This window comes from Diadema setosum, chromosome 18 (assembly GCF_964275005.1).
Source record: "Diadema setosum chromosome 18, eeDiaSeto1, whole genome shotgun sequence".
Lineage (NCBI taxonomy): Eukaryota > Metazoa > Echinodermata > Echinoidea > Diadematoida > Diadematidae > Diadema > Diadema setosum.
The window spans coordinates 10,097,263-10,169,351 of NC_092702.1; the positions used below are offsets into that span (position 1 = coordinate 10,097,263).

A 72,089-nucleotide genomic window follows, 5' to 3' on the forward strand; every position below is an offset into this window, starting at 1 on the left:
ACAGCGCCATATTCCTTATATTTTTTTTTCTTTTTATCCAATAAGGTCTTTAAACATCTTAATGCAAATATGGAGAAAACAAACTTATTAATGGTTATGTAACAGGATGCGTGTTAGGGCAAAAACTATTGCAAACTCAGCATAACCGTAGAAACCTACAAGGCTTTGTTGAAATTCAAACATTGAGCAACTAGAAATGTTGCCAAGGTGACTGGTATGCCTTCCCTGCTGCATCTTTCTCACATCCCAAAGACCCCAGTGGTTATGGGATTGAGTGATGCCTCCACTATATCACATTACTCTCCCAATAGATCTACAGTAAATCTTGGCAACATGAAGACTGTTTCACATGATTAACAGTAGATTGAAATGACGTTTGAAAGTTCGATGACACAACCCCAAAATGTACTCAGTGGTGATACATGTACATACATTCCTTGATCCAAGTTTCATTTGGAAGGCCAAATTGTTTCCGAGAGCAATTATTTGGGAAAATAAAGAAGTTTCACAATTGAACTTGCTGTGCACTGTTCAAAACATTTTTTTTTTTTTTACTTTTCGAAGTTGCATACTGCAAATCTTGTGTACAAACATTGCTGGACTACAATTTATGAAGAAAATCATGGCAACTATGGAACAGAACCTATTGGAATCAATTTGTAGCTTCTAAATATTTGATTTACTTATCATTTATGTCCGCTTCACTTGATCGTGATTGGTTTATTAAAATACTGAGATTTTGTGTAAATTTTGATATAATGAAATATAGGCCCAATATCACTACCTTCGTTCACTGGCACTAATAAGGCACTGGAACAGAAAACAGATGCAGTTCATGCGACAATCTTGTAGTTTTATCTTGACACCATAAGATTTCTTTCTCTCTCTCTTTTTTTTTTTTTTTTGTGTGTGTGTGTGGTTTTTTTTTTTTAGAGTACAGATGAAATTTCATATTTCATATAAACTTGACAAACCCTATCTCATATTTAATCTCACTTGTCAGAAGCATGTTTATAAATTGCCCCTGTTTTGTTTTATTTTGTTTTGTTTTATTTTTGGTCACTTATCTTTTTCCCTCCCCTTTTCTATTTTCCCCCCCTTGTTATATTGTGACAGAATGACAGGTGTATATTTACATAACTCAACTTGGGTTAGCCTGCGAACTGAATTAATTTTTTGGAGGCCAGGTGTAGATGTGCAGCTGAACTCTCGAGAAATTTCATTTTCATTACTGTTATACCCAGCAAAGGGAGTTGTAGGTAGATTGGAGGTGCCTGAGCTAAGTTAATGTGGTCAAGAAGGCATTTCTTTCCATACCCTGCTGGATGCCTTTGCAAGGTTGCAGGTTTAGCATGTATAGCTATTGTCTGTCAATCTGCCCTTGGGAACGGCTGAGCATTTATTCTCATCATGGATGTTTCTATGATACACGTAGCTGGGCAAGATGTTGTTCTGTTGATAACTGGGACAGAGGACATGCCAGTCGGACCATAGCACCATGCTACCACTAACAATGTGGAGTAAATGGTGAGCTTGTGTGGGGTACATGGTAACTGTTCAATTTTATATTGCTCATCTTACTATATTAAATGTAATCAAATAATACACTGCAAAGGTACACTGGGAGCTTATATATTGAAGTCAACACACTATGAGTTTACTGGTACCGAAGTATCAATTAATTAATTTAGGTCAATGGCATTCCTTTTAGATGTGTACACCCATGGGCTTTGAAAGGTGACGGTGTTCAAAATTTTTCCCCTCACTTGATACAAGTACTAATGATATGTAAGGTGAGTACAGAGCGATAAAACGGGTTTTGGTAATAATAAATTTGCACCCAAGAGATCCAATATCAGCTTCACTTCTTCCATGGGGATGACAACCTCCGACAAAGAAACAGAGTGTGAGGGCGGAGCCAAGAGAAAGGACTATAATGTATTACTCATGATACATATGGAGTGCCAGTGGGTTGACAGAAATTGCACACAGACATTTACTTGTCATGGGACCCTAGGCATAGGTACATTTGTATTATTGTTTTGAAATACCTGTAAACTAATTTTGCCATATTATGTTTAGGATTGTAGTGCATCGTGTGAGTTGACACAATGTAGGTTGCATTTGTACAGTGAAACCCCATTATAACGAGGAACCGCTTATAACGAGGTGATCGCGTCGGTCCCGTTTTCCTTTGCGTGTAAACCTATGGCAGAACGAATCGGTTATAACGAGCTCAGTTATAACAAGATTCCGGTTATAACGAGGACAATTTCGGTAAATCATGATAAAGGAAAACATAAGCATTTTGATCGGATATAACGAGGTTCCATTTCTTGACCAAATTGCCGCTTTCAAACACGCAACAAATGAAACATTGAAAACCGAATTCACGCTATCCACGTCTTTTCCCGTTTTGCAGAGAAGCGTTCCTTCCATGTTTTCTTCTTAATCACGCGATAAGACACAGGAATATGTACCTTCCGATGTTCCTACTAAATTATTAAACATAATCATTCGATTTTCTTTTTTGCGAGAAACGAGTGCGTGATATGAGGTCAGACCACAGCGCAATGAGAAAAAAAAAATAGATAACGCATTCAAAAACTTTTCATGTAGCGACAATTGTGACCAAAAATGGACAACTGGAATGCGTGTGCAACTCATCATTATATCCTTTCCAATTTTAGTTCCGACTTCCAGTTCTTTTGCTGGTTTTGAGCAAATATGAGTTTGGATGATTAATGCCGAAATAATAACATCATCGCCCCGATCCCGCCGGGTAACAGTAGCGTTAAAATAGTTGAGTAACGCATGTTAACATACTTAATCGGTGTTCAGAAAAAGAAACAAACGCACTTATTAGTTTGAATAGACCTGGGTTTGTTCATTATCACAATTTTAACACTGCATTTCACAAAGGTGATTTTTTTTCTTTCTTTCGGAATGGTCTACCAGGTACAGAATTGCGTAAAAAGGATGACAACCTCCCACATTCAATCCTGTCGCATATTTTTCAAGAACGGTCGTACAAAACGCGAAGAGATTTTCGGAAGAAAATAAAGAACGCATTTTTTATCCATCTGGGCGCAACGATCATTCATTGTACAAGATTACAACCGAAATGATTCATGAAAACATCGCATTCCCGCTGGGCAACAACAGCGTAAAAATACCTAGCAAGTTACGGTAAACAAGGCCTGTATGTTACTCTATATATTTGCGCTGGTGTTTATTAGAAAAAGCTTAACAAACAAGAATTACAATGAAGAATGAACTTATCATTTCAGCCCCTATTTCTTCGTCTTATTCACAAATAATTTCCCTTTATTCTCTCAATAATAACGCTCAATAATTGTGTAATAACAACGCAAAGGATATGTTCTTAAGTTTCATTGATGGGTATATGACGTCATGCTTATGTTTTTCTTTGTTTTTGATGCGTACGGTTATAACGAGGTACCGGTTATAACGAGGTAATATCGCCGGTCCCACGGACCTCGTTATAACGGGGTTTCACTGTATTCCCATTCTATCATATCATATCATATCATATTATATCATCTATACTGTTTGATGTAATTTGATTTGGGAACCTCCAGTTTCAAGATAATCATGGGTGACTGATACCTGATACCAGATTTCCCCTCCCCTTTACATGGTAAATTTCGGATTTGGTAGTGCAATAGTTTTTCAAAGGAACATTGTCTGATGTGACAAATTGTCTAATTTATTTCATATAAAGAATGAACGTGAGTGAACCAGGTGACCAGAATGGTCCATCAGTCAACACTTGGAGAAGCATCTATTTTCATTGCTTTACATTGAGTGTCTCAACAAACTTTTTCCATTGATATTGCCAAATACCAGACTTGCTGTCAGGTTGATGTAATGGCAAGCACCATTTATAAAGATGACATATTACAGATACTTATCTCAGTGAATTTCAAACCAAACATGCCTGTTAGTATAAATGACAGTCTTCTGCTCATGGGCAAACTGGGAATCTGAGCTGACTTGGTGCTTTAAAAGTGAGAGAGTAGTTTGATCCACATCAGAAATGATATCAGAAACCATTTTCTTTGTCCTTGTGGAAAATATATTACACACATGTATTTGTTCTTTCACTTTTATGACTCCTGCAATAAATAAACTTTAAAAAAAAAATCTACTTAGATGTGTAAATAAACAAAATTTGTTTTGACAGACTTCTATAATATACCAAGAATCCATTTTTAAAGTCACAACTCTTTGAGTAATAATGACTGCTCATGTTTCTCATGACACAAAATGATTATAAGTAAATTTCCTTTGTGATACCGACAGTTGTAGAATGAATGAAAGGTTCTTGTTTCCATTCAAAATGCAGTACATCTTCTACAGGTTGATATCACATGATTTAGTACTCAGCTTGGCTAAAAATCAGCTCGATTTTCAATTGCATGGTAATGTTAATTACTTGAACACCAAACAATTTATAATGAACTGCATCAAAATATCAAAATGCTAACTTACATCTTGGGAGTGAATGGCTTTGAATCACCTGAGTTGACAGAGGATATCATCATGGGTGGGAGTCGCCAAAGGCAAAAACGATGGGGTGAGGTTGGAAAAGGAAAATTCTTCTGTTGCAGCCAGACTGATGGCTCATTATGTGACTGATTTTGCTGTTTCATCATACAACTTGTATGTTATCGATGTTGAAGTATTTTGTAATTTCGTTGGTGATGTTTACAGCAGAGAAAATGATTTTACCTTCAAGTGGTTGAAGACTCAATAAATTTTAAGAGATAGAATGCAAAACACACTTCACATTTCAGTTTGGGATTGGGCAGCAATTTGAAATGACATTTTGTTGAAGTATTTTGTAATTTCGTTGGTGATGTTTACAGCAGAGAAAATGATTTTACCTTCAAGTGGTTGAAGACTCAATAAATCTTAAGAGATAGAATGCAAAACACACTTCACATTTCAGTTTGGGATTGGGCAGCAATTTGAAATGACATTTTGACGCACCATATTCTGACACAATATGAGAAACAGTTTGCCTCAGAGGTAACCAACTTAATGGGAATGATGAGATGTCAATGACACATCAAAAAAAGATATTGTGAAGTTGGCTAGCCTGAGCAACTGCATGATCAGTCCCTTCACAGACGGTAAGCCAGCCACTGGGGACAGACTCGATACCGTAGAATGCACCTGCAATGGCCCCTGCCATTGATCCAATGGTGTCTGTGTCCCCGTCAAGAGCAATGGCATACATCACGGTGCGCTCGAGGGCGCCAGACAGGTCGATACCCTTCACAGGTTTCTGGCAGCGGAGGAAGGAGTAGACAGCAGCTGGGACACTCTTGTGGGCTGATATATCGTTTCCTAAGGTCAACATTCAAAGAAGGTGTGAAAATTAAGTGCAGGGTCAGAACTCATTTGACTTTTTAATGTATCATCACATCTCTCTCATTCTTTTCAGCCAGTGTCATAATTAAACTTCTCAACCTTTCATAAGGCATGATGGTGACCAGTTAGGGGAGGCATTGATATGTGAAGCTGAATGAGTTTCTCATGCAGCCACTGGTCATCTTGACCTTATGCAGCACCACTACTATCAAAGTCTACTGGTCACAAAGCCTTACATATTTGTGACAAAATGTCATTAAATCAATATAACTTGTTGAGATGGTACTGTGATAGTGTTGGTACCCTTTGCTGATGACTGTTAGTTGCCTCCAACGAACAATACAGGTTCAGTATCATTTGCATGCACGTAAACTGTATATAGTGTATGTGTGAGAGAGTGTGTGTTAGTGAGTGTGGGTGTGTGTGTGTGTGTGTCTAGTGTGTGTGTTGTGTGTAGTGTGTGTAGGATAAGGGTGAACCCCAGTATACGGCCTGTAACCCTAGTATCTGCAAGAAGTGAAGTGGGTTCTTTTATGCTGCATATATTGGCACTCTCTAATAACTCTTAAACGCTATAGTACATATGTCTTATCAGAAGAGACAGCATGACTAAAAGATCAGATAGCTCATCTGGACCCATCACACATCACAGCCCTGAATCTTTCATTTGCATGGCTGACATGCCATGAACTCAGCCAGCTCATTGCTCATAGCATGTATGCGTGCACAAACATACACTCATGCACACACACTCCTACAAACAAGATATTAGTATTTGAAATGCTTTTGCTCCTACCTAATTCAGCAACTATCCTCTTGATGTCTGCATCCTCCTTTAGAAGAGTTTTCATCAGCCTCAACTTCTGGCAGTATACTTTTGCTTCATCCTGCTCAGGTGTACCATCTCCCTTCCTGTTAAAAACAAAAAAAAAAAACAAAAACAAAATATATATATATATATATATATATATATATATATATATATATATATATATATATATATATATATATATTATATATATATATATATATGTACATATGTGCATATACATATGTACATATGTACAGTTTATAGATAAAATATAGTACAAAGAGAGAGATGAAATTTATCTACAACTAATATACAAAATAGATAGACATGTATTGATATATATATATATATATATATATATATATATATATATATATATATATATGCACAGGTTTCATGGAACATCAAGAGCTGGTAGCCATTTGGTACACACTCATCCAGCTTGACACTGCAAAATATAATTCTCTCTTTGCAAAAGTCAGTAGACTTGCTGTGGTTCTGATCAATCATTATACTATGCTATAACAACTTACATCTGCAGTCAGTCTCAAAGATTAAGACATGAACTAGAGGGTTTAAGACAATCATGAAATGTCACTTAAACCGCAGTACAATCTTTACAGTACAGTGGTCCCTGATACTTGGGAGGAGTCAGGAGACAACTTTTTCTCCCGTTTAAGCATGGCCTCCCATCTAAGTGATGGCTGTTATTAGCCTATGCAAAGCACCCAAAATGTAATCTAGGATGTAGGCATTACACAAAACCATGCACACTTATTAATCCCGTCAATATCCACTGCAACAAGTACACATGCAGTGTTATATGACATGCAGAAATGCTGATATAAAAAGGACACAGCATTCTCAGAGTTTGGGCAAATGCATCACTGGAACAAACTTTTATTCGTCTTTCAGCAATTCAACATCAGATTTTATGATGCTGCAATTCTTTTATGTAAACAAAACCCAAAATTGCATCATTTTTCTCTCTGCATAGTAACAACTGCTTTCCCTTCAAAATTTCGTTTGCAAAATAACCCTTTTCAGAGTTCACAGTGCATTTCAAGTCACAATGCCTATGACCCTGCCAATGTACAGAAAGAGGCAGCAATGCTAACTTGAATGTGTTTCCTTCACACCATTCAAGTGAACAACATGGACACTACGACACAAATGCATTTTTCTCATATTCATCCCTCATCCTTTTCGCCTTCTGTCACACAAACACACATACAACACATGGGGAAGGTGGTTCTTTATACTTGCACTGAGTAGGTGATGATGCTTGAAATGACTGCAAGCACTATGTACTACTGCACACAGCAAATTTCTTTATCAGAGATTGAGCAATCAACACAATCTATCCACAACTGATTCCAAAATAACCTTTCTGGTAAGGAAATAAAATCCCTGTGATAATTTCTAAAGGCCCCGTCACACTATAGCGTATAAATTAGCGAATGCCTAGCGGATGGGCAAAATTTGGCAAAGTCCAGATACACTCGAATCCGCTCAAATTCGCAAGCAAAATGTGGTTTTCAAACGTTTGCCTAACGAATGATGAGCATATGCTAACCATGTTACGAGCGGATAAATTAACAAATGAAAGCGAATGCGTACAGTCCATCCAACGGATGCTGAGCAGACAAAGCGAATGAGCAGCGCATGCCCAACATATGCAAAGCGATACTGCGGCAATCACGTGACAGATCTTGGCTGACGCACACTTCACCAAATCATTTTGAGCAGTGACAGTGTCAAGTAATGTTGTGACTGTGAAAATGGCCCAAAAAAGAAGGAAGCAGAAGTCACCATCAAGTATTCCTGATGTCACAACCCTCGACAGTCCTCAAGATTCCCCTAAAAGTGCACTTCCTTCTGTTGATCACGTTGGTGATGATGTTTGTAGTCCAACATCCTCCATTGCGTCTGGTGCCTCCAACTGGAGTCGAACTTTCACAATTCCCAATTTCCATGCAGAGATTCCCATTTACTACAGGATGACTTTTATAGCAGCGGTTTAGAATAATGTTCTCGATACAAGCATCGCAAGTGTGGTTATTATCTACCATTTATTACTTAATGCCAGAATACGTATAATGAAATGTCATGTGGGGGTCGTGGCATAGTGGATACGACTCCCGACTCCCAAACCGAGGTCCCGGGTTCGAATCCCGCCCAGTGCTTACATCCTTGGACAAGATTTTTTTTTACCCACAATGTCTTTATCGACCCAGGTGTATAAACGGGTACCTGGCAACGCTAGGGTAATAATAATGGCAGGGTCCTCTGGTAGAGCAGTAGCAACACTGAAGAGGCTACCCTGGGTAAATAACACTTTTTTTTCTTATTATTATATTATTATCATTATCATTTGCTATTATTATTATTATTATCATTATTATTATTATGTGTGCTACGTTTAACTACGTTTAATTAACGTGTGTTGCTGTGCAGATTTGCTGGGCGAATTTGGACGAACGCAGAGCGACCAAAACTTTCAATCAGCGGATGTTAAGCGAACACAAAGCGGATTGTCATTCCATTCGTCATCCGCTCAAGATTTTAGCCATGTCCAAAATCAAAATTTGGCTCTGGCGGATCTCTGCGAATCTCTGCGAACAGCTAGCGGATACAGCGAATGTCAAGCTGGTCACTAACGAAGATCAATGGACGTGAGCGTATCTCCAAATTTTCGGATCCGCTGGGCATTCGTTGGCTCGATCCGCTCTACTGTGACGGGGGCTTAAGTATTTACATATAAATTTCACGCATTAATGAGGGACAACAGAAGTGTTTCAGCCAATATATGTCCTCATAAAAGGGGTTCATAGTTCTGCTAAGTGGTAAAAAATTACACATAAAAGTTTGCCGCATTAAATTTTGTTGCACTTACTAACTATTCCTCCTCAAAGCTCTCTGAAGTATGTGGACACAAGATAAGGGAATTTTCTTTGACACAATGACTAAGACTGCATAATGTGCAGATACCTGGAGACTTTAGCTTCAGGGGGAACAGCCACCACCTCCTCTTTCTCCATCACCTCTAGGAGCCTGTCGATGAAAGTGTTGGCATCAAATGACGACGGGTCTGAGTGGAGCGCCAGATGAACTGCCAAACACTGAAGGATGGCCCCATTGTAGCCCTTGGCATTGGCATGGGTCAGCTGGGCACTCTGACGAGCTGCCTGACATGTCAAAAGGATCGTGAATAGGGGTAACTTATATATAAAAGTAGTTGGCCAATACTTACAAATATTGAAATGATAACAAAGAAATGGTAATAGATTTGCTACTACTATACTACTACTACTACTACTGGTATCACTGCTAAAACCACTACTACTTTTAAAGCCCAGCGCAACAAAGGCTGACAAGTTTGCCCTTCAGCAAAGCACCTTGCCCATATTGCTGCTCTCAACCATGGAGTACAAATGGGTGCCCCGTAGGATGAGCATGTTTATGTTGGTTGATCAGCATGTGCACGCCTGCAAAATAACGACTGGTTGGAATGCTCCCCGGAGAGTGGAGAATGAGCACTGTCAGTGCTGTTTGGAAATAATGTATCCAGTGACCAGGGTAATAAATAGTCATTCAAGTGCATTGAAATTCTTAACAGTGAGCTTTCGAAAGCAAGACGCGGCCGGCACTTAAGTGTGCCGTGTGCAAACTTTGCTTCTGCACATGATCAAATCCAAGAAACGTCCCGTCCTGAGGAAAATGAGAACGGTACTCGGCCAAAATAGCATTCGGTGGATTCATTCAGCCAGCCAGCCAGCCAGCCAGCCAGCCAGCCAATCAGCGATTTTGTCGCTATGCTTCCGTCCATACAGGAAAGTGAAACTGCTTAGATATGGGGACGGGAGTCCGAGTACGGGGACAGTCACAGCTGATTGCTTCCGCATACTCTCGGTCTTCCCGTCGTGTAGCGAAAGCCCCCAATAAAGTCTGAAATGCGCTTGGTAAAAACAAGGCAAGTGCCATAATGTGTCTCGCCCATTCGCGTACAAGAAATTGTACGTGAATGGGATATAACAGATAAAAAAAGAGATATAACAGATAAAAACAAGAGACCCGCGGGTCAAGCGCTCACCTGAGCATCGCAAGTTCACCTTTCACGCAGTCACTAATCTAAATTATTCACAGCTCTACTAAAATTTGACCAGGCATTCTCAAGTAGAAGATGAAAATGTACAATAAGGGCCCAAATTTTTTAAGATTCCTTAATTTGGGGGGATTGGGGCCCCCTGGGGCCCTCTGGGTGGGGCATGGTGCCCATTTTGATCAATTGAGATCCTGACCCCCTAGGGATGCTACCTGCCAAGTTTGACGAAAATCCATTATGAGGTTTTCAGAAGAAGATGAAAATGTACAATTCAGGCTCCCATTTGGACCTTCCCAACCCCCCCCCCCCCAAGATCTGCTATGAACAAACTTGAAATTACAGTCATTAATGTACTCATTCATAGTATTATCTTAGCTCTATAACTTCTGATTCTAGAGAAGATTTTTAAAGATTCCATCATTTTTTTTTGGGGGGGGGGGGTTTGGGGCCCTCCTGGGGGCCCCCTGGGTGGGGCATGGTGCCCATTTTAACAATTGAGATCCTAACCCCCTAGGGATGCTACCTGCCAAGTTTGGTGAAAATGGGTCATGGGGTTCTCGAGAAGAAGATGAAAATGTACAATTTAGGCCCCATTAGGACCCCTCCCCACCCCCCTCCCCTGGGTCCCAAGGGGGGCACCCCTGATTCTGTCATGAACAAACTTGAAACTACAGTCATCAATGTACTAACTCATAGTATTAACTTAGCTCTATCACTTCTGGTTCTAGAGAAGAAGATTTTTACAGATTCCTTAATTTTGGGGGGTTTGGGCCCCCCTGGGGGCCCCCTGGGTGGGGCATGGTGCCCATTTTAATAATTTGAGTTCCTAACCCCCTAGGGATGCTACCTGCCAAGTTTGATGAAAATCGGTCTTGGGGTTTTCAAAAAGAAGATGAAAATGTAAAAAGTTTACGCACGACGGACGACAGACGACGCACGAGGGACGACGCACAAGGGACGCCGGACGAAGGGCAATCGCAATAGCTCACTTGAGCCTTTGGCTCAGGTGAGCTGAAAAGAGATATAAAAGGGTAAAAATTTATGGCAAAAAAGAAACGTGCCATAAAAATTTAACATTGGGCCCTTAAAGTTCGTTGACCCTTGCCTGTGACAAGGGACATCTACCATCCAAGTTCGGTCACAAATGGAGCTATGGATCAAAAGTTGTGACCCATAATAGAAACGCGCCATAAAAACTTAACATTGGGCTCTAGAAGTTCGTTGATCCCTGCTTGTGACCATTGCATGGGCGTAAATCCCGGGGGGATGGGGGGATATATCCCCCCCTGAAATGGAGGAGGGGGGGATGGCCTGTACAATCATCCCCCCTGAATTTTTAGGAAAAAAATGGAGGAAGCAGAAATGTGATATGTATCAATTTTGGCATATTGCATGACGTTTGTACGCCGGCCTTCAGACAGGTAACAGAGCTGAACAATATATGCTATCTTGTACGAAAATGTATACACAATTTTCTCAGGCGCTCGCTCGCTTCGCTCGCTCGCTCGCGAAGAAAGTAACATCGACATACACTGCGAGGTATGGCTCAGACGTTGACAACGTCAAATAGTATAGGTCTACATGTAAACATCCTATGACGCGAGTAACTGGGGACCATCTGCAAAATATGTACAAAAACAAACAAACAAACAATAACAAACAATATATCGCCATATTTGAACCCCCTCCATTTCCTGAATCATTTTTGAGAAACGACAGTGACTGATGACTCAGTCAGGATACATCTATGGGCATACCCAGGGAAGATCAGGGGCGTCGAATCTATTGGGGGGGGGGGGGGGGGGGGCAAAGATGCATTTGCCCCGCCCCTATACGGATGTGTTTAGGCAGACAAATCATTTATCCCCCAAGCAATTCCCGAGATGAGGACAAATCTCGAACTTTCTTAATGGAAAATATTGTCCAAATATCGCCAGAATTATGCACCAGATCGTTGTATTGCAATCATAAACATGCAAATGCTCTGCTATACAGGATCCCTTTCGATAAAATTTGTACACTTTTGATATTGACGTATATTTCCCTAATTTATCAAAGAGTGTGGAGCAGATCTTTCACTTAAAGGACAAGTTCACCTTCATTAACATAAGGATTGAGAGAATGTAGCAATATTAGCAGAACACATCATTGAAAGTTTGAGGAAAATCGGACAATCCGTTCAAAAGTTATGAATTTTTGAAGTTTTAATGCAGTAACCACTGGATGAGAAGACTACTACATTGTATGAATAACTTAGATGTCACATGCGTACAACAATATAAGGAAAATACAAAGAGAATTTCACAAAATTTCATCTTTTGAAAAAAGTACACATTCCCTTGACTCGTTACTGACATATTATGTTAGGGGTAATATCATTCCCCCTGCCTTTAGAAAGAGGCAAGTCAAGTGCTCTTTTATTATGCGAAAAAAGTGAAAATATGTTGAATTTTCTTTACATTTTCTTTATACTGTTGTACGCATATGACTCACAAGCTGTAGCAGTCTGCTCATCCAGCGGTTCCAACACAAAAATTATAAAAATTCATAACTTTTGCATCGATTGTCCAATTTTCCTCAAACTTTCACTGATGTGTTCTACTAATATTGCTGCATTCTCTCAATCCTTATGTTTATGAAGGTGAACTTGTCCTTTACAAAAGCACTCTCATAATGAAGAGGCGTCGATGGGGGGGGGGGGGGTGGTTCCTCCATAAAAGTGGGACAAACAAAAGCGAAAAATATAGCTACAAACGGCAGTTTTTGGAGTGTAAAATGTCAAAATTTTAAAGCTCGCTCGCTCCGCTCGCTCGCATTTAACCGCTATGCCATTCTCCTGATGTTGCTGCCAGTGACTGACAGCAGTTGCGCCCGGTGCGCCCCCCCCCCCCTTATTGCCAAAGCGAAAAATATAGCTACAAACGGCAGTTTTGGGACTGTAAAATGTTAAAATTTTGAAGCTCTCTCGCTTCGCTCGCTCGCATTACTAATCATTATTCCATTCTCCTTGTGTTGCTGCCAGTAATTGCCAGCAGTTTTCGCCTGGTGCGCCCCCCTTAATTTCCAAAGCGAAAAATATAACTACAAGCGGCTGTTTTGGGACTGCAAAATGTCAAAATTTTGAAGCTCGATCGCTTCGCTCGCTCGCATTTAACCCTATTAAGCCCAAGGGGGGGCACATTGTGCCCCCCTACCATATTTTCGTTTGCCACTCCTACACCCTTCACTCGATTTCAACCAAATTTGGTGACTTTTCCTAAAATCTTATTGCGAACATTTTGATGTATAATTTAGCTATGTCCAATATTGTTGGTTGCCATGGCAACCATAAACTGACAACCATGTTCGTCAGATTTTGCATGATTTTCCGTTCCAAGTTCAGTTAACAATATAATAATGGATGAAATGGGAGTTTTCTTGGCTGTAATTTGCTGAAGGACCAAATTGTGAAGTAATTATGGTTGTGAATTACCCTGAAATGGTCTTCTTATTATTTCCTTTAATTTTTATATGACATAGGCATCAAACAATAGATATAATAGAAATAATCGAAAATACAGCATTTTCCAAAGACTACACTTTGATTTTGTGTTATTTTCACACAAGCTTTGCCGGTAATATCATTTGTATATCATATTATCAATCTGCAAACTCAAAATTTCAATATTTTGGAAATATGAAATGTGATGCCAATATTATGTACCCATTCCAAGCAATACATGATAGGTTTCATATATTTCTTCATATTGTAATGAATAGCGCCCCCACATGTTGACCTTGAGAAATTTCAACCATAACAAATAGTGAAAGTTGACTTGCTTTTCCTTTGTGGTAAATATGAAAATGATTGTTATAAATTAAAAACATATATACTGGGGATAAAAAAATACAAAGAAAAAACATGATTTTAGCGTATTTCTTATGTATTTCTTTATATTTTGGCAAATAGCGCCCTCAGTGGATGACCTTGGGAAATTTCAAATGTTGGGTCATGTAGAGTATGAGTTGCTCTACCCACGTGCCAAATATGACGGTCATACATCATATAATAAAGAAGTTATATAGGGGGGGCACAATGTGCCCCCCCTTGGGCCTGGAAGGGGTCAAAATAGCTTGGGCTTTATAGGGTTAACCATTATGCCATCCTGATGCTGCTGCCAGTAATTGCCAGTAGTTTTCGCCCGGTGCGCCCCCTTAATTTCCAAAGTGAAAAGATACAGCCACAAACGACAGTTTTTTAGACTGTAAAATGTCAAAATTTTCAAGCTTACTCGCTTCGCTCCCTCGCATTTAATCATTATGCCATTCTCATGATGTTACTGCCATTAATTGCCAGCAGTTTACGCCCGGTGCGCCCCCCTTAGTTTCCAACGCAAGAAAATACAGCCACAAAGGACAGTTTTTTAGACTGTAAAATATCAAAATTTTCAAGCTCACTCGCTTCGCTCGCTCGCATTTAATCGTTATGCCATTTTCCTGATGTTGCTGCCAGTAATTGCCAGGAGTTGCGCCCGGTGTGCCCCCCCTTAATTTCCAAAGCGAAAAAATACAGCCACAAACGGCAGTCTTTGGACTGTAAAATGTCAAAAATTTTCAAGCTCGCTCGCATTTAACCACTATGTCATTCTCCTGATGTTGCTGCCAGTGATTGACAGCAGTTGCGCCCGGTGCGGCCCCCCTTAATTTCCAAAGCGAAAAATATAGCTACAAACGGCAGTTTTTCGACTGTAAAATGTCAAAAATTTCAAGCTCGCTCGCTCCGCTCGCTCGCATTTAATTGCTATGCCATTCTCCTGATGTTGCTGCCAGTGATTGACAGCAGTTGCGCCCGGTGCGGCCCTCCTTAGTTTCAAAAGCGAAAAATATAGCTACAAACGGCAGTTTTGGGACTGTAAAATGTCTAAATTATTAATACAAAAAGATTTCATCGTGGGAGGGGGAAACCTCCCTACCATACCCTCCCCCCCCCCCTCGCTTGCTTCGCTCCCTCCGTGGCACATAACTGCTCCTCCTAAGATCAAATCCTGTCTACGCCGCACAGTGGGCCAGAATGAGCTCAAAGTGCGCCAAAATTATATTCCATGGTTTCTTTTTACTCAAATTCGGTGTCTAAGGGTAATTTGGGACGTAGAATTGATTGAACATAATTTCAAACTCATATGACGTCATTGTGATGCTGATTTTTCATTGGCTACCAAAAATGTGTCTGTAAATGATGAATAAAGCAATGCAAATCTTAGGCTGTTTTCTTTTTCTTTAAAGATTAATTTGAAAAGGGGTTGATTTATCTTTTCACATTCACTGACACTATTATCTACTACCTACAAGATTCTAACATATTATGTCATAGAAAGTGTATAAACATTCGGGTTTCGTTAAAATAATCGAATTCATGCTGGAAGTTCCATATTATACACACGTACTGCAAAGTAATACTGTTGTCCGTGTAAATTAGTGAGAATATAAGTTTAGACGGATGAATTTCTTCACTCTATTCTAACAGGACATAAATGTGTGATATAAAATCAATCTCTAAACTTTATAACCTTATGCCTAGCTATGCCATATCAATTCATACAAGCGCAACACTCAAAAAACCATTTTGTTTAATTTTACTGGAAAGATAAGAAATTGTGAAGTCAGTAATCAGGAAAATGCATGAAAGGTTATAACTTAGCAACTAATAATGAGTCTGCCGTGTATGAAAGTTTACTTGAAAAAGCTATAACAGTTTTTTTTTTTTTCTAATGAAAAATCTATCGGACTCGCTATCATATGAAATTGTAAATTCATCCCCCGTTCCACAAGGATATTTTTTATTTTTCTCATTAGTCAGTCTTCGGAAGCAAAGTATTTTGCTTCCAGCAACCCACAAGGCACAAAGTGTATGGGATCACAGTCTAATGAATCCGACTTGTATTGGTCGCCTATCAGGTCAATGTCAGACAGGTCGGGCATGATCCGATGAGGCAAGATCGTCCGATGAGGATCACGCGAGCAATGTCTGACACTAACCTGATAGTCGACCGACACAATCTGGTTCATCAGACTGCGATCCGATATACTTTGGTGAACGACCGGAAAGCAACAGACTTTACTTCCAAAGAGTAACCAATGAGAATAAAATTTCTGTGTTTTGGTGCAGAACGTTCTATCTGGATAATATCAAGAGTAGAATCGAAGTATTTAGGTGTCCATACAGTATGTATCGCAGTACAGTAGTGGCTATGACAATGGACAATATGGCTGTGGCCTTGGCCATGTGCAATTTTGTACTCTTTTATCTTTGGAAGAGGGGTCTTTTAGGTGCTGGAATTAGCCCTATACGTATATTTTATAACTCTGTTTACCTCTTATTCAGTGTTAATCATGTTTCCTGGCCTTCAACGTGCAAGAAAAAAATAATAAATTAAAAAATAATGCCGCCCTCATGCGGCGCCGTATGATAACAGAATTCCTAAACGGCTGCCAGGTCCAAAATAGACGTAAAGTTCCGCAGAAAATCGGCTCTAACACAAAAAGTGGCAAAAGGTGGCAGCCAAATCTGGTATCAGCTTAAAGCTGAGACATCAGGGAATGTGGTGGTAATAGAATTTAGTTGGAAATCCGTGGCAATCTAAACTTTTCATTTGAATATATTAAACAGACAAAAAATTTGCCTCTTTTCAAGGATATTTACCGTAAAATATTCATGAAGAGTAAGTTTCTTTGCATTTTTACGGCATTCATAACGTAAAATAAACTTTGAGAAATGTGTGGGAGAAATTACAGGTTCATATCTCAAAAACTACATGTTGAAATTACTTATTTATTAAAGATGTTACAATTTGCTATGAAACTCTTAAAATGTTGTATTTTGCTACTTCAGGTAGGAAATATACCCCTTTATTTAATGCACATATCTGATCTAAATATTTTAATGAAATATTCTTCAAAGCATTCCATCTCAAGAGCGCATGTCAAAAACTAAACTAGAAATGTCGCTTTGGCGACTGGTATGCCTCCGCCATAATGCATGATTTTCCCAATAGGTCTAGATAGTACATGTGGACACTGTGTGATTACATTTTCACAAAATTGACAAAATATTGGAATGACAAGTTTGTCACAAATGTGTTGAATGTTCACCTTCCTTGACGTAGGTTTAATTGGATGAATAGGAGAGCATGTATCTAGGGATTTAAGGACTTTAACTTGACTTTGACCCATTCATACATTTAGGCATTGAGTAATTTTCAAGGTACAGGTGTGGAGAAAAAGTGCAATTTCTGAATTGAATAGTAAATTGTTACCATTTTCATCTGGCCCTTGACCCTAAAATTCATAAGATAATTACTTTCAGGTACAACATGCATAATATGTACTAAGTTTCAAGGTAACTTGAGCCACTTCCGAGATATGGAGGAAAAAGTTAGTTCAGCACTGTCACTTGATCTTTGACCTTTTGACCTTTGAGGCAAAAAGAGAAAAAAAAACTTTCCAGAGAATTTCTATTAGGTTACACACGCATACACCAAGTGTAAAAAAATAACCCTGCTGGCATTGCATAAATATGAGGGTAATAGTAACATTTTGAAGTCTTGCACTTGACCTTTGACCCCTGACCTTTGACCCCATGAACCCTACATTCTCTAGATAATCACTTCCAGTCAGTACATGTATATACTATGTTCCATGAAGATACCTTGAACAATTTTCCAAGGTACGGAGAAAAAAAAAGAAGTTTTAATATTTTTACTTGACCTTTTGACCTTTGACCTTTGACCTCATGACCCAAACTGTCACCAGAGAATCTTAATTGGGTAATACATGTATACACTAAGTTTCAAGAAAATCTCTTCAGGCATTCAATAGATATGGTGGAAATAGTGAAATTTAATTTATTTGACCCTGACCTTTTGACCTTTGACCTTTGACCTCATGACCCAAACTTTCACCAGAGAATCTTAATTGGGTAAAACATGTATACACTAAGTTTCAAGAAAATATCTTCAGGCATTCAATATATATGGTGGAAATAGTGAAATTTTATGTATTTGACCTTGACCTTTTGACCTTTGACCTTGAGCATGTGCACCCAAAAGTTGATAGGCACAACTTCACCCCCTAATACACATACATGCCAAGTTTCATTAGGATACCTCAACAGGTTTCGATAATTACCTTGTCCACAAAATTCATTACGGACGGACGGAAGGACGGACGGACGGAAGGACGGACGGACGGACGGACAACCCGAAAACATAATGCCTCCGGCACCACCTCGTGACGGAGGCATAAAAATCCCAAGTGCCCAAAATGACTTTTGGCGCACTTTGGTATCTCTCTGGCCCACTGTGCGCCGGTGATAGGCCCCATTATTTACTAGGCCTTCACAGTGATGTCGCACAGGCGGAGCAAGAGCTGAAATACCACGATTTAGTCATTCAATAATATATTGTGAATATTTCATTTTCTTATTGTTTTTTAAAGAAAAGAAAAAATTTCACCAAAAGTGTGCACCAGATCGCTGAATTTCAGGTCTGAAAATGCAAAATCTTCCTCGTGTGGGAGAGGGATACACACCCTCCCCCCGTTCGGTCGTTCCGCTCCCTCTCACAGATATTTCAAAAACAAAAAGAACTAGAAATGTCGCTTTGGCGACTGGTATGCCTCCGCCATAATGCATGATTTTCCCAATAGGTCTAGATAGTACATGTGGACACTGTGTGATTACATTTTCACAAAATTGGCAAAATATTGGAATGACAAGTTTGTCACAAATGTGTTGAATGTTCACCTTCCTTGACGTAGGTTTAACTGGATGAATAGGAGAGCATGTATCTAGGGATTTAAGGACTTTATCTTGACTTTGACCCATTCATACATTTAGGCATTGAGTAATTTTCAAGGTACAGGTGTGGAGAAAAAGTGCAATTTCTGAATTGAATAGTAAATTGTTACCATTTTCATCTGGCCCTTGACCCTAAAATTCATAAGATAATTACTTTCAGGTAGAACATGCATAATATGTACTAAGTTTCAAGGTAACTTGAGCCACTTCCGAGATATGGAGGAAAAAGTTAGTTCAGCACTTTCACTTGATCTTTGACCTTTTGACCTTTGAGGCAAAAAGAGAAAAAAAAAAAACTTTCCAGAGAATTTCTATTAGGTTACACACGCATACACCAAAGTGTAAAAAAAATAACCCTGCTGGCATTGCATAAATATGAGGGTAATAGTAAAATTTTAAAGTCTTGCACTTGACCTTTGACCCCTGACCTTTGACCCCATGAACCCTACATTCTCTAGATAAACACTTCCAGTCAGTACATGTATATACTATGTTCCATGAAGATACCTTGAACAATTTTCCAAGGTACGGAAAAAAAAGAGAAGTTTTAATATTTTTACTTGACCTTTTGACCTTTGACCTCATGACCCAAACTTTCACTAGAGAATCTTAATTGGGTAATACATGTATACACTAAGCTTCAAGAAAATATCTTCAGGCATTCAATAGATATGGTGGAAATAGTGACATTTTATGTATTTGACCCCGACCTTTTGACCTTTTACCTTTGACCTCATGACCCAAACTTTCACCAGAGAATCTTAATTGGGTAATACATGTATACACTAAGTTTCAAGAAAATCTCTTCATGCATTCAATAGATATGGTGGAAATAGTGAAATTTTATGTATTTGACCCTGACCTTTTGACCTTTGACCTTTGACCCCATGACCCAAACTTTCACCAGAGAATCTTAATTGGGTAATACATGTATACACTAAGTTTCAAGAAAATATCTTCAGGCATTCAATAGATATGGTGGAAATAGTGAAATTTTATGTATTTGACCTTGACCTTTTGACCTTTGACCTTGAGCATGTGCACCCAAAAGTTGATAGGCACAACTTCACCCCCTAATACACATACATGCCAAGTTTCATTAGGATACCTCAACAGGTTTCGATAGTTACATTGTCCACAAAATTCATTACGGACGGACGGAAGGACGGACGGACGGAAGGACGGACGGACGGACGGAAGGACGGACGGACGGACGGACGGACAACCCGAAAACATAATGCCTCCGGCACCACTTCGTGGCGGAGGCATAAAAATGTTTTCATACTTTTAAGGTCTCATTTTCCGCCGAAAGTCATCTGACAAGCAAAAAAAAAAAAGCAACAAGAACAATACGTCTTCATATTTTTGCTGCCACTTTCCTCCCACTATAACTTATTCCATGCAAAAGAGTGGGACATCCGATCCCTGTAAAGTGTGTGTGTGTGTGTGTGTGGGGGGGGTTCACCAAGCTTCCCTTCCCCCCCAAGGCTGCGCCGGTCCGGTTATGGGCTTGTAATCGTGGTGATGGTGACCATCCCCCCCACTCCTCAGTACGGATTTACGCCGTTGGACCATTGACCTTGTGGTGACCATCCACTCCCCAAGGGACATCTACCATCCAAGTTTAGTCACAAATGGAGTTATGGATCAAAAGTTATGACCCATAATAGAAAAACTTAAAGGACAAGTTCACCTTCATAAACATAAGGATTAAGAGAATGTAGCAATATTAGTAGAACACATCATTGAAAGTTTGAGGAAAATCGGACAATCCGTTCAAAAGTTATGAATTTTTTTTGTGCAGTAACCGCTAAGTGAGAAGACTACTCTAGTGTATGAATAACTTAGATGTCACATGGGTACAACAATATGAGGAAAATATAAAGAGAATTTCACAAAATTTCATCTTTTGAAAAAAGTACACATTCCCTTGACTTGCTACCGACATATGTTATGGGTAATGTATTATTCACCCTGCCTTTAGAAAGAGGTAAGTCAAGTGCTTTTTTTTTATTATGCGAAAAAAAATTAAAATATGTTGAATTTTCCTTACATTTTCTTTATACTGTTGTACGCATATGACTCACAAGCTGTAGTATTCTCCTCATCCAGCGATTCCAACACAAAAATTTTAAAAATTCACAACTTTTGCATCGATTGTCCAATTTTCCTCAAACTTTCACTGTGTTCTACTAATATTGCTGCATTCTCTCACTCCTTATGTTTATGAAGGTGAACTTGTCCTTTAACATTGGGCTCTAAAAGTTTGTTGACCTCTGCTTGTGACCTTTGACCTTGTGGTGATCATCCACTCCCCAAGGGACATCTACCATCCAAGTTTAGTCACAAATGGACCTATGGATCAAAAGTTATGACCCATAATAGAAACGCGCCATAAAAACTTAACATTGGGCTCTAAAAGTTCATTGACCCCTGCCTGTGAGCTTTGACCTTGAAGTGACCTTCATGTATGGTAACATGTGAAACTTTGTATGACCCCTCTTCCCTCGAAGTTTGATTGCAATTGAAGCCCAGAGTAAAGAGTTATTGAAGTTTTTGTAGCATTACGGACGGACAACCAAACAGACGCCGCAGGCGATCCCTTAGTCTCCCCTCACCTCCGGTGGGCTTGACAACTAGCTATTGTTATTATTGTTATCACTATGACTTCTACTACCATTAGTCGTAACATGATAATTTAAAAATTAATATGAGTTTAAATAGTAGTAGTAGTAGTAGTTAAATAAATACCTTAACTAAATACCTAAATAACTAAATACCAGACATACTATCATCATCATCATCATTAGGATGAGCATAGCCCATCCTAAATGGGTTAATGATGCCACCAAAAATCATGAATATACTGAAGGAAGTTTGTGCACTTTTAAAGGCAATCAAAAGAGATTAACAATGTATGTAGCAAAAGTTCATGCTAGACACCTCAATCATTTGGTCAAAGTTGTCGGCAGGACATAGACCAACTGGCGCCACTCTCATGGCTCCTCCATTGCCATAGGAACCAGATCCCCCAAACTGTGTCCTGGCTGGCTGGTAGACATCATCAAGATCCTCCCCAAGAGGTTTAAAGATAGAGATAACATTAGCTCCATAGCCTCTGTTGGGACTCTGGATATATTCAGCAGCAAATCTGAAAGCAAAAAAGACACAAATCATTATTCACAGAATCAACACAAAAGAAAGAAAAAAATGAGGAGAAAGAAGAACAGGATATGACTGTTCAGATTTCACTATGGTCTTACATCTGATTAGATCTTGTAAAGTCTTTGAGTAATTGAAAGAAAAAAATAAATAAAAAAGCAAAAGGGAACTGAACCACCCCCCCCCCCCCCCCCCCGAGATCTCGGCCGTCGATCGCACAATAACATCATGAAAATGGAGAAAATTGGCACACAAGTTACCTGTGGCATAATCTACCAAACTATCACAAAACAAAAAAATGAAATTTTCATTCTTTATGTCTGATATTAAGTAACAAACTATACTCAGTACCGCTGTATTTACTCTCAGCATTTCTGGTTTGATGGAAAAGAATTTCTTAAAGATTCTCTAATATAAAGGTTCTGCCCCCCCCCCCCCCCCCCCCCCAGCCAGTGGGAGCATGGTGCCCATCTGTACAAATTCAGATCCAATAAACCTAGGGGCAATACCTGCCAAGTTTGGTGAAAATCCATCATGGGATTTTCAAAAGAAGCTGAAAATGTGAAAAGTTTGCACATGATGCAAATATGATGAACAACTGCTATAGCTCATTTTGTGTCCTGAAGTTGCAGTTTCTCACTGCTAAAGCTGTTGAAAATCTGGGCTTACATGTTTTCTTGATGAATATTCTTCTTTGTAACTACATATCCAGAGAACTTTGGTGTACATATGTACATTTCATACATGAAATGTGGTAACAAAATTAAGAGATGGGTATTGCCTATTGGTAGGATGGTCAAAATACAAACTGATATCATTAGATGACAAGTACACTTGACAAAGGTATCCTTCACATCAGCTTAAGTTTTCAAATCAAGCAGACTGGATCAACATCAAGATGTCTGCTTAATTCATTACGATACTGATAATGCCCAATGTGGACTTACTTCTTGGCCAAATCGCTGCCATTGAACTTTCCTCTATTATCAATCAGCGACTGTGCAACACTGCGAGCCATTGCTGTGTCATCGGTGTAGCAGAGATAATCTGTCAAAAAGAGTTTTCACCAACAAAAGTCTTTATAATGACTTTTTTTTTTCTTTTTACATACAGGTAGTACTCACTACACATACAAACATGGGTTTATTTAGTAACTGTTTGCAAAACTCATATGTACAGGATCTCCCAACCTTTTTGTTTTTGTTTTTGTCTGCATCCTCACCACATCCTTCACAAAGTTGTAGTAGAAATATCACTGAAATGAAAACTAAGGCATGTAGCAGTATAACAGAATTAAACAACTTCATCAACCTTTGATAATCATTATCATCATCATCATTGCCACCTTAATTCATCTGGCACTGAAGTCATAAGGAAAATGAAAAGCTTAACACACATGTATCATTCACATTTCTTGGTACCGGTAGAGTATACAATGCAAAGTGCTTCATGCTCATGACAATTGTATTAATATGAAGACAGTTGCCTGGGTATGGGAGAATCATTCTCTCTAGAAGAAAGTGTGCTAATATAATTTGTCATCTATGATATTTAAAAACTGAAACACCCAAACTCTGCATTTTCTATGAGAACATGTTCAAAATGATAAAAATATTAGCTTCCTATCATTCTTACAAATTCCTTACCCTTTTCTGTTATATCTGTTCCAATCTGTTGAAAGAACCCCATGAGTTCCTGGAAGGTGTTAGCAGGCACACCTTTGACCTCATAAGGTGCACCAAGGCAGTCTCCTGCCACAGCACTCACCAGGCAGCCTTGGAATCGAGAGCGGAGGCTTGGGTTACCTGCTGCCATCTTCAGCATGCTAGTTGCCAGTGAAGTCAAACTCTGCTATGGAGGGACTACTAATTGTCTGTAAATCCTGAAGCTAGCAGATGTACATAAACTGCAACCATAGATATAATCATGAACAATTATGCTAATGTTACATGAAATAATAATAATAAAAAACACAGCCAACTGCATTGCATGTTCAATAACAATGTTACAAATCATAAAGAAGTATATTAGTTATATTCTACTATTCACTGACATCGATGATAATTTTGAAAGCTGCTATCATGGCTCTTCAACCATTGTAGAAATTATACAACATTAATCCTTAAAATAAATGGGTCATACTACATGTATTCCTTTGCGAGAAAGCAACATATTCTTCTAAATATTAATTAACCTAGGATCTGTATAGTGAGCATACACTCTTGCAAAATTTTGAGAACTTGGGAGAGGCCAGATGATTTATACATGTAAGAAAATTATGTCAGGTGGTTAATCACTTCTGTCAAAAAGGACAGTACGGTATCAATTTATATAACCATTGATAATTGCCTCTATATCAGCCCAGCCTTGTTAGCATTTCACACACCTTGAAAAAAGTTGTCACAGCTAGGCGAGTCAGCTTATCAATTATGAACATGATTTTGCTTTTGATATTTACTTACACTATTATGATGATTTTATTTTTAAGGAGAGAAAGAGACTTAAAGAGAGTCACACAGAGAGCTCAATTAAAACTGTACAACTTGGACAAGGTGGCTCCTCTCATTTTTTTTTTTTTATCATTTGTGAAACACAAGAATGAGCTAGAAACCCAACAATGCTAACTTTGGAATTTCTTGTGCTCTTTCCTGTATCATTATTAGTATTTATTTTATTATTTTTATTACTAACATTCTGACATTTCTGATACTTAGCTATAGAGCGTGTAGTAGAGCCAGAAGTTCTATACACGCAGAGATGCCAAGTAAAAAAAAAAAAAAATTAATGAGTGAGATTTTCATGACTCGGCGTCTTGGTGTGCGTGCATGCATGTAGTAGAGCCAGATCGAGGTTCAGCACGCAGAGATGCCAAGTTTAAAAAAAAAAACAATGAGTGAGATTTTCATGACTCAGTGTCTCGGTGGGCGTGCATGTGCGCAAACGAGGGAGTGAAGCGACATAGCGGGGGAAGGGTAAAACCCCTCTCCCCTGGTAGGGAGCTTTTTCAATTTTGGTGCATATCTGGCGCAAATCTGGTGCATACATACATGTAAGTGACTATCTTTTTACATATTTTGAAAGGCAAAAGAGAAATATACCTTTAACTGCAACTATCACTTTAATCCTTTTGAGCTATGCATGGGGAAAAATGGGTGCCATGCGTGAGATCGCGAGACGAGACGGACCCTAAATGCGTGGGTCTCACGCAGAATGTGTGAGACTTGGTAGCTCTGTACTGTACACGTGTACTGTGAATCTTTATTCATGTTATTGTGATTCCACAGTGAACCGCTGAAGTGGGACTGTGACATTTAAAGTTACCCCTTGGTCGGTAGTAGGAACATCACAATTTCCAGCTCCCAGTTGAAATGGCCCTTGCTTTTTGGGCTTGGATTAATGTACTAGAAACCTCAGGCAGATTTCTACTGTTTGCAATGGTTTGACAGATAAATTGTAGACATCTAACAGTTATGGTCCTGCTATGGATAAACTTTCATTTGTATTCGGGGCTTAGAATCTATACTAGTTATAGATTCTAGATGTTTTAGAGGGTCTCAACACAGGGGCAATAGCTGCACTGAATATTGGATTGGAACTCTTGAAAGCAAAATGACCAACTAACGTTAGACTCTAAAACAGTTACCGCGGACCGTTTAGGAATTGAGGTCTAACAGTTGTAGAGGTCTAACAAACGGTTAGATCTATAAGGCTGCGTTCACATAGAAGTATACTATTCGGGTATTCGGGCTCGTTTTTCGAAGGCACGCGAATAGCTTGAATCGAACGATAGGATTTCCTCACACCGGTTCACATAGGAGGGCAGTATTCGAAAGTACCGAATAGCTGTGAAAAGTATAGCAAAGTGGGAATCGAACTTGTTCGATTTTCTTGCAGCGTATAGAAAATCTACCGTCTCTCGTTTATGAAATAATGACAATTTTGGTCTGGATTTGCCCTTTAGCAAAGATAAGCATGTAGACTGACATTCTGATGCAGTTTAGAAATTGTTAATAAGATTTGCTAGGATGTAGGACTATCTAGGAGGAAGAAATCCTCACTGCATGGGATGGTGAGTTGACGGTACGGGTGATGGTGTATTCGGGGCCCGAATAGCGAATACCGAATAGCGAATAGCGAATACCGAATACTTCTATGTGAACGCAGCCTTACTCTAACGATACGTATACGGCCGGCCGGCCGCCGGCCCCCCGGCGGGAGCTCGATTCTTCATTCAGAATCAGTGATTGATTGAAGGCGGCGTAGAGGTAACTGCTATTCAAGTGCTAGTAAATGTACATGTAGTTCGCTTGCATTTGGTTACTTGGTTCTGGGACCACAGGTGACGAAAATAACAAAATCACTTTCCAGTCGAAATGGACTTAGCTTGGCCTAACGCTACTTACAAATGCAGCATGCAGTGACAAGGGCATACAACTCCGGGCGGGACGTCGCGGGATCGGGTACACCGGGTATGGACGCTTTCGGACGTCGACATCGCTTGAAAAAAACAGTCACATGATCAGTCTATCCTAAGCATTGGATTAATACAGCTCTATGATCCTAAGCTATGTTCACGTTTTCTGCTTTGACATGTGGTGGCGCTAGATTTGTAAACACAGCATTATTCATTTCAGCTTCAAACGCGTGTTCCGTATCCACGGATACAGACATGCATGTAGTGGATTGTAGACTTGATCATCTCATTTTGACGTTGTGATGAGGAACCATCATGTCTCTTGAATCATTCCAAGCTGCTCTCACTCTTGGTATGGCAGGTAGCGCGTTCGGCAGTAGAAATGAAGACTGGGGACATGCGGAATCTAGCGCTGAAAAACAGCGGGTAGTTCAACAGCTTGGTGGTGTCGGAGCAATTACTGTCGGCCCGCCCTCCTGGCCCGTACCTGAGGAGAGCGTCTTCACCGTAGCTACAGTTGAATCAGTGGCAACGGGCAAAACCGGTGGTGATTTAGTCCGCGATATTGCAATGAGATACGCCGATAGTCTGGCCACCGACATGCACAACCGACCTATAAGTACCTACATGCTAAGGGAAGTTTCTCGCTTGCAGCCGGCCGATCTCGAAGACGGCATATTCCAAGATTATAACGACCACGCAACTCACTCCTCAGCAGCTCTGCGAGGCCTGTGTGTGGGACTACGATACCACAAGCCCAAACAAGTTCGGGAGCTAGTGGCAGCCACTGTCGACATCGCTAGGATTCTTCATCACCACCCTGTAGCCTACATGGGTGCAGTGACGGCAGCCCTGTTCACTTCATACGCCATACAAGAAAAAGAAATGCGAGAATGGGGCGCGGGACTCCTGACTACCCTCCCCATGATTTTGGAGTATGTGGCCTCGAGCGGCAGAGACGTCATCCAAAGCATGTCAACATACCAGGTGCATACTGTAAAATGAGGAATGTTCACGTGCATTTTAATTTCGCGAATTTCGCGAACGCCAAGATTCGCGAACGCCAAGATTCGCGAAGTTAAAATGCACGCGAAAGTTCTTGTCTACACTATATGCATTGAATGCCAGTGGCAGTTCGCGAAAATTTCATGCCGCAAGAAAAGCCGTTCCAATTCGCGAAAAATTCATGCCGCGAATATTATCATGTTTTACAGTACCTCACTCCTCAGCCAATGTCTCATGTAGAGCCTATATGACTGTGCGCAAAGTTCAAAAATATGCTGCACAGGACATACCATGAATGCAACTCTTGCGTAGTACCAGTAGCCCTTAAGAGCTACAACATACCGGTTATCTCACACAAATAACTAGATACAGGAGCCTAGTGCATGTGTATTCCCAAATATAATTTGTTTGTGAGCTTTGCTGCACAAAAATGTGATGACAATACTTCAAATGAATAATTTTCATTTCCTCAGATTTGTATCACTGTTTGAAGGAAAGTGAAAAATCAATGAAAAGAAGGGAAAAAGACAGGACAAAGATGAGATATATATCAATAGATATACATTGTATGGTCTTGCGCATACAATATACTGTAAAACGAGGAATGCTCGCGTGCATTTTAATTTCGAGCATTTGGCAAACGCCAAGATTCGCGAAATTAAAATGCACGCGAAAGTTCTTGTCTACACTATATGCATTGAATGCCAGTGGCAGTTTGCGAAAATTTCATGCCGCAAAGAAGGCCGTTGGCTCCAATTCACAAAAAATTCATGCCGCGAATATGTCGTGTTTTACAGTAGTATTTTGCATTATACACAGTGGATATGTTATATTGATATAGTGTTATGTATTACAACATGATTACAATGTGATATGTAATAGAACAATGTGATAGATTTTGATGTATACAGTATAGTTATGACATTTAATATACCATTATGTAATGGGTTATTGTGATATAAATATGTAATACGAGAATATCTTTTCAATTTGACAGGTGTTTGAACAGACATGGAGGGAGTATCTTCACATGCGGGGAATGACTGATGGGGAGCGGCAGCCAAATTTCCCTCAGAAGTATGACATAAAGAAGCGTGACATGCTCTACCAGAGCTTTGCTCTTCCCAACAAAGAGCTAGGGTCAACTGGACTGGATGCAACTCTGATAGCGTATGTACAACTTTGTATTAAACAAATTCATGCACCAGAGGTAATTTTGGTGTTGATTAAAAATAAAATACAGAAAGTTGTGAAATAGAATGATACTCCTTTAAGATCAGGAGTATATGAGAAATCTTTTGTGTTATTGAAATACATCTTTATTGAATATTGCCATTTGGTAGATTTCAGAAAACTATAAACACTTTATTTTTCTCAAGTATATTATCCTGATGTTACCTATACATGTACAATGTATGCTAAATTGAAGCATTTATTCTCCTTCCAGTTCCACTTACTTTGTATACAGGCAACTCCCTGTACAACTATTAAGTCCTTGAGACTGGCTGTTTTCTTTTGTTATATCAAAATTTCATCATAGCAAAACAAAATATGACTTTAGATATATAGATATTTTTACTCTGTTGTAACAAAATTTCTCTGTAGCCATTTTTGTTACAAAGGGAGTGTACCTGGTACACTTTAGCTGTTTATTCCACTTGTTTTTTTTAAGTAGAGGTAGCCCATTATAGCCAGGGAAATATTTAAATGAAATCATATCCATCATTGTTCTCTTCTTTATCTTAATAAACCTATAGATATGTTTGTAGCACTTGATGTTCTCTTGGTTCAGGTATGATGCCCTGCTGTCGTCGGGTAGCAGCTGGGAGGCTCTTTGCAACAACTCCATGTTCCACTCTGGCCAGGGAAAAGTGTCTGGCGCCCTCGCAGCCAGCTGGTGGGGCATTCAGCACGGCTTCAGTCCCGTGCCCTTGTGTAATTATAATCATGTAGAATTCAAAGATCGCCTGCTTGAGTGTGCATCCAAGCTGTATGAACTCAGCTGGTGATGGCAGAAGAGCTTCCATGAAGAAAATTCAACCATTAATGATACACTGCTTTCATTTATACACTGCCCTCATTTTATAAACTCACTCATCTGTGTATCAAATGCTATCCTCTGCATTGACCTCATTCCAAGTACAATTATTAATGCTATGCTACATTGTTGATACTGTATCAGTGATTGAGATCACACTTTAGTTCTGTACGTTGTGTTATATTTGTCTTTGTTTGTTTACTCAGTGTTCAATTTCAAGAAAGCGAGTGTTATTATGCTAGATAATCTTACCAATGTTTGCACTCATGATCCCATTTCTGAGTGGTTTTGCCTTGAGCAAACATTTCAGCCTTAATAGGATTGCTGTTACAGGTGAGATAAGTAACACAATCAGCATCATTATGTCTTTGCTTTAAAAATGTGTTCATGCTGTCATGTCTTTAAATTCTGTCCATTTCTCTTTTTTGTCTTTTCGAAGTATGCATGTATTTACCATTCACTGCTATACTGTCGGCCTTAAGTGTACACATTGATATACTTATTTATTGTGTGTTGACTATTTATGCAAAGATGCTGGTATTCAAGTCTGAAGACAATGATTTTTATCATTATTATTATTTTTTACAAGACCGACTGTAATAAAAAAAAGAGCTTAAACCAGTGTGTCAATAATGTTTGTAAACATTCTTAGATAGCTATGAGGAGGGGGATGGTGTGAGACATCTCATTCCAATTTTGCTAAATGCTGTGGTGTTGGAACACAATATGGTAGCAATATGACATAATTTGTATGTGGCTTAGACTGCAAAACAATTACAAGGAGTTGAAGACTCAGCATGACTGTATACAATCATCAGTAGTTTAGATATCCACATAGTGTATGAAAAATCTTTCTCTGGTAATTAAAATGTTTTTAAAAAAAGGATTCTGAAATAATTATATGAAATATCTACTGTTCAATCAGTATTCTCTGAACAAGGAGGTACTAGGCTTCTTTTATAGTGCCGCCTTGCTTTGACTAACACAGACTATTCAAAAGGAGAAAAAATATCAATACTTGATTTTTAGTCCAAGAATCAATGGAAAACCATACCATTCTCAATTGGAAAACCATACCATTCTCAATTGAATTACATGTACAGTGTACTTCTGTTGCGTTTTCTAGGTTAGCAATATTGTAATGCAATCTTATCATATCATATATGAAACTTAGCAATAGATGACAGCACTTCAGGTTTTAACTTCAATATGAAAGTGACACATAGTAATTATGTTAATGATGTGATGCAGATTGGTGTCATGCCTTTCATAATGATGAACCAAATGAGTTTATTTATAATGTAATTTTCAAATGTTTTTTTACTTTTTTATTGTCTGTTGGAAACTTACTCAAAAACTTCCATTACTGGCTGAATGATGTGCAGTCCGTATGTATGTAGTCGCATACAGTTTGAATAACAAATGTATCTATTATTTATAGCAATATCACTTCTAGTAACCCAGAAGTTCAAACCTATGCACTTGTGGCACTCTGTGCTTGCACAAATTGTCTATTTTTATATTTATGCCCGGCAGGTGTGCTAGACTATTGTGATAATTTGATAATTTCATGTGTAGACGTAAGAGTCAATCTTCAGCCAGTGCCCAATTACATTAATCATAACATCCATATCAGATAAATTGCCTTGGGAGAGGAAAACTGGGAAGAAGTACATTTTTTTCACAACATATTGAATGTAAATGAGTATTCTAAATTATACTAAGTTCAAATTTACGCCATATAAATACTGATTATTATCATTATTGATGGAGCCTATAATGTATCAAGGTTAAAAAGATGGTGGTTTTAGGATAATAAATGTTGAACTATTTGACAAAACCCAGACGGTGAGTTAGAAAGTATATTTTCATTACAGTTTCAGGTCAGAAGGTAGTACAGTGGACTCCCGTTATAAGAAAGTCCTCGGGACTGGCAGTTTTCTTTAGTTATATCAAAATTTCGAAATAACCGAACAAATAAACCAAAGAGAGAGAGAGAGAGGATAATGTTGCAGCCCGAATTTCTACTTCATTATAACCGGAATTTTGTTATAACTGTGTTCGGTTTAACGAGAGTACACTGTAGATGTATCTTTCATTGCAAGTACATTGTACTGTATAAGGTCAAAACTATCACTTAAAACACCTTTGTTTTACTTACAAATGTTAAAGGCCTGGCAGGATTTATACAACTGCAGAAACTTTTCAAAAGGAAAAATTAACCCAATTACATTTAATAAGACTTTTTTAAAGGGAAAATGCAGATCTACACAGGCGAAAGGTTTGCCAATGGGAACAACCGTATGACAAAGAATCAATAAGACCGCTCATTCATTTCCACACTTTCAAAGGAACTTCTCATAGAATCAAATGGTGTAATACGGTCATTTGCATAATCAAGTTTATAATGATTGTACAATATTGTTTATTCAAGATCATAATCACAACACCGCCATTGGCAGAACTAAAGAATATATCAACCAAGCACATATCGCGTGGAAGGAAATATTACCATGAAAATAAATTATTTGGGATTATGAAATTGTATTTGTTGAAATGGTAGTGTATGCATACCCTGTAATTTACTTTAATCCTCTTTGCCCCGGCATTATTTTTATTCTTTGTTGTGCTTTTCTTTCTCGTTAAAAACAACAACCTCAATGCTTGATATCTTTTCCTGATAAATATGACCCTCACTAATTCTCAAAATAGATGTGACATGTAGCGCTTTCCTCATTTATTCATGAATGCGGGTTGGGAGGGAAGGGAATGGTATAGGAGGTTAATCCATGCTCCTGGATGGGGGTGGGGTGGATGTCTGGATTTAGGGAAGTAAGTTGGTTGGGTATAGGATGACAGATGCCTATGTGAGAATGGATATGATGTAGAATTTGGGTTCATGTAGGTAGGGAGGGTCATTGTACGCTTTGTTTGTAGGTAGCTAGAGTTTCCGCAAAGTTATTTGTTCTCTTTGTTTGATTATATACTACGTCATTACCTGATCCACAATCACGATCATCTAGTATCAAAATCATGCAAAATGTTTGCAAGTGTTTTTAGCGTAATTAGTTGATTAAACTTTGTACAAAGAAAAAAAAAATTTTACATATAGCCTGTACTGGTAAAAGATTGTTCTGTTCAGTTTTTTAACACATTCAAATAGACTGTGTAAATCTCATTTGTAGAACACTTGGAAGAAAAAAAATGACTGAAAAAAAAAAAAAAACATACTCATTCTTGTGTGACTGTGTCTGCAAAACATGATCATTAACTTCAATCAAAATCTGAAAATAGACATTTGGTGACAATAGACTGTTCCACATTCATCTGTCTTGTGATACGTATCAATTCTTTCTATAGCTCAGTCGGTAGAGCACCGGGCTAGCTCTGCAGGTCTCGGGTTCGAATCCCGATTGAATCCCATTTTCTTTGCTCATTTTTCCATGTATCATGATTTGTAACTAATGGGTTTCTGCACACGGATCAACTTTCTTACAAGGGACTCGACTCTTCCAGTAATGGAATCGCTTATGGGACCGTTGTTCATCCATGCATCCCGCCATCATGGGGAAAATCTGCACGAACTATGCGACAGAAAACGATGCATAATTAGCTCATGTATACACTTTATTTTTTCTCTCAGTTGGTTTAGTATCTCTCGTTTTCAAAGCGGCATAATGCATAAGCTTACCCGATGTAACAATAATATGGAATTCATGTTCAATCAAAGAAGGGAATTATTGTTCAAACAATGAGTGACCGGATGGACTGTCAGCTAGTTGACACGTCAGCAGGGATCCATTTCATTGAGTTTTTTATTGAATGCAATAACAACCTTTTTCTACTAACAGTTCCAAAATTGGGCAATTTTGGCAACATCCACACGACAGCAAGCCTGGTATTTAACACAAGCCTTGCTGTCGGGTGAATGTGCAAGCAGCAAGCGCGCCGGAACACTTCTGTTTTTTTTTTTTTTTTTTTTTTTTTTTTTTGGGGGGGGGGGGCAAGATCTCAACGGGGGCACATTTATGTGACGATGTGAGATCCTCGGCGCGGGAGCGAAGCGAGCGAGCGGGGGGGGGGGGGGTGGAAAGGAGGGCTTCCTCCCCCCCCCCCCCCCCCCCCCACTGTAGGGAGCTTTTGTAAAACAAAAGTCGCGTTTATAGACCATTTAAAAGCAAATTTCTAAGGAATTAAACACTGTGAAAAATAATCAGTGCGAAGGACTATGATTATTACATACGGGAGTACATAATAATGTGATGGTGTGAGATCCTCGGCGAGGGAGCGAAGCGACCGAGCGGGGGGAGGGTGTGGGAGGGGGATACCCCCTCCCACGGTAGGGACTTTTTGTAAAAACAGAGTATAAAAGTCGCGTTTATAGAGAATTTAAAGCAAATTTCTAGGGTTTAACATATTGAAAAAATCAGTGGAAGGACTATGATCATAACATACGGGAGTACATTAATAATGTGATGGTGTGAGATCCTCGGCGAGGGAGCGAAGCGACCGAGCGGGGGGAGGGTGTGGGAGGGGGGATACCCCCTCCCACGGTAGGGACTTTTTGTAAAAACAGAGTATAAAAGTCGCGTTTATAGAACATTTAAAAGCAAATTTCTAGGGAATTAACATATTGAAAAAAATCAGTTGGAAGGACTATGATCTTAACATACGGGGGGGGGGGGGGGTATATTATGTGATGTTGCGATCCTCGTCGAGGGAACGAAGCGACCGAGCGTGGGAGGGTGTGGGAGGGGGATACCCCCTCCCACGGTAGGGACTTTTTGTAAAAACAGAGTATAAAAGTCGCTTTTATAGAGCATTTTGAATTAAATTTCTGAGGAATTAAACATAGTAACAGAAATCACTGCGAAGGACTATGAAAATAACTTATATGAAAACTTTTCATTTTACTATAAGTACGGGCAGAACGAGCGAGCCACTTTCACTTTGCAATTTATCTGAAATGTACTCATTAAAAGCTTAAACGTGATCGCATCACGGATGCTTCTCTCAGAGAATTTTGATACCAACATGCCTGATTGAACAAATTACTTTTTTTTTTCTGCTCATGCGCAAAAGAGAATGTTTATTTTTCACGTTTGAATGCGGAAGAATAAAGATTATTGACAAAAAAAAAAGTGTGTGTGCGTGTGTGTTAATGCGTAAGCAGTTTGTTTGTGCCAAATTGTCTCTTGTCACGGTCCAGCTCGTTTCTCTATACTTCATTATGACGTTTGTATCCATTTGATTTGTATTCTGTGTCGTGTCCCATACAAGTGACTTATTCCAATGCCCATTATTTTCGGGGTTTTTATTTATTTATTTATCATGCATTTACAACATGTATATCTAGACAGTATTTTTTCAGATTAGAAGAGTGTAAAACCACAGAAGAAAATGAAAAATGTAAGGTTTACTGAAGGTATGTTTCAGCGGGCACACTCGAGGACACGAGGCTACAATCTATACATTAAATTTACTCTTAAGTTAAATACTATTAGTGTATAGATACAATAATGTATGTTGTTAGTGTATAATAATTTTCGCCTCGTTAGGGGCGAAAATTTTTGCATTTTCAATTATGAAATTACAACATTTAGACAAGAAATATGCCTTTATTGTTCATTTTAGTCTGTAAATCAGTGATTAATTATTTGTTACAGGGGGCACTTTGGGGGGGGGGGGGGGCAAAAACTCGTTTTGCCCCCCCAACATTTTGTTTGGGGGGGGGGGGGCAAGTGCCACCCCTGCCCCCCCCCCCCCCCCGCTTCCGGCGCCCTTGGCAAGCAGGCACGTGAATAATTATTGCATCACGGATGCTTCTCTCAGAGAATTTTGATACCAACATGCCTGATTGAACAAATTACTTCTTTTTTTTTTTTTTTCTGCTCATGCGCAAAAGAGAACTGTGGACTGGCTTCATGGTGTCGGTATATTACGTTATCCAATAGTTTCCCCATTATACCACACACGAAACACCTTCAGATTAGAAGAGTGTAAAACCACAGATACAGACACTCACTTGAAAAAAATACTGTCTAGATATACATGTTGTAAATGCATGATAAATAAATAAATAAAAACCCCGAAAATAATGGGCATTGGAATAAGTCACTTGTATGGGACACGACACAGAATACAAATCAAATGGATACAAACGTCATAATGAAGTATAGAGAAACGAGCTGGACCGTGACAAGAGATAATTTGGCACAAACAAACTGCTTACGCATTAACACACACGCACACACACTTTTTTTGTCAATAATCTTTATTCTTCCGCATTCAAACGTGAAAAATAAACATTCCGTTGACTTGTTTCTGACATAATATGTCTCGGATAACGTTACATGCAAATACCCAATATCAGTCATCCGAACCAAAAATTAAAATTTGGATATTTGACACACCTGGCATTCCAGTCAAGTTATTAATGATTGAAATGAAAAAAAAAAGCACACACACACACACACACACACACACACACGCGCACAACTGCAGTGTAGGCCTACAGCAAAACAGAATGTGGTCATATTGTATATTGAGCAAAGATCCCACTCCCCCGCAGCACTCCACAAGTGCCCCTCATAACCCTGTCATTTGATTTTTTTTTTTCAAATCCCCTTCACCCCTTTTTCCCCCTTGCACCTGTCAACCTCCCCCTCCCCTGCTTTCTATACACAAACACCCTGTACACACAGACGCACACATACACTACATGCGAAGAAAAACGCACACACATATACACACATAATTATACGCACTTATACTTGCACACAAACAACACACACACACGCTCTACAAGCGAAAAATGAATACACACACATGCATTTAAATGCATATTATGACAAATTGGTATACTGCTTTCATACCCATACATTAGCCACCGCAAGAAGTACAAGCTTACAGAAATAAGTTTCTCGGACAGGAGTACATGGGGAAATGTAGGGGGTAAGAGAAGAAAAGAAATTGAGAAAAAAAAAGACAGTAAAAGAAAAAAAAAGACAGTAAAAGAAAAAAAAAGATCGAAAGAGAGGGGGAACAGAGACAGAGAGGGAGGGGAGAGAAAGAAGAAGAAGAGAGAGAGAGAAAGAGAAAAAGGATCAAGAGGGAAAAAGACAACCCCGCTCTAAAAACAGAATACAAGCAAGTACCAGAACCTTAAGTTGCAACTAAAACACCCTAATTGTTTACATATCATCGACAAAAAAAAAAAAATGTGTCCTTGAGTTAACCAGGAACGCTCTTAACCATGATTCCACTAAAAAATCAAACAATAATCTAGACTCATGTAAAGCTTCTCACTTTTGTAAAATGTTACCTCCCAGCCTATATTATCACTAAATTCTTTCAGGCTTCTGCCATTTCTACAATAATATTTCGTATGTCTTCTTTAGAGGGCATCCTTTTTTTTTTTCTATTCTATTCTAGATGTAAAAATCGTGTATTTTATTAGAATAATCAAACTATTTACACACTTCAATCTTTTCAAAAACCCGAAATTCCACAAAATATATCTCTCCATTCCATGCGTCTTGATTGATATATTCCAAAATACTGATAATATTCCCATGAGGGTTTGACGATCTCACAGAGTAAAATACAATAAACACACACACGCATGCAAACACACATACACAGAATCATATACGTTAAGGAGCCGGCAAGGAAATCATATAAGGAGTTGACGCCATTTGCTGATTTTATCCTCTTTCATCTCTTTTATTATCTACATTCCAAAAATTAGCAGCTTTCATTCATACAGATAGACGGTCGCGTACGTTACTGCGGTAATATTATACTATGCGCTTTAACGATATTAACAAACGTAACACCTAACATGCAACCCATATTCTGCCCATGTCTACATGAAAGCAAAGCCTAAATCCCTAAAGGAGTAAGGAAGGCACCTTAACCAAAATGCCTGGGGCCAAAATGTTAATTGGAGTTGACCACACGTTCGTTTCTCACTTCTAAATGTGTCGACGACTTGATTTCTTTCTAATATTGTGATACCGCATTGGAAACTCAGTGTCTCAAGGTATCCGCGAGACCGTGTTTGTTATAGTCATAATTAATAGGTATTGCGTCATGTACACGTTTAATAGAGCTTTTCAAACTAAAATTACCTCGGCAACGTCCGAGTAACGTCACGTCAGAGTATTTTTTTTTTTCTAACCTTGCCTGTTAAAACAGTCACCGCAAAATGTTGCTCGGATCCGTTGTCGCGGTAACTTTTTGCCAAATTCTACCCTAGCATTACACTGGTATTACCGCGACATTATCCTGGCAACCCTTCTATTTTTTGAACGTAACTGCGGTAGCATTCCTTTGATACACTGAACCAGAGATCAGTGATTGCATGTACATAATCCAGAACAATAGGCCGCGCTGGCCGGTATATAGTCCATGGGCCAAGACCTGAAAAATGGGTTATTGGTACCACCTGAGGTGGCAAAACCTTTTTGGTCTCAATTTGTTTGTCGGGCATATGCTTATCAAGCTATGATAGCATTTCCAAATGAGTAGCTTAGTCATAATAAATTACTTTTTATCCAATTTGGTCTCGTTTTTATATCCCTATACTTCTGATTCGAAACTAACCACTATACAAAGAAGAGCACTGTCTTCTGTATGTCCACAGGTGTTCTGTTGTAAACGCGGTGCGCTTCGTCTTTATTCAAGTCAGCGAGGGAATATCCTAAGGGTTATGATGTCCACAGCTGTCACGCGGTGCGCTTAGTCTTTATCTAGAACAGTGTACCGTGATCATATCTAAAGTTCCTAATAAAAGGGATTATCTATACTGTTTTATACTACCCTCTCAACAAATACAAAATCACTCTGTTCATGTACAATATCATTTATCATAATGTATTGTAGTGTACAGGTACATTGTTTTTGCATTATCTTTCATTAAAGATGGAAATAAAGCGACGTTGGCGTGGTATTAGTGTTTTCACCGAAACGTTTTCACGGAAAATGATAAATAATTGAAAAATACAGTAAAATTCACGAGGAATTGCTTTTTTGTTGTTGTTGTTCTTAGATAAAGTGATATACACTGTATCATAAGCTTTGGATATTCCCTTCGTCGTCTTGAATAAAGACTAAGCGCTGTGGACATCATAATCATTTGTAAATTATATGTTTATTTAATGGAAAGTATAAATATTATAATTTTGATGTTTATATATCGCATTCGGGAGTCTGCTTGTGCACCATATGCGTTGGGCAGAGGGTCCTGAGTGCGGCAAATGAGGGATCTAGGTCTGTGTGCGCGACCGAGAAGCCTGCTCAATGTAACGAGCCGGGCTGATCAGAGTTTGCCATCAGCATGCACCAGAACTTATTTGCCCCAACCGTATAACAGCAGACACATAGCGCGCATAAAAATGATAGTAAAAAGTTATTATTTTTTTTTAAATTTATTTATTATATGTAAAATAATCATATTATAAAGATAAAGGCGTAAATATTCATATTTGAATGACGCGCCTCAAATACAACAACAACAACAACATAACCCTTTGGATATTTCCCTTCGCTGCCTTGAATAAAGACTCAGCGCACCGCGTTTACAACAGAACACCTGTGGAACATACAGAAGACAGTGCTCTTCTTTGTATAGCGGTTAGTCTCGATTCAGAAGTATAGGGATATAACAACGAGACCAAATTGGTTAAAAATTCATTTATTATGACTAAGCTACTCATTTGGAAATGCTATCATAGCTTGATAAGAATATCTATGCCCGACAAACAAAATGACACCAAAACGGTTTTGCCACCTCAGGTGGTACCAATATCTGGCCTGGCCCATGGACTAGTATGGGCGTGGTAGTCGCGTCAGTGGACACACCCTCTTGGTGGAAACCAACCCGGTGAGGTTTTCAGTGTGTATCTGTTAAAACGGTACCCCTTTGCTCGTCTGTGGTTTTATTGAAATTTTAGAGGAATTTTTTTTTTCTCCGCACTCTGTCGCGACGTTGCCGCGGTAAGGTCCGTTAAAACAGGGTTTAAGTCACTCCTCCCTCCCCCTCCGGGGGGGGGGGGGGGTATGTCCTGTGTCACAGATGAATTTCTGGTATAGAAATGACAAACGAGATATTGGGGGGGTGCGCATATGGTGATGAATGCTATCGATATCAAATTCTTATATACCTAAAAATGTGATGTAAAGTATAGACTAGACAAAACAAACGTAAAAACCCCGAAAATACAACAAAACAAGAATACAAGGACTGTCCATACATGCTATAGGTTACATGCATTCTTTATCTGGAAGCTCTCAACCTTATATAAGCCGCATGATAGACGAATAGATAAGACGTGTTTGTGTCGGATTCGGAACAATTTCTCTTTTTCTTCTTCTTCTTCTCCTTTCTTATGATCGAGTTTGGTGTGAGAGAGAAGCTGAGATAAAATGTACTGGAAAAGTGCGTGAGTTGAGAAAGTTAAAATGGCGGCACTTGAATTTTTACAGAAAGACACCAAAGCACCAATACGAGACTAGCGGGAAAAAAAAAATCATTATAGATTGTGAGGAAGGACATGATCAGAGGTTTACGTCTGGTACATAGCAGATATAATCATGATATCACTTCGCCACCTGTTTTTTATTGGCAGTGTTCTTATGCTCCTCAGTTGTTATCGTTAATTATGGGCCATTTGTATTCGACTCAAAGCAAACCTTTCTCAGCCTATATAAATTTATATTGTTCTAACAGTGTAACAGTTAACATACACAAAAATACTTATACTGTGCAAATTGTACCGTGCATGTTAGTGCAACTGTTCAAAGACAATCAAAAGGAATACACAAATCAGCCTCTATGTGATACGAGTCAAAGAGTTATTATGTAGTGGCTTAAATGTTATAATTTGTGCTGTTATAAGTGATGAATACAAAACGATATACAATGTCTTTGATATCATCTTTTGATTAAATACGACTCAAATACACATTTTAAAGGCCTAATATGTTAAACGCCATGGGTAACATGGCGGTTTGGATATTTTTTCCTTAATGTATTTCTTTTACATGAATTCGATTACACAAATACATAATCAAAGTCTATAGATGTTCATAAATCTCCCCGAACATCCGGTTATCTATACGGTTATCCATAAGGATCGGTATCTGACTGAGAATCCGAATCGTCCTGCATGACCTGGGGCCAGCGGATGTTGTTTCTCCTCATGAAATAGATAATGCCCAGAGTTATCAAGTAGAAGATGACTTCGATGCCTAGAAGAATGGTGGCGTGCCACCAGTCCGTGAAGATAGTGAGATGGATCTTGGGTAGTTCAGAGGAGGCGCTCGTGGCGTTGTCCACATCTGCATCGGCCCTTCTCGCCAAATCCTCAGCCGTTTGTGCATCCACCATAGCTGCGACCACCGACCCGACGTCGCCCCCAAGTGGCGATGCCGAGGTCTCTGCTGAATACTCCAAGGCGGGAAGAATCGTTGGTCGTCGATGGGCTACGAAAATTCTCACTGATCCAGTCTTTGATCCGAAACCGAACTCGGATTCATTAACGACCGATGTTGTTGACGAACCTAACGTATTCTCAATATCTTGGAGAGACTCGGGCGTTCCTGTTGAAGGTCTGATACTCGCATTTGGCGACGTCAATGAAGATAAGAATGCCTAATAATTGTGAGTCAATCGCTTTGCAGTCGAGGAGTGTTCAAATCATTGGGAGTAAGCAACTCTTCAGACGAGAACATCACCATCAACGGCTTTCGTCGTCGATGACGAGGACTTTGTCGAGAATGACGGTAACGGTGAACCGGGCGATAGAAGTCTTGTTCTCATATCTGGAATAAGATGATTACATTGTACGTGGCATGGATAAGTGAGAATCATAAAGTAGTTTTGAGAGACCGAAAGGGAATCAAACAGTCTGCATAATAATGAGGAGCTCAGCTTCAAAAACCAAAAGCAAGACTAGAGAAATAAATTTCACTCAAAACACGGGACATTTCAGGGTAAAAGTACAGGTATAAGCAGATAACAAGTCTAAAAATACATGTATCGAATCGTTCACTAGATACTTTAGATACTTTAATTATTATTTTCCCTCCCTGTCTCACATCTAAATATCAAAAATCAGTTTCAGGACTGCCACATGGCTGCAGGGTGTGAATTTTCCAGCACCAGCACCAGCACTCGGACGTGTGTCGGCCATGGACATCAGCTGCTGTCACATCGACGCCTTATCGGCAGTGGAGGAACTAGGGGCTCGTGAATGCAATGTTGACAGCCTAATGACACATCGAACACTACTTCATCAAGCCGTAATAGCCATCGTGACAGGAATCGTTTCTGGAAGCTATCATAGGAATGTAGAAATTGGGGCCCACATTCAAGCGACACAGCCAGTCAACTTTTTGTAATGGACGAACGTTTTTTTTTTTTTTTTTTTTTATCTGCGACTGAGGTGCCAAACGAGATGATGTAAAGGCCCATCCCTCCCTCCCTCCCTTCCTCCCCCCCCCCCGATTTCCATGATCACTCGCGTGCCCAATACACACACTTTCGTATGAACACGGATGTGATGTTCTAGTTCCTCATCTTCATCTTCATCAGTCTGTTTGCTCCTGTAGGTAATAATGTAAAAGCGAGCATCGCAATTTTTTGACACATCTATTGAAGAGATCAGATTGATGGGTCGTGGTTAACATGCGTTGATAACGCAAGATTTATGTTTCCCTACATTACTGATCGTCTGATGACTACACAAGATTTGTGGAAATTTTGACACTCATATCATCAAGAGATCAACACGCGAGGTGATTGTATTCGGACCTGCACTATAATGTAGTCTACTACCGTATTAAAGGCCGTGTCACACCTTTCCGGGCAAGCCTTGAGTGCGACTTGCATAGAACAATTTTTACTACCCGGAAGTCCCCGGAATGAGCCGCACATGATAGTACCTAGCACATATCCATGGCTCGACACTAACTTTTTTGTTTGCCACCAAAATCCTAAATTTCAAATTTTTGGTGGCCCGAGAGAAAAATTTGGTGTCCCGAAAAAAAAAACAATGAAAGACATTAAAAGTTCTTTTTTTTTAATGAGTCAAATATTCAAGTTTTATGATAGTAAGAATTAGAAGTTGGACATATCTACTCATAAATAAACTTCAACAAACTTGCAACACTCACTCTCAGGCACTCATTCAGTCCTTTTCATCCATCCTTTAAACAAATTTAACTGCTATAATTTCCGGCGCAAAAAGTTACGAATTTATTGCCCTTTTTTGAAATTTGGTGGCCCGACTTTCATTTTTGGTGGCCCCGGGCCACCGGGCCACCGTTAGTGTCGAGCCCTGACGTATCTCACCCGTAGTCACCCGGAGGTGTGCACGCAAATCTTTCTACCCACAACCATGTTTAGGCCCTGTCACACCTTTCTGGGCAAGCTACGCAGGCTTGTTGCATGTAGGGATTTTCCAGCATACCGGACAATTTCTGAGGGCGAAAAAAGGATTTGGGCGAGTCAGTGCATGTGTCTTACTTGCTGGACGCGTTCTAATTAAATTCTACTTGCGGGTATACTGTGTGACTTTTGTACCAGTCGCGTGGGGGCTGACAACTCAGTGAAGGAATTCCTCTGAAGGAATGGCAAAAGTCCCACGGAAGGTCATTATCTTGGCTGCAAACGGGGACTGCAAAGTACCTGCGTGGGAGTTGCCTGCGAAGTGCTGCAGCTAAGGGCCTCCTACTGGCGTTCTGCGTGGAATCTCCGGGCATCCCCGCGACTAACCAGGAAAAAAGTTTTGGTCATGCTCAAAACTTGGCTGCGGTTAAATCGGACTTGCGTGAGCACCTCCGGGCAAATACAGGCATGATACGCGCTAGGTACTGTCAGTGCGGACCAACTGCGGAGAGCTCCGGGTAGCAAATTTGTTTCCCCGCAATTAGTCAAGCCGCAAAACTTCCCCAGATGCGGTATGAAAAGGCCTTGAGCATGCTCAAACTTGTTCCGAGTGAGTCGTGGGGGCTCGCTCGCAGAGGTACACGCAGAACACCAGTAGGAGACCCTTACCGGCAGCACCTCGCAGGCAACTTCAACGCAGGTATTTCTCAGGACCCGTAAGTCGTTCGTAACAGAAAACAGATCGGCTTCAAAGCTCTCACGCAGGTCACACGGAATGCACGCAAGTAGAAGCTAAGTAGCACGCGTCTAGTAGGTAAGAAACAAGTGCGAAAATTGCAAACATTCTTGTTCGCCCGCGGAAAATCGTCTAAGTGCTGGAAACTACCTCCTTGCCACAAGCCCGCGTAGCTTGCCCGGAAAGGAGTGACTCGGCCTTAAGGGATGCTCCACGCATGTTCTCAAAACAAAGCATTTTCTTTTAACGACACTGTGACAGTACAGTACGCATGCTACGTAATTCAACTGATATCCTGTAACATGGATACAATAGAAAAACCGAGATTTGAAAAAAGAATAATAACTGTACATAATCATATACTAATACAACCTCATTATTTCCTTTAAAAAAAGAACAAACTTGTGTATGGTTCTTAAAGGGATGTACAGCATTGGTGGAGATGAGAATTGGCCTTTCAACTTTTTGCGAGATACCAAGAAAACACTTATGATACAGTACAGAGCATGCCATTTTAAGAGGAATTCAAAGTTTATTTGATGAAAATCGAGTTTGGAATGACTGAAACATCCAAAAACAAAGCAAAACAAAGCGATCGTAATAAAGTGTGGGTCCCACGCTTTATTAGATCCGCTCTTTTTTGGATATCTCAGCCATTTCAAAACCAATTTTCATCAAATAAACGTTGAATTCATCATAGAACCACATGCTCTTTCATATTTCATAACAGGTTTCTCATTATCTCACCAAAAAATGTTCGAAACCTGAAATTAGGTCTCAACCAAAACTATACGATTCCCTTTAGTTCAGTTCAGTTCAGTTTTTATTTCTGCATTTCAAAATCAATACAAATCCACAAATCAACAAAATACTTACATAGTCATTTACACAGCTAATATTCGTAACGTTTGGATCTTACATACATTTTTTTTTTCAAGAACGAATATCATATATGAAAGGAAGCAATAGGAAATGATAAAAATGAAATGTAGGGGACCATCATCATAAGCTAAGCTTGACGAGGAAGATGGCCCCAGGTAAAGAGATACATAAAGAAAATCTTGCCACTCACTGAGTGGAGGGTAATTGTGCAAAGGGCACAACGAAGAGATACATAAAGAAAATCTTGCCACTCACTGAGTGGGAAGTAATTGTGCGAAGGGCGTGCGGTGCAGTGCGGTGTGCATTGTGTTGGGATGAATCTTGGTTTGTACGTTGAGTGTTATTTTGTGTATCAGTGTGATGAGGTGAATGTTACTTCAGTTATGGCCGTGAACTCATTGTTAAGGGTGTTTGTTGACCAGGTGGTATGAATATTTATGTGTCAGAAGTATACTGGATTATGAGGGTGTTTTTTAGTTCTCGTTTGAAAATGTTCAACGACGTACGTTGTTTTAAATTAGGGGGTAAAGAATTTCAAATATCTGGTCCATTGTGCTTTAAAGATTTTTGAGCTAAAATGATTCTGGGGTTTTCGAGATGGTAATCGGACGACTGACGTGTTGGATATGAATGAACGGTGAAATTTGGAGTGAAGAAGCCATCAAAAATTTTTGGAAGACAATTAAATGTATATTTATACATAAAAACAGCAGTTTGAAAGGTGTGAAGATCCTCAATTTTCAATGTTTTTAGTTGACGAAATAGGGGATTGGATGGGGATAAGTAACGGGAATTGGTAATCAAACGTACAGCACGTTTTTGGAGAGTAAGAATTGGATTAATTTTAGTTGAGCCACAGTTTCCCCAAACGATATTGCAGTATGTGATATGTTAACTTGACGGCATAAAATATGTGAAGTGGCAAGGACAATGATTATTCCCTGAACTTTGCATATCATTAAAATGATGGCACGTTTTCCGATCGTTCACATAACCTCTTTTGGTTCCCTCCCCCCCCCCCCACAAAAGACGAAAACAAACAAACAAAAAAAAGCAAAAAAAAAAAAAAAAAACCACAACAACAACAGAGTAGCATCTATACAGCTTAAAAAAATCAGAGTTAATTTGAATATTATGCATGTTGTTGTTTTTGTTTTAAAGAAAGAAAGAAGAGAGAGAGAAAAAAAATGGGGCCCTATACAAATAATTTGCCCTAGACAACACTAATATGAAACAAACATTATAAATCTTAGAGATATTAAACAAGAATATTAAATATACCATGCCTCCACGAGGGAGCTCATAAAGAACATCACCACAAAGGAGCTCATTATTAGTCTCCACGAGGGAGCTCTACGATATTAATGAATGCACCACTTCCTATTTTCCTTCTTAAAAAAAAAAAAGCAAACAAACAAAAGACGGGACAATATAACACCAGACACGGGGATGGGCAGGCAATGCGCATCCGTGTAGGGAGTGTCTGCACTTTACAACAGTGAACAGATTGGTTGATTCTGCCCAAGGAATCATCGCTTCACATCGGTGATTATTGTCTTTCGATGTGGAAAACAAACCCACGATGGCGAAAAGTATTGTCGATTGCTGAGCTGAGCGGAAATTTTTTAAAGGTCGATTTGTTTATTTGTTTTTGTTTTGCTTTTTGCTTTTATTGTATAATGTTTCTTCGGTTACTTCATATCGCTTGCGCCCAAGGCTATAACAAGGAGAATGTTCTTGTCAATTGATGGCTATATCAATGTCTAATCTGTCTATCTACACACACACACACACACACACACACACACACACACAAAGAAATCCACTCCAAAATTTCATCAATTTCATAAGAAAGAAAAATTTCCTGCAGAACAGTGCAAAAATGATCCAAATCGGATAAGAAATAAGAAAGTTATGACATTTTGACATTCCAAAAATTTTCGGAAAAACACTTTTTAACCAGTCGTTATGATTTTTATCCAAATCAAAAAGTTGATGATGTCATGCTCTCACAATATTTTTTTATTCATTTCACATACAGGAATGACATAAAAATCTCATATTTTGGCAGTACAGCTGTATAAGTAGCACTTGCCTAAATATCACCCCCCAAAAAATAATGTTAACTCATATATTTTGGTGTGAGAATATGCTTTCACCTGTATTAGCTAAAAACAATTTTTTTTCTGAATGTCTTACCATATAAACATTAAAAATTGTGAGGGCATGACATCATATCGCTCATTTGAATATTTATAAGAACTGGTCATGAAATGTTTTCCAAAGAAATGTGAAATTTTAAAATGTCATATCTTCCTTATTTTTTTATCTGATTTTTGGCATTTTTGCAACGTTCTGTTAGGATTTTCTTTTTCTTTTTCTTCTAGAGTTTATTTATTTTTGGGGTGGATTTCCTCTTTGAAGGTATATCATCACCAGTAATGCCCATGGTTTATGCGCTGTGGAGACATGGAGACATTGCCCATTCGCTGATCTCAAAGGTAGTGCCTGATAATGTTGCGCCACCAACAACGGGGAAGCGGAGGAAGGGATGCGCAAAACAGTTATGATTATAGACTGGGCCTAGTTATGGGGGGGGGGGGACGAGGGGGGATGAATAACGCACTGTAGTTTTAATATTATGGCGTACGTACTAGTAATATGCCTAATGGTATTAGGCCTAGACTTTATCGGCTTCAGTCGGCGATTAATCAGCAAATTCATTACACATGCTTCGTCCACACGTATCTCGTTTACGTGGAATTAAAGCCATGCGCTCAATCACCTATAATGATTATGACTAATTAGGGCCTACTGGTATTGAAGGACGATGTCAGGCCGTTGCGTGCGTCGTTCCTTAAAGAGTCAATTGCATAAGTAGTGTGCAGTTGATATGACCGCGAGCGTGGACAAACAAAAGTGCAAACTACGGGACTCCATCAAAGAGGTTTAGAACCTCTTTGGACTCCATCCTCTTTGTTCGTTCGTTCGTTCACGTTCCGTGTCTTACAAAATGCCGAAGTCGTGCAAACTTGCTTTCTGTTTAGCTACAAACTGTTTGCACGCAGGCGTGTTTGTTCCATCTGTAAATGTCAATGAAAGTTTGCTGTTTGCCCAATGGGCTCATTAGGTTGCCCAAAAGGTAGATGTCATGATCTTTAAAGCGTGGTCTTCTGTGACATCCCTGTGTCTGCTTGTGCAAAACAACATTGTAGCTAGACGACAATTCGTCATTTTAGCCTTGATCCACAAGATATTCTTCGCTTATCAAAACAACACTTTATTTCTTTAAAAATCCTTTTTTAGTGTTTTTGTTTTTTCAAAAGGCTACATCTAATGATATATCACATGACTAAATAGTCAAGAACATTATACATGGCAGGTTCGATACATACCATTAAGAGGCAATGAAATACTTTGTTACGTTTGCTGCTACAGCAATTCTGATAACTCAACCTCAGGATTGCATGACATTGTGATTATAACCTTGGTCCCTTGATAGCATTTTAAACCCTATGGATGAAAGCGAGGAAAAAGCGACAGGAAGGGAAGACCCGCAGCTCGCCCTGTAGTCGAGAAGTTCAGCCGATACGATCAACGAGCGTTCTTCTATGCGAACAGGAAAGAGCTGAAGGGTACGAACATCTAGTTCATGAGCGTCTCACCGGTGACAGGCAAGGATGGCTGAACGTAGCTCGAAAATCGTACCCAGCAGCTACCAACAAAGTGTGGTCACAGGATGGTAAGATAAAGATCCGAACTCAAAACAACAGACTTCTGACGGTCGTGTGTAGAGCAGATATCAAAAAGCTGAATATCAGATAGAAAATCATTGACTTACGGAACTTTGAACTCATGAATGCACGTTCCAATCCCAAAAGTGCATAACATTTTTCTTTCTTTGCACTTCGATAATTACTCAGTCCTTGTAACCATTGTAACTATCCTAAGAAACCCCCAACTTTCTTTATTATTTGTACCGTTTTTTATGTCCGTGAGCCATAATGAAACGTAATATAATATGTTTGAAAGTAGTACGAAACAAGAATGATAAGTACCAATGCAAATGCGGCAATGTGTGCCATGAAAACTGTGTTTCCGATGTAGATGCCGAGAAATCGTCTTCTCGGACATGGTTATGCTCCTTCTGTATGGCAGCAGAGTTCCCATTTAACCAGATAGTAGATGATGAATTCCAGCGTACGCTGAAATCTTTTTTTTTTTTTTCATAGCAATGTTAACATTGATACCTCCAAACTTAGTGCCTCGGATGTGAGTGTCCTCTCATTTGATGAAAGGGATATTGAATCTGAATGCAATTTGGAAGATCTAGACAGTCCCTGTCACTAATACTTCAGTGACACATTTAATGCTAAAGTTTCGAATCTACAAATGCCAAACACCTTATCACTTTTTCATTTGAATGCTCGAAGTCTTGCCTCAAAATTCCACCGAGTTCAAGATTACCTCCAGACTTTAACTCATCAATTCAGTAATTATGCATTCACTGAAACATGGTTTGAAGAAAATGTTGCTGTGTACAATTTAGCTGGATATAACTTTGTTCATAAGCAAGAGAAAAGAGAGGCGGTGGTTGTTGTATGTATATCCAAAATGATTTCGCCTTTAAAACCGATCGGATCTGCAGTTTGATTCGGAGAATGTCGATACCCTCTTTGTTGAGATTGAACAGGCGTCCAGAAAGAATGTCATTATCGGCGTGATTTAATGGACCTAATATTTGGAACTCTGGAATTCCGGAAAATCTTAAAAAGCTGCCTCTGCACAATTTCAAGAAAAAATTTCGATATGCTCTTGCCTTCTCCTCATTTTAGTTAAAATAGGAAATTTTAATTACATTTTTTTATTATGTATTTTACATGTGCTGCAATCGGTAATGCTTTCTCGTACCATTAACACGTATATTTGTAGTCTCGTTCTTTATACCTCGTTTTGTTTTGTTTGCTTTGCTTCATGTGGTGTTATTTGTTTTCTCCTCTGACTTAGTATGTTTTATTCTCTCCATGTTCCCTTGATGCTATCGGTAATTTTTGTAAATTTTAATTTTGTGCTTGTTTTAATATGTGTATGATTTGTTTTCAAGGGTATTTTTTTTTTTTAACAAGCCTCTGGCTTTCTCAGAACTGCCGTATTCGGACAGAATCGGGCCAAATTTATTCGGGAGAAATCGGCTTTGGTGTAATCCTGGTTTGTGTTGTCTTCCTACCGTATTCTCCCGAATAAATTTGGACCGATTCTGCCCAAATATGGCCTGAATCGGATGGATTCAGTGGATTCGGAACCTATTCGTCTCTGATTCGGGGAGCTTCCCCGATTCAGAGACGAATAGGTTCCGAATAGGTCCCGAATTAGAGCAGAATCACCAAGAATTGATCCGAATCTTTATTGTGGGCATCCCAAATAAAACCGAATGTCGACCCGAATAGTGGCCAGAATACTCGATTCGAATTGTCATTGTGGGCATCCCGAATAAAGCCGAATGTCAACCCGAATAGTGGCCAGAATACTCGAGCCAAATGTGGCCAGAATCGATCCGAATTTGTTCCGAATGCCCCGATTATAGCCGAAAAGAGCCGAATGACGACCCGAATGTCGACCCGAATCGGGACGAATATGGCCAAATGCGCCGAATACGAGGCCACCCTGGACGCGTACAGCCAATCTGGCTATATTCGCGACGTTATTCGGGTTATTCTGGCCGCTCATTCGGCCGACCTATTCGGCTGCTATTCGGCCGTACTCTGGCCTATTTGGCTCACTCGCCTATATTCTGCTTTATATTCTAGTAACGATTCGGATGGATTCGGGGAGGTATTCGGGGCATTCTGGGCAGATTCGGCTCTATTCGTGATATTCGGGTCTATTTGGCTAGATGATTCGGGCCGTTTTTCCCCTAATGATACGAATAGGCCCGAATCTGCCCAGAATGCCACGAATACCTCCCCGAATCCAACCGAATTCCATCCGAATACATCCCGAATGTGGCCCGAATGAAATTTGTTGGGGCCACATTCGGGAGCATTTTGGAGGGTATTCGGCTGGTTTTGAACATTTCAAAACGAGCCTAATCTCTCCACGAATTTCCATATCACTGTTAACGCTGATAATCTCTTTGACGGTTATATTATGTTCTACACGTATTCCAGTTATTGCTTTGCAATCACGAAGAATTCGCCTCTTTTTTTTTCCGGATTATTACCTGTCCATGATTTAAGAAGGGCCCTAGTTTTCACCGCATCCAACACACTTGAAAGCAGCCGATCAAAGTCTTACTATAAGTAGTTCATATCGCTATACCACATAAATGAAAGCAGAGGAGGATGGAAAACGTTTCTCTCTGCTCATAAAAATTTCGATTGATTTGAATCTTTTTCCATATTCGTCTAATCAACTATGAACGATGCATATACATGAACAATACAATTCAGGGTGTTAATCATGAATGCCCCCTCCCAGGAATCTGTACAGGCTGTTTATGTCTGCTGTATTCTTGTTTTACTATATTATTATTCTAGTTTCTAAATTAAGAAATAACAACAATGCGGCATCAGCCGTGCATGCTTTGGGTAGAGCAGGAGATGTGAAAGAAAGAAAGATATTATTCAGAGGTTCAGGTGCGAGTTTCTTTACTTTGTCTCCCTCTACAAATCGAATTTGTTAAGATCGCAACTGCTGATCTGTAAATTAACAAACATGTCGGAAACATGTCCGACATGTTTGTTAATTTACAGATCAGCAGTTGCGATCTTAACAAATTTGATTTGTAGAGGGAGACAAAGTGAAGAAACTCGCACCTGAGCAGATGTGTATGACAGTGGTCTCTTTATAGAAGACCCCTTTAATACAGGCCGATAGTATACCACCCACATCGCAGTTAACGGGCGTGTATCATTGTTCACGACGCTTTCCAAGATGTTCAACATCCCATAGTGATTTTGTAAGTGATGCGGGGTAGCAAAACGCATACCGATGTCATTGAGAATGTTCATGGCTTAATGAGTACATTGTTCTAATGAATTGTCGAATGATCTCGAATGAACCACAAAAGAGTATTGAAGAATACTGCATTGCATGACAGGGTATATTATTCACCATAACATTCGTCGTATCAATGCGTACAATAATAGGCCTCTGTAATGATTTCCATTTTGGAAACTATGTTATGCATGAGAGAGAATGAATAGAAATGAAAATCATGCAGTTATGATGGACTAACAATTCATTCAATCATAAACATTATCATGGATTTTAAAGTAGGTTGACACAGGAATCCTATCACGAGTAGCAAGGGCGCCGGAAGCGGGGGGGGGGGGGGGGGGGGCAGGGGTGGCACTTGCCCCCCCAAACAAAATGTTGGGGGGGCAAAACGAGTTTTTGCCCCCCCCCCCAAAGTGCCCCCTGTAACAAATAATTAATCACTGATTTAAAGACCAAAATGAACAATAAAGGCATATTTCTTGTCTAAATGTTGTAATTTCGTAACTGAAAATGTAAAAATTTTCGCCCCTAACGGGGCGAAAATTATTATACACTAACAACAAACATTATTGTATCTATACACTAATAGTAACTTATAAGTAAATTTAGTGTATAGCCTCGTGTCCTCGAGTGTGCCCGCTGAAACATACCTTTAGTACATTTTTCATTTTCTTCTTTGCTTTCTAGCAGTATAAGAATATTTTTTTATTGTTCGAACGATGCGATCATGTTTAAGCTTTTAATGAGTACATTTCAGATAAATTGCAAAGTGAAAGTAGCTCGCTCGTTCTGCCCGAGGATCTCACATCGTCACATAATGTGCCCCCGTTGAGATTTTGCCCCCCCAAAACCAGAAGTGTTCCGGCGCGCTTGACGAGTAGAATTGCCAATACAATCCATGATCTATTTTCGCTGACGCCACACTCTCCGCTTTTAACTAGGGTAGGGTGATCTGCATAACAACATTCGGGCCCTGCCAACCAATCTTTCCTCACCGCATAGCTTCCCCTCGCCATCAGTCATGTCAGTTTCAAGCCACAAAGGGTAAAACGACGTCTGCCATTTTTTTTTTAGCAAATGAAAAAAAAAAAAAACTCTTTTCTTTTTCGTCTACCAAGCGATCAATTCAAATCAAGCGATACGCCCAGATTGCAAACCCATTGCACAAAACCTATAAACTGTCCACACTCTTCTAAAAGGAGTATCATAAAAGTAACAAAAAAAGATGACATCACAGCAAATTAAAATATCACTAAGCAAGATCACTGTTGCTTTTGCCTGTAACGCTTTCAATTTTTTTTCTTCGACAGCTATTTTTTTTTCAAATGTAAGCTTACTTTTTTTTTTATGTTAATCTCTCCATAAAATTATGACCATGCATCACAATCACGGCATGAAAACTCGGAAATAATAGTGAACTGTATAGTAGAGGTTCAGCATATCCTATACCATTCACTATGACTTCTGTTGGGTACCAATAGACATTCAGAGTGGTGTTTGGTTCGGGGGGGGGGTGGCATTATAATTTTCATGAAGCATTTTGTCCGACAAAGTTGTCGGAAAAATTTGCTCTCAGCCAATCAGATGCAAGGATTTCAGTAGCTTGTAACAGTTTATCAGAAAAAATAATGTCCGACCAAAATGCTTCATGAAATCCCCCTACACTGCAGCTATATACATTTGGAAGCATTCAGGGCTTACCGCTTGCTATAGGATGGGAAATCGCAGTGAGCCTAATCTAATATAATTATCATACCGCAGAGCTTCGGTGCATTTCTTCTTTTATTTCCTGCCAGCTCCCTTCAATATGGAGAGAGCATTTCGAAGGAAAATAGAAATCGGTATCCGGGCTAAAGAGAGAGAGAAAAACAAAATAAAACAAAGCAAATGTAATAGCGGCCATCAGCTTTTGTTGAAAAGTACCTCGAATTGGCATGTTGCTATACAGGGCGTATCCAAAGAAGTTAAACGTTAAAAAAATTGTCTATAAATTACATTTCAAAATATTTGGAAGATCTTTTCATATTTATGGATGCCCAATAGTCTCATCTATCAAGTGCAATCAACAAAACAAATTTTTGTTCACGCTTGGCTGAACACTGACACTCTATATCCAGAGTGTGAAAAATGACCTGCGCCAAATTGAAAGAAGATGGAAAATTCAGCCAGCAGTCCAAATGAGTGTTCTCATTCAAACAAATTGCTCTTTTGCTCAAAGTTTTGATTATGTTATGATAGTTTAGGAATTTTCTGTCGATTTTCTGTCACGTTTTAAATGATTCCATTGTGTTATGGAAGGTTGATTAACAACATCAAGATCTTTTAAGCACAGTTATCACAAATCATGCACAGACATATCGAACCCACATGCCAGTCACTCAGTCAAGAAGAAAAGTACAAAATTAATGCATCCTCAGATCATCTAATCAATACAATCAATCCAATCAATCAATCAATCAATCAATCAATCAATCAATCAATCAATCATGGCAATCAATCAATCATTCATTCAATCAATCAATAATTCAATCAAATAGTCATTCATTTAATCAATCAATCAGTCAGTCAGTAACAATTGTATGCATGTTTTATAAAAAGTGGCAGATCGACATAGGGAATATCTCCTCCTCCCCCCCCCCCCCCGTGGCTTAAAGGCTGATCAATGTTTGAAAAACTGATTTATTTGTTAGTTCATTCGTTCAATCAGCTGATTGATTATTTCAATGACTGAAAAGTGATTAATTGATTATTGGGTCGATTCACTGATTGATTGAACGACTCAATGACTGACTAACTGATATATCGGTTGATGTATTGATGGGTTGATTGATTGATTGATTGATTGATTGATTGATTGATTGATTGATTAATTGGTCAATCAATTGATTGATTAATGGGATGAATTATTTGAATGTTGATTAATTTGGTACCACTACCACATTAATGTGGTACAGAAACTACAAAACAAAGCATGTCGAATAATACTAGGAATAAGTCCGTATAGACAGATTATGTCGGTCAAAGAGCTGCATGCACGTCTAGGCTGGAAGTCTTTAGCAGCTCGACGTTGTTGCCACTTGAACACCATGGTTTTTAAGGCATTAAATGATTTTGCACCTCCGTATTTAAAAGATCAATTTCAATGTCGTTTTAATTATTCACTTGGGTCAACAGGTAACTTAGCATTGCCAAAACCCAGGACAGAATACTGTAAAAGAACTTTTTATTATAGGGGTGCTGTGCAATACAACAATTTCCCTCCAAACTTAAAAGTTGTTTGTAGTCCTGCTTCATTTTCTAGTAAGTTAATATCATTTGTTCCAGATTTTTTTTTATAATCCCTCCATAGTATAAGTTTATTTTCTTTGTAGCTCAGTCAATATACAATGCACTTTTTTTTTCTCTTGTCAGTGATATACATATTTTTACATTTTGAATGTTTTTATCCTGAAATCAATATCAATTTCCTATTAGGACCCCATGGAAGAACAGCCATGTCTTCGTAGACTGAGCTGAATAGGCTATCCTACCGTACTATATTCGTTGCTTTTTTTTCTCTCTTGTTTTCTTCCCTTTTCCATATTTGATGCATTCTATATTTTATTCTACTGTTGATCATATGTTGTATATTGCTTGTCATACTTTTACTGTACTCTTTTCTATGCATGAATTTACGGTGAATAAATAAATCAAATCAAATCAAATCAAATGAATAACTGGCATATGGTATTGTTGTGTCCGTGTATTGTGAAAACTGTGCTTTAAAGATCTTGAAGTAATTACACACTCTAATTTTCACCAATTGATTTAGAAATGAAATCATTAAAATTACGATAAAGCTGACAAAAAATCTCAGACTATCATAAGTAAACATAATCAAAGCTTTAAGCAAAAGAGCACTTTGTTTGAATGGGAACACTTATTTGGACTGCTGGCTGAATTTTCCATCTTCTTTCATTTTTCACACTCTGGACATAGAGTGTCAGTGTTCAGAAAAGCGTGAACAAAAATTCGTTTTGTTGATTGTACTTGATAGATGAGACTATTGGGCATCCATAAATATGAAAAAATCTTCCAAATATTTTGAAATGTAATTTAGACAATTCTTTTTCAAAAGTGTAACGTTTTTTTTCTTTTTTTGATACGCGCTGTATACATTGAACGCTATCATACTGAATGTAAAATCATATCACCTTGATTATTGACGACTTCCTTAAATGATAAAAAGATAACAAAACGAAATGTGGAGTTATAGACTCTCCATTTTTTGTACAAAATAGCGGTTGCGGATAGTTTACCTCATGCTTCTTTGTGCGTGCGTGTGTGTCTGTGTGTGTTATCAAAATTGCCAATGGGGTAAAAGGGTGCTGTTCGTTATTCCGAAGGTTCGATATTCCGAAGGTTCGTTAATCCGAAACACACAAATTTCCTATACCTAGAGGTTCGTTAATCCGAAAACGAAAAAGGGTTCGTTAATCCGAACATTTGTGGCGTTATTCCGAAGGTTCGTTATTCCGAAGATTTGTTAATTCGAAAATGAAATTCGGAAAAACGAACCTTCGGAATAACGAATCTTCGGACTGAAGAGCTTTCGGAATAACGAGCTGTAACCGGGTAAAAAACATAATCAGGGCTGCTAATCTCGGCAGATGAGTAGAGATATGTTTTAAGGCAAAAATCATATTCTCAATTAGAAATATAAAAAACCCGCACACACTACAGACATACAATTCAATTTTAAAGACATCATTTAAAATTTGCAGATGAAAAATAAAGCTTTATAGTGCTTCAAAATGGTTCTAAAATGTGAGTTAGGGATAGAAAAAAAAACCTATGTAAAAATTTGAGTATGCATTAGCAATGAATGAAATGAAATAAAATGAATTTATAAATAAATGAAATGAAATTAATTGTTAAATATTGTTAAATAATATCATACAAAATGTAAACAATAGTTATGATTAAAAAAAATTCGAGACTAAACCGTCTACAGTTATGGTTTATTGAGAAAAATAGTGATATCTCCATTTTTATGTTTTAGGCTTTATTGCAAATTTTCTGTATGGTCAATAGACATCCACATATGCATCGAAATAATGTGATACACAATAATGTATCTCGAACATTTTCTAAATCAGTGCTCTCAATGGTAAATAGTACCTTTAACAAAATAAAACATATTTTTTCATCTAGAAAATACTAGTATATTTTAATTTTCTTGAAAATACATATAATAAACATTGTAAAAGCATATTAGTTTAGTTAGCATATCTGCATTGTGCGATGAAACATTGCATTGATAATGCTTCTTATTTACAAGATTCTTGATTTGACGTAGATCAATGCAGTGATCAATAGCTATCCCCTCTGAAGCTCCTTATACAGTCATGTCTTTCTTTTTGTGTTCAATTCACATGTAGCATTCAATCACCTTCATCGTTATCATCATCATCATCATCACCACCATCATCTGGTCTGTGACATCTTTATCATTAACATATTGTTTTACCGTTATTGCTACTACTGATTGACATCTTGAATTATTTGACATCATTCTCACATCTATGATACCATGAGAGTAGATCTCTCACACAATCACGCTACCCTTTTTTTTTTTTCAGTCAATCCCACAGTCATTTCTCTCAACTGCATCATGACAACATTTAAACCGACGAACGACTCTACGAAAGTGCGATGCCATATTGACACCACGTTTAGAATGAAATCCGAACAGATACAAATTAAGGTAAGACGATATTTCTGGTAGAAGGTTCATCAAAATCGTACTAAACAATCCGCGTCATATGCAGTTTTTGTTTTAAATTCCATCCATGAACTGGAAATCTTCTTAATTCATTCGCAAATGCGGTTGAACGCAATATCGTTGTTTCGTGAAAATGTGTGGATCTTGAAAATTTTTGAACTTTCTTGTTGTTGGTTAGGTTTGATGAGACAATTGCCGTTGTTTCTTTTTTTTTTTCTTTTTTTTTGGGGGGGGGGGCGGGGGGTGTTAGCTTTTATCGAGTCCAAAGTGAATTATGGTGTGGTGTGCACTTAAACATGGTGACTGAATTAAAGATTCAGGAAAACTCCAGGAAAGCTAACGTGAAAGAGGTTTTGTGACGCGAAGTGTGGCGTATATAGACATGTATGCCCAAGAGTAATACGCGTGAACAAACACTAACTGTATGGTCTGTTGAATTTCATGTATGCTGATTTCGTCCCATGGTAGGAAATTTGATGATATCTGATATTTGCAGCAGAAGCGTTAGGATGAACTCGGTCTATCAAAATTCAAGACTCCTCCGGCTTTCAAACATTGCACACATACACACTCCATTTACATCGTGAAGCGTTTATCAGTCCTGTTTTGTCAGACACGAGGAATTTATGATTCTCATTGTGCCCATTCATTATTCATCTTTTTTTTCTTTCTTACAATTTGCTCTCTTACAGTAATATTGTAAGAGGTAGTCTTTCTTTTGAAACGTTTCTTGGAAGAGAGCATTGTCGAGCTCGCTGTTGCTATAATTCTCCCGACTTATCGAAGACAAAAAAGAAAGAGAGGAGGAGAGAAAAAAAAGGAAAAGTGTAGCTGCATGCACTCCATGTTTACTATACTTGAAATAAACTGAGCCAGGTCACACGCAAGTAACAAACATTGACGTTCAAATAAGACGAAAGTGATGAACACCGTCTCCAGACCGATACCACTACTGTGTACAAGACAGTAGTAAGTGAAACTTCAAAATTCTGCACCTCTCGGATTTTTCGCTGTTTATCGTCGAACGCCTTGTTTACATGCCCTTGCCATGTTAATAACTTGCTTGGCTGCAAATTCTACCTGCCTGCCCCTTTCCGACATAGGCAGTGCCGTGGAGTCGATGAGAATCTATAAGTTAGGGGGGGTTGTGAAGTTTTATGGTGTTCCATATGATTATATAGTGTATATTAATCAATATGACCCCTCACACGAAGCAAAGTGTACGTTATAGCCTTCGAAACAAGGCTAATGAACAGTTTGCCTCGAACAAGCCTTTATTTCACGGTATTTTATAGAGTAGGCCTACAACCATTGCAATGCTTCAAGCGTAGAGTCAAGGTCAAGCTGTTTAAGTGTTACCCACCTTAATTAGAATATCAAATGTGTTTAACTGAGAGCGACTGAGAAAATCAAATTAAAGGCTGCGCCGAAAGTCATGCAACAATATCAATACGGCAGAAAGACAACAACACAGCGATGCTGTTGATATGCAGGGAATTTTTCATTATAAATGTTTGCTTCATTTAAGCGTTTGTATTACATTGTTCTCTTTTTTCTTTTTTCGTTTTTTTTTTTTTTTTTTTTTTGGGGGGGGGGGGGGGTAAATCTGGAGAAGATTTTAACTCACAGGTGAAATATTGTCGTATACCGCAAGGGATATTTGGAGAGGAATGGAGAGGAACATTATAAAAAAGCAGAATCAGCAGAAAGATAACAAGAATAATGTTTACAAAGACAAACGATCATAATCATAGTCAGAGGCAGAAACACCTAGAGCATATTGAACAAACACAAAACGCTTTAAATGTGAAAAATCCTGAAAGCTAAACTGAGGAAAGAAACAATGATGATACACACACACACTGACAAAAGGTATTGATGGCCATGATGGCATGAAAGTATTCTACATAATCAAAGAGGCAGAAAACTTATCAAGTCGATAAAACACATAAGACCTCACAGGATGGTAGTAAAAACCTGTATCTTCAATGATAGGTATCTTAGGGAAATATTCGTTATAATTATAGGATTGTAGAAGTGATGTGTCCGGTTGTGCGAAGAAGAGAACCGTCACTATTGATTGAAAAGTGATTAATCTGGAAGAGAAGAGAAGGCCAGACGACGTAAGAGGTAATAATCAATCCGTCACAACTTACAGGACGAGACATAGCAACCTGAAGGCTAAAAAAAAAAAAAAAAAGAGAGATGGGGAAGGAGCAAAACGAAACTGGAAACAAAACTCTCATACGCTATTAATCTCCTCCTACATAACGGATCATCAGAAATGAGAGAAGAGAAGTTCAGAAGACTCGCAGAAGACGATGATGGGTATGCCATAGCAAACATGTTTAGGAAGTTTCAAAAGCGAAAATGTGCAATGCATGCACACAAATGTTCCGGTATGTTTGTCTGTCCTATGGGGTGCTGCATTCTTGTGATTGTTCCCAATATCTTCGACATGGGGTCATTTTTTTCTTCCGGGTGAAATCATCAGTGTGAGAAATGACGTTAGGGTTATTTCAGCGACATTCTCTGCTTCACACTGCAATTTCTTAATGGATCGATCGTGAAAATCCATCATGTTTAATGGACAGGGCTCAATATTTATCAGAACGATGTCCTCTTGTACTCTGATGACAGCTAGTGGAATAGCTATAACACTAAACATTCCCGCCGATACTTTTCATGAAATAATTTTTTCATAAAGCCTGCATTGGTCATTCCTTGGATGACGCTTGCCAGATGACTATATGATTAATGTTTATTACATCATTAAAAGGCTACACATACACGTTCGAACTTTCTTCTTCCCTTGCGGAGGGATGGTTTACATCTGGGGAAAGCTCTTTACGAATGTGCACTATTTTGTCGACACAACACAGATCATTAGTTTTAATTATTAAGTGTACCATCATTCTCTGTATAGGCTTGAGCCAAAATGTAGAATTCCATTTCTCAAACGTTGGCGGAACAAAGCTCAGCTCAGTGGCCATGGAAGAAACTTAATGGTAATGGGGACACTTTATGCACTGCAAAAAGTCCGGTGTTAAATAGTGAACACCGAGCTGGTGTTAAATTTTCGGTGCTCATTTATGGTGTTGAATTAACACCTCCGGGTGTCATTTCCAAATTTTAAACTGTTTTTTGAAGAGTTTCTCAGTAACTGCACTTCTTGTTGATTTTTGATTTAAACAAGACGATCAAGAATTTTACATTAAAATGCTAGATTTTTGAAAAAATGTGAAAATAAATTTACACCAAAGTAACACCAGCTGGTGCGGTCTCTTATTGAAGCTGGACAGGTGTTAAACCATTGATATTAACACCAACAAATATCAAATCAACACCATGTGGTGTCATTTGTTAAATAACACTAGTACAGTGTCAAAATAACACCAGGTACAGTGTCAAATTAACACCACGAAGTGTCAGGTGAACACTTTTCAACACCATCACAGTGCATTTTTGACACCTGTGGGTGTGGTCCTTTATTGAAGTTTGATCGGTGTTAGATTTAACACCCGTGGTGTTAAATCTAACACCGATGTTTTTACAGTGTGTTCATCGTTTATTTCATAAAATGCCGTTTAGGTTTTGAACGCTTACTGTATGCGTTCGTGCATAATGGACCCCATCACTGCTAGGAACTCGACTTGCGATTAATCAAATTCAACTTGACATCAAATACAAGTATCGCTCGTTTAATATCTTCAGTTACATTTCTAGCCACGAGCTCTTGATGATCTTTAACGAAACGGGAGAGGAGTCCGCAGGGTTCACAGTGATGGTATTTTCCAGATGGGTTCCCGATGGGAGACACGAGTATATTAGTGTCGTTTAGTCCTGTTATTTCTTTTTCGACATGGTGTTAGAACTACTTAATTCGTTCCCACTGAGCAGGGAATTGGATAACTTTTTAAAGCTGTTCAGTTAATTGGCAAAAGTGCATGGCATTAGATGGAGTCTGCGATAAAACATTGGAGTATGGCGAACAAATCTGCCACACGAAAGACAGATTAAGACTGAGAGAGAAGGGAGATGGGATAAAATTGCCTCTGTGCAGACACGGACATATAGTACAGTGTCCATCCGGAAGCCATGCATGCATGTAGAACCATAGCAAACCCTGACCCGATTGGCAAAAGCTCGCTCAAGGAATCACCCGGCCCAGCCATGTTTGCAGATCAAGCAGACGAAGCAGCTTGGCAAGTGGTCTGCTGAATTTCACATGCATCGATTCACTTGATTTCCCAAGTATCCTTGAACTCGCCGAGAGAAAATAGAAAAAGACGAGGTAAATCAGATAGAAAGAGAATGGGAAAGAGAGAAAGGGGGGGGGGGGTGCATTTTTCTAAATGTCACCAACATCGATAATCGAGACTCTCCAGAAAACGCATGGGCATTTTACGCCACCTCATTAGGCCTATATCAGAACTTTTGTTCTGACAACTTCTCACGTCTCTCTTTTCTTTTAACGTTGCAGTCCAGATTTGAAAATAACATAGTATAATCTGACAAATTTGCCCTCTATGGCTGAAATTGGTACTTAAAATTCGTTCATGCTTTTCATAGCAATGAATGGTTATTATTATTATTATTATTATTATTATTATTATTATTATTATTATTATTATTAATGTACTTACTAATGTTATTATGAAGGGATAAGTGCAGGGAGAAATCAACAAGCTTTACCATTGTGTTTTCATCTCTCCCTTGAGATGCATTGGTAGTGATATCATGTTATTGATTTGAGTGCTTGCTTTCAATATCTCACGTGTTTCCCTGTTACTGTGACGAATAGAAGAGTAATCTGCGTGTAATCCAATAATATAATCTTTTAATTGCCAAGGATAAGATTGACCAATGCCAGTGAATTTGTTTCGTGTATTATAGGTAGGCAACTTATAATATTTTGTTGTTTTTAAAGAATATTAATAAATCGTAACAATGGTAGTAGATTCTCCATCTTCACTTACTTCCGTTCAGAATAAATCATTATTGTGACATCACTGCGAATATCATTTAAGAATGCTCTCTCCGTTTTATTGTTTGTCTGTCTGCCTGACAGTATTATGTGAAATTCTATGAGTCATATTTTTGGTGTGTTTATCATGTGCAAACAAGAACACATTATGATTTCAAAACAACATTCTCACAACGTTCAGCAGAAAAAAAAAAAAAAAAAAAAAAACCTGGTAAGGTATGACCTTCCTCCCGACTCCTTCAAACAGTATGCACACGTTTAAATATTTTGCATGGATGGTTGGCAAGAAAAGTGAAATCGTTACTATGCACCTGCTCTCTAGTCTTGTCAAAACTGGGCTTCGAGCATGCCCAGATCATGTCGTGTTTGAGGTGAAATCAAGAAGAACTCCGTACACACATACACTGTGTTAAGTGTATTTGCACGATGGATCTGTACGGGAGATCCTGGCGCCTATACGTTTGAGATTCAGTCGTTTCATTATTGATAACGTGAGAAATGTACCAATGTTTGCATTAAACATTAACATGAATATTGCAATCTCTTGAAATATTACAAATGAACACGTGTGCTAAGTGTTCAGCTAGAAACTCAGGCCATAAATTGGCCCGTTTCAGAGATTACAGTGAATTTAATTGTGATGATTTTGTCAATGATATATGTAACTGTGATGTTTTGACAAATCATCAAGATTTTTCATCTCAAATTATTTGTGATGATATTTGGTGAAATTGGATAAATGCATTTCTGAAAATATGTGATAAACATGCACCAATTAAATATACTTGAATAAAGAATAGATATAATCCATGGATAACATCAGAAATTTTTGGTATGATGTATAAGAGAGATTACCTTAAACGTAAGGCTATATGTGCTATTTCTTTGAATGAATATCGAAAACAAAGAAATATTGTCACTGATGCAATTCGTAAATCAAAGAAAGTGTATTAAGCATCAGTTTCTGAAACGTATAAAAACAACCCTAAGAAACTTTGGAAGGAATTACATAGAGCCACGGGTAATTCGAAGTATCTTAATAGTGTTCATAATGAAATAAGTTCTGATAAATTGAATGATTCTTTTTTTTTTTTGTAAATGTTGGGCAGAAAATGTTTAATTCTTTTGATAATGCATCATTATGTTGGAAAAACCTGAAATGTCTTTACGAATTTAGAGTCTCTTATATACAAGAGGATGATGTACTAAAAATTTTACGTGAACTGCCCAAAGATAGTAATTTAGATATTTTAGAAATAGATAGTAAACTTTTGAATATTGCCGCGTTATATATACCTAAAACTTTGACTGGTATTTTCAATTGTTCGTTTAAGAGTGGACTTGTATTTGAAGATTGGAAATTCGCCCGTGTCACCCCTATCTACAAAGGGAATGGAGATAAAGAAGTTTTGTCAAATTATAGACCGATCTCGGTTGTCTCTCACGTTGCAAAAATTCTTGAGAAATTTGTCCAAAAGCAGTTCATTTCTTATTTACTTCATCATGAACTGATTACTGTTGAACAATCAGCATTTTTACAATATCATTCAACTGTTACATGCTTGCACAGAGTAATTGATGACTGGCTTGAAGCTTTAAATGCCCGTGAAGTAGTGGCATGTGTTTCCTAGATATATCCAAATGTTTTGATGCAATTTCACATGAATTACTACTTTTGAAATTGCAATATCATGGAGTTTATGGCACTGAATTATGCTGGTTTGAGAGTTACCTGAAAGGAAGGAAACAAGCAGTATGTTTGAATGGAAAGCTATCAAAGCCAAACAAAGTAACAATAGGAATTCCTCAAGGTGGAGTTCTTAGACCCATACTCTTTTTGCTCTTTATCAATGATATCACTCAGAGTGTTAATTCAGGTATCTGTAATATGTACGCTGACGACGTTGCAATTTACAGCTATGGGAAAAATGTGAATGATGTTGAAATAAGGCTTCAAGCCTGTATTGATGAAATATATAGCTGGTATAGAAATAACAGATTGAAAATTAATGCTGATAAAACAAATGTAATGGTTGTATCCTCACGTTTTAAATCTAATTTGAAGGATTTAAATGTGAATCTAAATGGAATCAGTCGATTGTGTAAAATATTTGGGTGTTAACATAGACAGTCATTTGACTTGGGATAATCATGTAAAACAGCTGTGTAAAAGCTTAGCATATAAAGAGTTTTCCTTACGACGACTTAGTAGCACCCTTGACACTCGGTTACTTAACATCCTGTGATATACAAGTCTACCATTCAACCATGTTTTGATTATGCTTGTTCTGTGTGGGGAAACTGCTCCGCAAAAAATCGCGAATCTATACGACGCATTCAAAAAAGAGCTGCCCGTGTAGTTTCCAAACAGTTTGGCCATGGTGATATAAACGTGACTGAATTGTTTAAGCAATTGAAATGGCAAAGCCTAGAAACCCGACGTGATTATGTTCTTTGTATGCTCATGTATCAATGCATTCACGGTACAGCACCAGTTAGGCTTTGCAATGAAGTAGAAATGTATTTTGATAGACATGGCCTAAACACAAGAAATGCAAATTCGTTAAATGTAGTACTACCGAAGCCAAACAATGAAATGTTTAAACAATCTTTCAGATACTCGGGCTCCGTTGCCTGGAATTCTCTTCCCACTGAATTGCAAAATGCACCAACTCTTTTGACTTTTAAAAGGTTTTATAAACGTACCTTTTTTTTTAAGACATGCGTTGTGAAATAACAGTTCTTAGTTATTCAATGATTTGAAATGTATGTATACAGCCGTCACTACATTTTTATTTTGCCTATGTCGTGTATTTGTGTATTCAATGCTGATTGTAAACTTCTTCTTTTTTTTTTTTTTTTGAATTTTGTGAGCTTTTCCTGCACGGGGATTCCTTTGATATTTCATTATGTATGATTTTATTTTTTCATTGATTGATTGATTAATTGTTATAGTGGTTATTTTGAACTGCCGGGCTGTCACGTTTGATACCAGTCACCTACCACATTTCATCTCTGTATTTCAGTAGGCCTATACATAGAAATGGAGGTTGTTGTGTCGCTTTTTTTTTTTTGGACACGTTTATGTACATGTATAATGCCATCGCCAGTGTCGTATTACTGTATATTGTTGTGTTTCTAGAATGTGTATTATGTATGTGTGCATTGTTTGTGTGGGCATATTTGCCTGTGATATGTGATCTTGTGTTGTATCACTGCATGTAGTGCGAGTGTATGCTCGAGTGAGTTTTGTGTGTGGGCGTGTGTGGTGTGTCTGTAATGGTGTGCGTGTGCGTGTGTCTGTTATAGTGTGCCTTTGCGTGTGTATTTGGGTGTGTGTGTGTGTGTGTGTGTGTGTGTGTGTGCACGCGTGTGTGTATGTGTGTAAGTGAGTGTGCCGTGTGTGAACTGTAGGTTTGACAGAGTGCCTGGTGCTGTATAAATGGGGTTGCTGAAAACTGCGTGTTTCAGTCTTGTGTGTATTGATTCTGTTTGGTGTGAATAGTGGGCAGCATATACTCCAAAACTCAGCATTTTTTTTTAACGAATTGTGCATTTGTATCCCAGTCCGGCAGTCCTTTTTGTTCTAAATCTGTTGAAAATGATTTTTTCCCCCGCTTTTTAATGGTGTCTCTTTTATAGTATCCCCTGTGCAGGAAAATGCATTGTTTTTTACACAGGACTTCGATGTAAAACAGTTTTTAGCTGATCGTTTTTATCCTGTATAAATATGTTTCAATAAATAAATAAATAAATAAATATTAAGACTACTGATTAACATTCAACACTGTCGATTCGTTGGAAATATCAATTCGAATATCTTCGTCTATTCTGTGTTTCGTGAAGTGTGTGAAACACCAAATTAATTATTCTTTATAAGCAACACACGTTTATGCCATACACGCACACATTTTACTTACATCAGCGTCGTACCACCCCCCCCCCGTCTCTCTCTCTCTCTCTCTCTCTCTCTCTCTCTTATTTAATTCTCTCTTGCGATATGCACTGTGACAGCTGATCCTGTTTCCGTGTACATAATATTTCGTTATCTGGTTTTGTGTCTTGTATACTAAGTATTTCAAGAACGTATTGCTCTAATGTTAGCCAATTAGAAAGAGCAAATGTAAATCTATAATGTGTGCTGGAGTTAGCTTTTCACATGTATAACGATAAACGTGTTTTTTTTTTTTTTTTCCAAGCTATTCCCGTGGCATCATTAGCAGCAAACTCACATAAAGAACATCCTATTTCCTTGCACATATAGGGTGCCTACATACAAGTTGGAACTGCCCTACGTAAGAAATATAAGGTGCTTTAAACTACAAGGAGTCCCACCCAAATTATATAATATAATGTTACTATTTTTGCTTACTAACAGGGCTGGTAACATGAGGGGTTGTGTAGTAGGTTGTTTGTTTGTTTTTTCTAAAATCCTTGCTCTCATTTTTTCGCGTAATTACTTCATTAATTCATCAGGCTGACGGGGCAAGTAAACTTCACATCGCATACTGTTTTTGCTAAGCCAGCTTGACGACAATAATAATGGTCACAATCCCCCATGTGTGTGAATTTGTGTGTGCTTGCGCGTGTGTATAGGCCTACATAGACATTGATACACGTGTATTATGCATGTGTGTGCGTGCGTGTGTGTGTGTGTGTGTGTGTGTGTGTGTGTGTGTGTGCGTGTGTGGTATGTGTGTATCTGAGAAATGAAGGAAAATCCCATAAATTAGGATGATTCCCAGGACCGTTGCCAGGGCGACTCAGATTGAATACTGCTGGGAGCATTGTGCGTATACGATCACCAAACCACCGGAAGATGCATGCACTAAGTCTCGGGAGATTGAAGAAGGAAAGTACTGCCTCTGGTCTGGGATATTCGGTCTTTGTATTCGATTTTAGGTACAGCAGCAACAGCAGGACACGGTACATACATTCACATTTACAAATTGTTGGTCAGGCTCTACAGTCTTCAGAAGAGAAAAACTGTTTTTGAAAAAAAAATAAGAAGAAAAAGATTATACAATTGTAGTCGTGACCTTTCAATAGACGTCTTGACAGTGCTAATTCAAATCTTAAAAAAGAACAACAACCGAATCTGAAGATAAAAAGGCAAACTTGATGCACAATGATATTTGCTGTCAAGAATAAATACGGCGCATTTAATTTGACATTTCGTGGCCATAGGATTATTAGGCCTTTATGCAGTGTGATGTGATGTAAGGTTGTTGTTTTTTTCTCATCATTAAGTTGTTTCTTTTCACGATTGACGATCAAGACCTATTTTCTTTCAAATACTCCAAGAATTACAGCAACCTGGAACATCCATATAAAGCTCTTAGAAGTTCAGTGCATATCTCAATGAGATAAGTCATAAGAGGAAAATATCGAGATACATGCTGTGAGCTTTCTTAAAACCCCTCATCGTTTCAAGCACTATGTTCTACAATGAAGAAACTATCTCATCCTCATCGTGCCTTCTTTGCATGACTCCACTCATCAAACCTCATCCAGTCCCACATTGCCATGCTGGCTCGGTGCCAAGAATAATCAGGACTGGATCACAAAACTGCGTCAGCATGTTATACATGACTATAAAGATGCCGGGAACATAAGTATGATTTCCGGGCTCTCAGACCTACAAACCCGGATACGGTAAAAAAGAGACTAGTATCTGCTTGAGGATGATGTCAAGTGATTTCTCCCTGAGTAGCTTTCTTGTAGACCTGATTAACAGCGAAATTTGATTTATTGAAACGCAAGCGGAAAGAGGACAGCAGAGTAAAAGCCTTTGGTGGTCTTCTATAATGACGAAAGAAAGGAATTCTGCGCGAACCCTTGGTAAAGAAGACTGTTGCAGCGTGCTTTATTACGTGGTTTCTGGTCGCCCGTGCAAAATTAAAAATTAAAAAGAAGCCGATGAAACGCTGACATTTTTTGTTTTTTGTTTTGTTTTTGATATAACAGCTTTATATCTTCCGAAGACGTAAATGCAAAGTCGTTTTCTTTCGCTTCCAAGGAGATAAATCGTGACGGTATTACAGGCACTCTATTACCCATGGGGGACTGTGTAGACTATCTAAAAGGATGCTTTCCAAGCATTGTCCAAAATGTTAAATGAACGTGGGAAGGATATAAGGCACGCTGCCCGATATAGTGAAAATTCACGCTGTACTGCAGCCCTTCCCCAAGGGGAAATTATACTACACGTTGAGCCGGAATAAGTAATGTGTGAGCTTTCATATCCCTTCTGAGATATTACCGGGCATGCGCCAGATGACAGCTGAAAGGTCATAGCATTTTGGAATCTCTTACTGATCTACCGGAAGATAAGAAATCAAGCGAACATTCGTTAATGCGCGACATATATCGATGGTTTTCAGAGAAGAAATATAAGGGGCGAAAATGTTGACAACAAAAAAAAGAAGAAGACTGGTTTGCGTCAAAATTCTTAAAGAATATAAATTTCTTGACTATAATGATACAGCAAATCAGAACTTCTATTTATCTCTTAATTTCTAGTAAAACTTGTTACTTGTCTTTGTGTTGACAATTTGCAAAATGGGTACACACTATTCCAACTTCGGTATGTTATCATCTACGTAAGATATCGTTGCTACTGATCATTTGACATAAGTCTTTGCATTCATGTCATTAGGTAATTACTACGCTACACTACCTCGAATACCCCCCCCCCCCCCGTGTAATCGGCAAAAATAAAAATGCTCCCATGGAAAGTGTGGAATCCTGAAATTTCGTTTCATAAAGATGAATGAAATATAAGATAGAACATGAAAAAAATCCGACTGTCTGAAGCCATTTAATTACATAGATGCTTGCAAAAAAGAAGAGAAGTTGGTGATGATAATCAGAAAACAGTGGCGGATCTACGGGGGGGGGGGGGTGGGGGTTGTTACGGGGTGTCAGGGGTGTTAGAGGGTACCAGCATGCAACGGGTACTGCGTAATTATTCAAATTCATGAAATTCTTTCGTCGAGATGTTTTCATTGATTGACAACTTGCCCTACATCCTAAAAGGATTAGAACCAACACATGCTGTCGGGCGAAAGCTCGGTGGTCTAGTGGAGATGACGCGTGTCCGGAGATCAGGAGGTCATAGGTTCGAATCCTGCTTGAGTATGTACAAAAATCATGGCTATACTAAACACTGATCAATTCAGTGATTATTTACGCTGATGTAGGGCAATTTGTCAATCAGTTGCAATCAACCACTTATTACTTCCGCAGGTAAAGGTATACGTTGATTCATCTGATGGGAGGTATTATAATACCTCCTGCTCGAAGTTAATTGACACATTGGTACACGTGAATAAAACCCGGCCCCATCCATTAACACGATTAAAACGTGGAGGCATCAACTCATGCAATCATGCTTTACAGACGAAAATGGTGACCTAGTAATGTACTGAATGATTAGCGCTGTGATTAATGGTGACACCTCATTGTACATTAACTTCGCAATGCTGGATCTCAAGAGAGCAACTTAATGAATCCATGTATATGCTTGTGTACACTGTCTTGAATAATTATGACGGTACTTCCACATCAAACCTTTGAGTGTCATTTCGTCGCCTTTCGCTAACTCTTCAAGATCCTGACATCTGCGTGACTTTTTTTTTCTTTGGGTCTAATCAACGAAAGCACACACTAACAAATTAGGTGCAAAAACAGTATCAAGTGTTCAGTTACCAAACTACAAGAGGTAAAATTGTAAAAGAAAACAATGCCGGATGCAATTGTTCAGAAGATTTTTTTTTTTTAATATTTCTCAATATGTCCGTCCGTCTCTCTCTTCACTGTAGTAGGTTTGTTAAGCGGTTGAACGATGTATTGTTTTTTTTTATACAGAACTCTCACTTGACACAAAGTTCGTGGGGAAAAATAACTTTTTGTGTATCGAAAATGAATCTGTATTTTTGCAAATAAACTCATATTTGCAAGATCAATGTAAAATATTGCAAAACAATTAGATATTTCTAAAACACATAAAAACACATAAAAACAAAATTCTTCATGGAAGAAATGTCTTAAATGTTGAAAACATTCAGTAAGTCAAGTGGTCAAAATGCTTCCAAATGATTATATCCACTATTCGTGCAAAAATTCACCTAAATCGCATGATTATACAAAGGTTTCAATAAGTGAAATTTCGAAATACTTTAAATTCAGAGCACACCTTTTTTACCATGTTGTACCACGTAATACAAACGTTTCTTGGGTCATATAAACCCCTAATCTACAATCATGTACATTCTGAAGAACTAAATTATTATGGGGCAACATGTGCATGTCCTTCGAGGAAATTGCCAAGATACCTGCTTCCCTTCACCTGCTTCCCTTCCTGTGAAGGCGTGTAAACACAATCAACACGAATATCGTTCATGGTCTGGCTAAGATATCATCCACAGTAGTGTTTTGAACCCTTTGGACAAACAATATTATGCTACCTGTGTGCTCTTCACGCTTGCTTTATGACTTACCTACGGTCACAAAAAACAAACAAACAAACAAACAAACAAACAAACAAACAAACAAGATAATAATATAATGCTATATAATATTAATATAATATAACAAACAATATAATAATAATAATAAGATATTATAAGATAAAGGTATGCAAATTGGTCCCATACCAGCGTGAATCCCTTAAATGAGAACAAAATTTGTAAAAAGTTATCAGTCATACACAAGAAGTATAAGAAAACACTACCTGCCCAACCGCAAAGCAAGCGAATAATATGGCCAAAACAAGATGTAGGGCATATATATATATATATATATATATATATATATATATATAAACGCATCACCACTGAGACGTTGCAAAAGAAGATGTACGCCAAATAGGGCGAATCGCGTCACGACCGCCCAGTGTTACAGACTATTCTGTTTTGTCTTTCGTCTGCAAAATGGTAAAGACATCAAGTTACATTGATACAAATTCAACCCTACTTTTGGCTGTTACCTTCACAATTGACATTCTTAGTCAGCTATAATGGATATAGGCCTACTCACTTTCTTCTTTCGGAGGTCTCACATTATGGGAGAATACGGCATAACGTATAGGCACCAAAGAATAACACGTCCACACTGTAAACGATTTGCTTACGAAGGCTAAGTATACTTTTCCATATGGATACCAGCATTATTATCACACACAGTGTCATGAGCTGTTTCGTATGGAGGTCAATACCAATTTAACGGTGTCGCCATCACGTGAACAAAGTGTCTCGATCTCGGTTTGACAAGCTAATCCTCCATTAGTGTGTTCCCCTGGTTATAGTGAGCACTGCAGATTGGAAACGCGGTATCAGCATGCATGTATAGGGTGATGTTGCATTAAGTCACGATGATGGCGACTAGACGTTGTTCCCCGATCGTCCTAACTTCTCATAATACTCTTAGACGCAAAATTTCATTGAAAAGCCCCAAGGGACAGAATCCATCAAGCAGATAACTGAACATCCGGTACCTAATGGACAATTTACCCTCTAGTCTTACATCGAAAAAAAAAACCAACAACACCCAAATGCAAA

At 38.6% G+C, this 72,089-nt stretch overlaps 2 protein-coding genes across 2 annotated transcripts; one reads left to right on the top strand and one right to left on the bottom strand.

Annotated features, from left to right (window-relative positions):
* Positions 1-4,975: 4,975 nt before the first annotated feature.
* LOC140241728 (ADP-ribosylhydrolase ARH3-like) lies at positions 4,976-26,839 on the bottom strand. The gene is made up of 7 exons (XM_072321476.1): positions 26,715-26,839; positions 23,958-24,217; positions 23,259-23,358; positions 22,093-22,300; positions 9,203-9,399; positions 6,197-6,312; positions 4,976-5,376 (listed from the first exon to the last, which is right to left on the bottom strand). Exons 2-7 carry the CDS (start codon positions 24,133-24,135, stop codon positions 5,096-5,098), a joined length of 1,080 nt encoding a protein of 359 aa, XP_072177577.1. The 5' UTR covers positions 24,136-24,217; positions 26,715-26,839; the 3' UTR covers positions 4,976-5,095.
* Positions 26,840-26,973: 134 nt separating this feature from the next.
* LOC140241664 (ADP-ribosylhydrolase ARH1-like) lies at positions 26,974-31,686 on the top strand. Its single transcript, XM_072321408.1, has 3 exons — positions 26,974-27,712; positions 28,728-28,900; positions 29,523-31,686. Exons 1-3 carry the CDS (start codon positions 27,041-27,043, stop codon positions 29,737-29,739), a joined length of 1,062 nt encoding a protein of 353 aa, XP_072177509.1. The 5' UTR covers positions 26,974-27,040; the 3' UTR covers positions 29,740-31,686.
* Positions 31,687-72,089: the final 40,403 nt, after the last annotated feature.

Excerpts from the sequence above, each read along its gene's own strand:
- LOC140241728 (XM_072321476.1), bottom strand. The coding sequence starts at position 24,135 with ATGCTGAAGATGGCAGCAGGTAACCCAAGCCTCCGCTCTCGATTCCAA. Across the intron at positions 23,359-23,957 it reads AACAGATATAACAGAAAAGG|ATTATCTCTGCTACACCGAT; the intron begins GTAAGGAATTTG and ends TCTTTTTGACAG. Across the intron at positions 9,400-22,092 it reads ACTTTGACCAAATGATTGAG|GCAGCTCGTCAGAGTGCCCA; the intron begins GTGTCTAGCATG and ends TTGACATGTCAG.
- LOC140241664 (XM_072321408.1), top strand. The coding sequence starts at position 27,041 with ATGTCTCTTGAATCATTCCAAGCTGCTCTCACTCTTGGTATGGCAGGT. Across the intron at positions 27,713-28,727 it reads AAAGCATGTCAACATACCAG|GTGTTTGAACAGACATGGAG; the intron begins GTGCATACTGTA and ends TCAATTTGACAG. Across the intron at positions 28,901-29,522 it reads CTGGATGCAACTCTGATAGC|GTATGATGCCCTGCTGTCGT; the intron begins GTATGTACAACT and ends CTCTTGGTTCAG.